The 71,916-nt window shown below is 37.9% G+C and overlaps 7 protein-coding genes and 2 long non-coding RNA genes across 10 annotated transcripts; 1 reads left to right on the forward strand and 8 right to left on the reverse strand.

Moving 5' to 3' along the window:
* Positions 1-4,285: 4,285 nt before the first annotated feature.
* Positions 4,286-8,609, reverse strand: LOC143416463 (GTPase IMAP family member 7-like). Its single transcript, XM_076881673.1, has 3 exons — positions 8,438-8,609; positions 7,613-7,752; positions 4,286-5,817 (listed from the first exon to the last, which is right to left on the reverse strand). The coding sequence occupies exons 2-3, from the start codon at positions 7,617-7,619 to the stop codon at positions 4,841-4,843; spliced, it is 984 nt and encodes a 327-aa protein (XP_076737788.1). The 5' UTR covers positions 7,620-7,752; positions 8,438-8,609; the 3' UTR covers positions 4,286-4,840.
* On the forward strand, positions 8,262-8,903 carry LOC106676432 (uncharacterized). Its single transcript, XR_013096831.1, has 2 exons — positions 8,262-8,474; positions 8,558-8,903. It is a non-coding gene; the product is annotated as an uncharacterized LOC106676432 (long non-coding RNA).
* Positions 8,904-15,341: 6,438 nt separating this feature from the next.
* LOC143416464 (uncharacterized) lies at positions 15,342-18,374 on the reverse strand. The gene is made up of 4 exons (XR_013096832.1): positions 17,608-18,374; positions 17,097-17,249; positions 16,677-16,767; positions 15,342-16,093 (listed from the first exon to the last, which is right to left on the reverse strand). It is a non-coding gene; the product is annotated as an uncharacterized LOC143416464 (long non-coding RNA).
* A 2,275-nt stretch (positions 18,375-20,649) lies between these two features.
* On the reverse strand, positions 20,650-23,558 carry LOC143417061 (GTPase IMAP family member 7-like). The gene is made up of 2 exons (XM_076882696.1): positions 23,468-23,558; positions 20,650-22,681 (listed from the first exon to the last, which is right to left on the reverse strand). Exons 1-2 carry the CDS (start codon positions 23,472-23,474, stop codon positions 21,726-21,728), a joined length of 963 nt encoding a protein of 320 aa, XP_076738811.1. The 5' UTR covers positions 23,475-23,558; the 3' UTR covers positions 20,650-21,725.
* Positions 23,559-28,125: 4,567 nt separating this feature from the next.
* Positions 28,126-31,045, reverse strand: LOC101471708 (GTPase IMAP family member 7). 2 transcript variants are annotated; one of them, XM_076881675.1, is made up of 3 exons: positions 30,892-31,045; positions 28,897-29,739; positions 28,126-28,857 (listed from the first exon to the last, which is right to left on the reverse strand). In XM_076881675.1, the coding sequence occupies exons 1-3, from the start codon at positions 30,896-30,898 to the stop codon at positions 28,517-28,519; spliced, it is 1,191 nt and encodes a 396-aa protein (XP_076737790.1). In that variant the 5' UTR covers positions 30,899-31,045; the 3' UTR covers positions 28,126-28,516. The 2 variants fall into 2 exon arrangements, with proteins under 2 accessions (XP_076737790.1, XP_076737789.1); XM_076881674.1 differs by having other exon boundaries at positions 28,126-29,739.
* A 751-nt stretch (positions 31,046-31,796) lies between these two features.
* Positions 31,797-33,808, reverse strand: LOC143416711 (GTPase IMAP family member 7-like). The gene is made up of 2 exons (XM_076882195.1): positions 33,802-33,808; positions 31,797-33,370 (listed from the first exon to the last, which is right to left on the reverse strand). The coding sequence occupies exons 1-2, from the start codon at positions 33,806-33,808 to the stop codon at positions 32,430-32,432; spliced, it is 948 nt and encodes a 315-aa protein (XP_076738310.1). The 3' UTR covers positions 31,797-32,429.
* Positions 33,809-37,050: 3,242 nt separating this feature from the next.
* Positions 37,051-49,243, reverse strand: LOC143416712 (GTPase IMAP family member 7-like). Its single transcript, XM_076882196.1, has 2 exons — positions 49,131-49,243; positions 37,051-39,165 (listed from the first exon to the last, which is right to left on the reverse strand). The coding sequence occupies exons 1-2, from the start codon at positions 49,241-49,243 to the stop codon at positions 38,172-38,174; spliced, it is 1,107 nt and encodes a 368-aa protein (XP_076738311.1). The 3' UTR covers positions 37,051-38,171.
* An 804-nt stretch (positions 49,244-50,047) lies between these two features.
* LOC143416713 (GTPase IMAP family member 7-like) lies at positions 50,048-51,146 on the reverse strand. Its single transcript, XM_076882197.1, has 3 exons — positions 51,143-51,146; positions 50,216-51,044; positions 50,048-50,063 (listed from the first exon to the last, which is right to left on the reverse strand). Exons 1-3 carry the CDS (start codon positions 51,144-51,146, stop codon positions 50,048-50,050), a joined length of 849 nt encoding a protein of 282 aa, XP_076738312.1.
* A 2,516-nt stretch (positions 51,147-53,662) lies between these two features.
* Positions 53,663-57,509, reverse strand: LOC143416465 (GTPase IMAP family member 8-like). The gene is made up of 3 exons (XM_076881676.1): positions 57,427-57,509; positions 56,134-57,000; positions 53,663-55,178 (listed from the first exon to the last, which is right to left on the reverse strand). The coding sequence occupies exons 1-3, from the start codon at positions 57,431-57,433 to the stop codon at positions 54,268-54,270; spliced, it is 1,785 nt and encodes a 594-aa protein (XP_076737791.1). The 5' UTR covers positions 57,434-57,509; the 3' UTR covers positions 53,663-54,267.
* Positions 57,510-71,916: the final 14,407 nt, after the last annotated feature.

Genomic DNA, 71,916 nt, shown 5'->3' on the forward strand with positions numbered 1-71,916 from the left:
CAGACTTTTCATGATCTGTGAATTTCTCCACTTTAAGCACAATGAGAAAAGCATGAGGACCAGGAGCGCACTCAACAATACATTGCAGTATGTTGGGCTTCATGTCCTCTTCTGATCTGCCTGTGTCGAAGAAGCCGGGCGTGTCAACCAAAGTTATGGATCTTCCGTTAATGAGTTTGGACTTTGCTTTACAAAAGCTCGTCTCTGAGTCAGGGGAATGGCCCATTTTGAATGCGGTTTCTCCAAATAAAGTGTTTGCAACGCTGCTTTTTCCAGCTCCCGTTTTCCCGAGGAGGACAATCCTCCGTGTTGGTGGCACTACAAAAAAAAAAGGTTTCAGAGTAACTTTTTTTTTTTTTTTTTTTTTACATTTTGTTTCTTGCTTCATCTCTAATGTTGCAACTGGCATCAACAAATGCTTTTTCAACTCTATTCCTCAGAGGCAAAAATGCTTTGGATAAGCATGACAGTCTCAGTCAGTACTCATATTACACTCTGCTCACTTGCTGTCTAAATACGTTATCTATGTCTCTGTCAAGTTTTTAGATAAAATTTGAAGTTCATAGAAATTAGAACTAGAAATTTAGGACATTAGATCTTACAAATTACCTGCTCAAATTGCCACCTGGATTATCATCTAAAAGGACAAATGCTATCTACACATAAAATATAAACTATATTTACTACAAGTGTATGTCTGCCACCTTCAAGGGTATGGAAAGTATTTAATCACACATCATTTAGACATAAGAAAAATGGCAGTTTAAAAATACAGCAAATAAAGTGAGCAAAGGAAATCAAGTGGTCTATTACGTGTGTGTGCAGCAAAACAGCAACAAAAAAAACCCAAATAAATATATTTTAAAAGACAAAAAAATGCCAGATTGAAGCATGGAGATTGAAATATCTTGGGATTATATTGCCACAGCCACTTCTCAATGCATATAGTTTCAGCTTTCTTTACTATCAAGAGATAGTGAGTCATCGTTATGGATAGTTATTAAATAACCTGAGCCTAGGACACGGCATAATGTTAAAATACTAGACAACTGGAAGTAACAATAAAAGGAATGCATCCTTAACATAGAATACATTAACACGGTTGATAGAACTGTTTTTATTTTCTTGAATTATTAACACAATTTTAGTCACAGTGCTGCAAATAAAATTTGTATTGCAGTATCTTACAAAAAGTAGTTCTGTAAAAGAAATTTGAAATTTTGTTCATTTTGATTCATGGATATGTGTGACGAATAAAGTAGCTGCAAAAGTACATGGATAATATAATCAGAGATAATAGAAAAAACTTAACTTACCATCCATGTTGCCTAAAAAGAGAGAGAAATGCAAGAGGTGGATAGACCCTCAAGTCTAAGTGCTTAATGTCCCTTAGTTATCTGTTGTAATGTCCTATGATAAGTAATGTCCCATATGTATGCTATTGGTTGCATCTACTTTTGCTTCCATACTTATACTGGTCGACTTCTTTATTGGCTGACAGTGGCTAAACTGCAATAACCTGTGAATGTGAGACAAGAGGCAATGTTTAACAAGATTGGCCTGTAAGGGTGTTATGGTCCCACTATTAAAATTTTACTGAAACACCAGGGTACATCCCAGCCACTGCTATCCAGATCCAATGGCCACTGGATATTTACACTACCAGTCAAGAGTTTGGACACATCTTTTCATTTAATGGTTATTCTTTATTATCACAATTATTTAAATTGTAGAATTTGGCTCAGTGTGCCTACCATTTTGAATAAATCCACAACAGTGTCACTATCAAAGCACCCCCACACCATCACACCTACTCCTTCATGCTTAACGGTGGGAACCATCCATGTAGAGACCATCCTTTCACCTTTTCTGTGTCGCACAAAGACATAGCAGATGGAACCAAAGATCTCAAATTTGGACTCATCAGAGATGAGTCATGTAGAGATGTGTCTACTACTAGAACTCTGTGTGGCATTTATCTGGGCTCTAATCTGAGTTGTTGTTAACTTGAAAAATTAAGAAAAAGCATTAAATGAGAAGGTGTGTCCAACCTTTTGGTGGTAGTGTATTTATCTATTTAGAATAATTGCATCTTTAAGCTTTTTTCAAGGGTATTAGTCGCATCTTCTTATACTACACAATCGGGATCTCCTGGTGTTGACAATGGCATTATTATTTTTGTATTCCATATTATATATCCTGTTTCACTGTAACCCGGAGAAAGTATATAATACAGATACTCATACACATGCAAACACTCTAATGGCCAGTTAAGTGGTGATGTGCAAGTATTAGGTTCACAAAAGACAAATTCACTCTGAAGCAGAAGTGAAATACCCAGAAACTGCCCTATAGGTGCAACTTTTATCATATTTAGAGTTCAAAGTTACTTGCACTACTCATACCTCTAAAGTTCACTGAAGCATTCAAAACCATAAATCATGATAATAAAGATACACTGATTGAAAGAATTCCCATAATCCCTATCATAAATGACACCGCATTCCTGAATAAGACTGAAAACAAAACTAAAGGTTTGTCTTACAGCCCTTTACACAGAAAGAAAAAAAAACTGTAATAATGAGATGTGTGGACATTGTTGGTTGTTCTAACAATAAAGTTCTGGAGTACAGAACAGATAAGGTAAAACAACATTGCAAACAGAGGCTGAAAGACTACTCCTGATGCACGAGGCTCATGTGGAAAGGTAATGACAGAGTACTACAATTGTCCTTGGACCCACTAGTAGGCCTCTGTGTGTCAGAATCGACACTCTGGACCATATCATGATTTACACTGACATTTCTTTTTATTCCTACATGATTTTCCCAATCATTGGGGTTGAAGAAGAAGGCTATGTCTGATCACAGTATGACAATCATGAGTATGTATAGTCTTCAATGTAAAATTATTTTATTCCTTTAAGACTTTATGAACGTTGGACACATAAGCCAAAAGTGAAATGTGATGATAATATGACAAAGGTCAATGTGAGGTGGGGCCTGGTCTCTTATCTACTTAAGTAAACTATGATATCACGTTGGATCTATTACAAATGACATCTTGTGTAACAGGATCATACAGAGGCCAAAGGAATGATATACCTCTAATGTTGGACACCATATCTGGTAGATATGATAGATACTTTGAAAAACAAAAGAATCTATAATTCTCTGATATTGTTGAATTGAAATTTCAGGCTGTATGTATTAGTTATTTGTGTGATAGAGAGATGATAGTGAAATAGTACAGCATAGGAGTGGACTTATGTAGTACACATAAGGAACAGAGGTCACTGACTTAGACACAAGATCTGCCCCTGTAGTATAAATATAGACAGTCAGTCTGTCCATACATACATACTCTGCATCTTATCTAGGTTTGGGTGGTGGGGGCAGCAGTCCAAGCTTCTCCCCAGCCACCTCCTCTAGCTCTTCCATGAAACAGAGCCAGCTGAAAGATATATTCTGATCAGTATGCTGTGGGTCCAGGACGAAACAACCCACCTAGCGGGTGTCTCCTTCTTAGATGCTTGCACCACGTTAACTGTTTTATTTTCAGCATGGAGAAATAACATCTCCGCTTCTCACCATATTTCAGAGACAAAGCCCACACACCCTGCTTATTTCTGGTGCGTGTATCTACTTGTACTCAGAAAAAAAAGAGAAGATTAAGTGACATGGTTACATTGTTAAAACAACTCCTCCCAGAACTATATTTACTATTTAAATAAAAGTGACTTGACTTGATTTATCTGACTTACTTTGTCAAAGACTTGTCTATTTGTCCGTGGCTTATGTGCTGACATGCTGAATGTGGTTGTGTTTACATAATGGGCACACAGGTTTGGGATAGAAGAAAGGATTAAGGGGGTGGTGTCTGCGTCTTTTAATAGATGATACTGTGACTGTGATTTGAAAGAAATGAAAGAAAGAAGGAAATTTGTGTTTACAGGCTTTATAATGAAAAACCGGTATTAATTGTGTCCTTACCATATGCATGTCTTTCTAGTATACTGGGGTTTCTCATAATAATAATGGAAAGTTGGACCGTCTGTCTTTCATAAACAAACAGTGGAGACATCTTAAAAGCTTGTAAAAGGAGTTATTTAAAAAACATACCAATCTTTAGGAGGGACAATGTAATACATTTTGAAGGCTAAAGCATAGCAAATACTATAAATACCAAATCACGGTATATTATAACCAGCTCCCAGGTCGATATAATATTGTTCACCCTAAGAAACTACAGAGATTCATCAATAGTTTTTTTTTTATTGCTGGAAGAAAAGAAAAGAAATAAATTCAGATATATACATTTCCGTTTAATATGTACCTGTTTCATTGAATTGTAGTATGACATAATCAAGTTTAAATCAAAGCATTTACACAAGTTCACTCCTGAAGGTCTTAAAATGTGTGTTTATTTATAAGTTGCTTAAAATATTTTTTCAAATTCATAGTAATTTATTATTCTGCTTACAGCTGACAGAAATGATTAAGAAGTGAATACCAACAAATATAATGTTTTACAAATATATTGTTTTACATCTGTGTTTATTGATGTACTTTGATAGATTGTAAAAACAAAATGCATCAGCATCTATAACCAATTGTATAAAGAAAATTATTCTTGAAAAGTACCTGTACTTGCTAATATTTAACTGGAACAAAGTAGTGTAAGTGTTTAGCAAATGCTACTTTTCCTTGACTAAATACCTAAACAGTTCCTCTACTGCCACTATCTCTACTTAGAACGTAATTACACAAGTCATAAGAAAACAACACTCCTTTCTCTGCTCTCTTTGCTGTCCACTCTGTCGTTGTCATGATCCTAACAACTATTTAACAGTGTGTTCCAGGACAGCTTTAGCAGCTTTCTGAAAGGCTTCCGATGCACTTTCTGATTGTTCAGCTGCAGCATATCCTAACCGACCTCCCTCTAACCCTTTCTGTATAGCAGCCAGTGATACTGTTGCATCTGTGTGCTCCTGCAGATTCAAAAAAGTTGATGTGACCATCTTTGCCACACCAAGAAAGGCTCCAACCAATACGCCTGTTGCTGTACCTGCAAATATAATCAGCAGCTTGTTCATCACACCCTTTTTAGCTTCAATTGCAATCTGTTCAACCGACATGTTTGCTGATGACTTTTTAATAAGCTCTTCCTCTTTCTGTAGTTCACTTTCTATCGTCTGTAGCATCTCATTGGTGTAGCAGCTTCCATTGTTTGCCTCACTTATCTTGTCTATTGTCCTGAGTATCTCTGCTACTTGGAACCGATTGCTCCTGTAGTCATCTTCTTTGTTGTCTTTCCAGTATTTATTATCAACAACATGGCATCTGCCTCCACACTTCTCCACCAGATTGCTGAGCTCTTTGTTATGACTGATGAATTCCTCGATTCTCGTTCCCTCTGGGAGCTGGTCGCCATGAGTGAAGATAACAGCAGCGTATTTCATAGCATCTTCAGAGAAATCTTGACATATTCTTTTGATTACATCTTGCTCCTGCTGTGTAAATTTCTCCACTTTAAGGACGATGAGAAAAGCATGAGGTCCGGGAGCGCACTCTGTCATGCACCTCACTATCTCATCCCTGAGTAATTGCTCAGACATGCCTGTGTCAAAAATACTACGAGTGTCAATAAAACTGATGTTATTTCCATTTACAGACCTAATTACTAAACGGGGCAGACTAATTTCAGAAATGGGTGAATGGCATACGTTGAAGACATTCTCTCCCAGTATGGTGTTGGCCAGGCTGCTTTTCCCAGCCCCAGTTTTTCCGAGTAGAACAGTCCTCTTTGAAGTCAGTGCTAGAAGACAAGAAACACTTGTGTAAATGAAGAGATGTAGAAGTCAATTTCAAAATGTCTTGTTGGTTTGCTGCTGAATTTGCTGGTTATGTTTTATTTTATGTTTTTGCTTAAGTAAATGTATTTTCTATGAAATTGCCTGTTAAATGGATATTTAGAGGATGTGTGCTCATCTGAAATGAGTGATGAGATGATGGGAAATGTATTAATTTTGTATGTGTAAATCAAATTACTACTAATAGTAATACTAATGCTTCTACTGCTGCCACTAATAATAATAATAATAAAAACCAATAGTAATAGTAATGCATTTTATTTCAGGCACTTTTCAAATCACTTTGCATCATGTAAAATAAGACAATGGGAAATTTGTGTGACAGACAAATAATGATCAGTTTGTTAGTTTAAAGAGATGTGTTTTAAGATGGGATTTGAAATTAGAGACCAAGATCAATACTGAATATTACTGATGAGGAGTTGAGGCAACTGCAACTGTAAGACATACTGAAGCAGGAGGGTGCAATAAGAACAAACTAATGAACATAGATCATGCGTGTGTAAGTTAAATGTAGTACAAAATTGTTACAATAGCAACAGGCTTCAACAACTGAGAACCTCAGATGTATGACATCACATCCAGTAACATTCAAGTACAGACAAGTACATCAGTTCGAGGATTGAACTAGAAATGCCTGACTGACAAAACATTATGTCTGTATTTTGCGATTGATGGTGTTAACAGTTGATTTGCAGAGTGTCTGTGTCTGTGTCACATATGGTCAAAGTGCATGCAGCTGAATTTGTGTAGGTCCATCACTAAACAGTAATGAGTTATTGCCATAGTAACAAGCAGTAATAAGTTACGGTGAAAACTGTGTTTGCTGTGTTCCTGAAATGATAACAATTTAATCTGAGTGTAATAACAAGACATTTATTTTTCTAAAGCTTTTTAATGTAAACACACAGATCAGGGTCACAAGTCACCCTTTGTTTTCTCCGTTCTTCAGCCATATTAGCTTCAAACTCCACTTTACGGGCTGTGAAACTGCTGTTACAGAAGCCACACTATGCTGAAAAGACCCCAAGATCAAAAACTGAAGAGATGGAAGAAATTTTGTTGCCTCTTCTATTTTGAGTACTTTAATGTCAGGGGTTCCAGGTCATGTCTCAGTACATTAAACAAACTTGACGGTTTGGTAAATTTTCTATCACAGCTTTGTCAGATTAGCTACTCCAAATCACCAGTTTGCTGATTCTGAAGATGAATTCTACCTGCTGTTTAGGGCTGCCACAATGTCAGATTCAGGCTTAAGTGTGACCAAAAGAATTCACAACAATTTTATTACCATCAGATTATATATAATTAAAATAAAGTGTAGAAACGAGGAGAGAACCTGTAACCATAACTGCACAATTAGCACAATTATAAGCATAATGTGTGTTACCATAAAGAGAAAGAAAGGCTACATGGCATAAGTTACTGGGTATTTGTCATGCACCTTTGTGCATCATGGAGGCTGAACAGAGAATGAGAAAGTACACATATGTGGTTTCTATATCACATCACACCGACTGTTCACAGCAAACCAAAACGACCCTCAGAGCACTTCAGAAATATCCTGGTGATCCTGATGGCAAGGCTGCCCCTCTCTAATATTTGGAGCAATGAATTGATTCATTCAGTTTTTTCCAATTAATCAGAAGCTAATAATTGTGTTTGTCAAAACAAAACATTTCCTTTAAACACATATGTGTTCCCTTTAATTGTATTTGATATAAAGTAAGCTTGACTGACCGTCCATGTTGTTAAAAAGAAATCACAGTTGTCACCGGGACCTCACGATGTCCTTGCCGTGTGTTTTTCACCTGCTCTCTTGCTGCACTTTTGCTTTGCTTCTGTTTGTCACCGGTCGAACTTGTTAACTGACACTGTAACTACACAAAACAATGAGCAACACCTCATGCTGCAGGCTGCAGTACACCCAGAAGATATGTTTTGCTGTAAATCCATGCAAACCCACAACATGTCACTGTATAACTGTTGACAATTCATGTATCAGAACTGGTCATCACATTAAACTGTGATGACGAGTACTGATATATGAAATGTGGACCGTTTTGTTTCTTGTGTAAGTGGTAATAGGGCTGGAAATCAAAAGCTGCATATAACATCAAAACTATTTATTTAAAAAAGGCGATTAATGGGAAAAATAGTCTCATGGAGATACTTCAATAACTGTGATTGCACACTGAACTGTGACATAGTGTCAGTAAATCCTCTCAGTGCCTTGAAAAATAGAACAATTCAGAGGTTGAATAAGGGAGGGGTGAAATGTTCTGTTCCTCATTCTAGTTAAACAAGTTTCAAACAAAGAAGGTATTTTTAATGAAGTTCAGTTTGAAAAATGCGAGAGTGATGCATTCATTCCCTCTTGACAGTTTACTGTAATGCCTGTGAAGGTTTCCTGTAAAGCTTCGCCATTATTACATAACTGTCATGGTCCGCGGCCCGGCGTCCGGGGTGCTGCTGGGATGTCCACGCCCACGAGCGTGGCTGCTAACCCCACACCTGCATCCCATCCCAGGCGATCACCAGGTGGACTATTTAATCCTGCCCTACCTGCTGCTCCACGCCAGTCCGTAGTCGCCTCTCAGCGGTAACGTACGCCTGCGGAAAAGAACTCGTATGACAAGACTCTCCATCAGACCTAACACTGTTTTTCTTTCCCTGTGTACCCAGATCACAACTCGGCGTGTTTTTTGAGCCACCTGCCTGTCCACCTGTCCGCCTGAGATTCGGTTCACATTCAGCTTCGCCGTCTCGACCCCTTTTGGAGCTCCACCCCCCTCTGGTTCACTCGGCCCGGCTATCACCGTGAGACGCACACTCCACCTTCCCTCGTATGCTGCCTTTTTTCCGCACCCCAGTAATCTGTCTCTCTTTTTGTTTTACAGCCTCTCACAGCCCCGCTCTCGGCGTTCCCTGTGCGGTCCCTCGGTTTCGTCTGGTTTCACCCGTTGTTTTTCTGGCTACCCTCACGGGACACCTTTAGTTTCAATAAAAAATTACTTTCTTTATTCGCTCATTCCCTAGTGTGTGTGTTCTGCTACTGGGTCCTGCCTGCGCTCGGAACTTCGGTTCATGACAATAACTGCCATTATTAAACAATCAATCAGTGTATCACATCTAATTTCTTTTTTTGATAAATTCATAAAAATATAAAATATTTAGGGCTGAAAACATGTAGAAGCTCTAATAACTAAGTCAATTTTTACACCCACTCCAAGTCTTACAATCAGAAACCAAACCTGTGGTCTGAGTATGAGCTAGAAGCTAAATTTTGGTGAAACTATTAATCATGGCCTCAAAAGAGTGAAATTGGGGGGTTTTTACATTTACAAGGCTAACATGTAATTTTGAAGAAAATTATTTTATATTTCTATGGTTAACGTAATTAAATCATGTACGATCTGCATGAAATTCAACAACTTAAAAATTGCTACATTTATTCTTGTTGAGATGACGTGATACAATCTAGTGAGAGTCATTGGTTACCTGCCTTGCTAAATTCACAAGATCACACAAGATTGCAAACCGCAGGAAAATCACTGGAGTTATAAGAGGACGAAAAGCTTAAACACACCATGTATATGCTATTGCTATTTATTGTGGCTTAACCTATCAAGGACAAAAACATTAAGAAAATTCAGTATCAAACCTTGTAGCTGTCATACTACTTTATGTCTGGAGTGACAGCTCGATGGGTGTTAGCACTGTTGCCACAAAAGCAAGAAGCTCCTGCAAATCCATCAACTGGTCAGGATCTTTCTGTGTGGAGTTAGCAATTTCGCACTGTGTGCCTCTCTGGGTACACACAATATGTGGGGTTAGGTTAACGATTCTAAATTACCCATAGATGTGAATGTGAGAGTGAAATGTTGTCTGTAAATAGACTGGCAACCTGTCCAGGGTGTGCACCACCTCTCGCCTGATGACAGCTTGAATAGACTCCTGCTGCCCTGCGACACCTATAAGGACAAACGTTAAAGGATGGATGGAGTGATGTTCTAAATCCATTCAATTATGTTAACCAGACTCTGAGTTTGTTGAACATTCGAAAAAAAAACCCCTCTTTAAACAAACCTAAAATAATCATGGAAAGGATTTCCACGTTAATAAATGTCCCCCTATTAGTATTAAGTACTTTTGTTGGTCTAATGTGATTTGCATGGGTTGGATCAACTCAATGAAATCAAATAAATTTTTGATTTGGCCTCTCCAAATATGGCATTAGCCACTGCTTTACGTAACGGCGGTACATGTATTCCGTTACTCCCCAACACTGCCTACAATCATTATATGAAGATATGTCTGAAGATATGTCTGTGTATGTACCTGTTAAGAAATAGAGAGATATTTTTAATGTGTATCTGCTCATTAGATTGTTTTATGTACTTTAATAATGAAGGCTTGTAGAGCAAGGCCACTTTTGACTCACAAACTAAGTGCTCAGCCAGACTGAAAAACAGGAAGTTTTAGTGCACAGGCATATTAATAGATAAGACACAGAAAAGAGGAACTTTGCCATATAAGCAATGTTTGAAACTGTGAGTGACGTGTGTGACGTCTGAAGTACAGAAATAACACCATATAAGACACATGTTGAGCTAAAAATGTTAGAGATCCTGCAACTGACGTTTGGGCTGTGCAGGGGTCTCTCGCTTCCGCAAGATGATTGAATAAAAAGAAATATAAATGTTTTAACACACTATGAGTCAGTTTTCTCTGTTCTATCACGGGGACAAAATAATCGGGGTTTAATATACCCCATCTCCTCCTTAGCCAGTGGTCCTGTCTCAACATTTTGTGCGAACCTGGTCACAGATATGTTTCTAAATAAACAGATTTATTCTAAATCCCAATTATTTTAATTTTTGTATAGTTTATATACATTTGATCAAAAACTAGAAATCTGGTACTGTTTTCTTCTTTACGTGCAAACTTAACTTAACACACACACACACACATATATATATAGATCTGGAGAGCTTAACTTCTGTCTTGCTAGCTTGCCCTGCGCTCTTCCTTCTGACTATGCTGTCTGTGTTGAGCACTCAGTGGATCTGCGCTCGACAGTGCAGCCTAGGCGGAGTAGTCGAACACAGATTCACTGAGCGCTCAACACAGACAGCATCGTCAGAAGGAAAGTTGATAAAATAAATTACAAATGTTGTATTATTCGATACATATGCGTACCGAACCGAAAGCACTGTATCGAACGGTTCAATATCGATACGAATATCGTTGCACCCCTAATATATAAAAAAAACACCCAGCACGCCCCTGTGGGCGGTTTATCCTTCAAGCTCGGGTCCTCTACCAGAGGCCTGGGAGCTTGAGGGTCCTGCGCAGTATCTTAGCTGTTCCCAGGACTGCGCTCTTCTGGACAGAGATCTCCGATGTTGTTCCCGGGATCTGCTGGAGCCACTCGCCTAGCTTGGGAGTCACCGCACCTAGTGCTCCGATTACCACGGGGACCACCGTTACCTTCACCCTCCACATCCTCTCGAGCTCTTCTCTGAGCCCTTGGTATTTCTCCAGCTTCTCGTGTTCCTTCTTCCTGATATTGCTGTCATTCGGAACCGCTACATCGATCACTACGGCCGTCTTCTTCTGTTTGTCTACCACCACTATGTCCGGTTGGTTAGCCACCACCATTTTGTCCGTCTGTATCTGGAAGTCCCACAGGATCTTAGCTCGGTCATTCTCCACCACCCTTGGGGGCATCTCCCATTTTGACCTCGGGACTTCCAGGTTATACTCGGCACAGATGTTCCTGTACACTATGCCGGCCACTTGGTTATGGCGTTCCATGTATGCCTTGCCTGCTAGCATCTTGCACCCTGCTGTTATGTGCTGGATTGTCTCTGGGGCATCTTTACACAGCCTGCACCTGGGGTCTTGCCTGGTGTGATAGACCCCAGCCTCTATGGATCTTGTGCTCAGAGCTTGTTCTTGTGCTGCCATGATTAGTGCTTCTCTGCTGTCTTTCAGTCCAGCTTTGTCCAGCCACTGGTAGGATTTCTGGATATCAGCCACCTCCTCTATCTGCCGGTGGTACATACCGTGCAGGGGCCTGTCCTTCCATGATGGTTCCTCGTCTCCCTCCTCTTTCTTGGGTTTCTGCTGCCTGAGGTATTCACTGAGCACTCGGTCAGTTGGGGCCATCTTCCCAATGTATTCTTGGATGTTCGTTGTCTCATCCTGGACTGTGGTGCTGACACTCACCAGTCCCCGGCCCCCTTCCTTCCGCTTAGCGTACAGCCTCAGGGTGCTGGATTTGGGGTGAAACCCTCCATGCATGGTAAGGAGCTTTCTTGTCTTTATGTCAGTGGCTTCTATCTCCTCCTTTGGCCAGCCTATTACCCCAGCAGGGTACCTGATCACGGGCAGGGCGTACGTGTTGATGGCCCGGATCTTGTTCTTACCATTCAGCTGACTCCTCAGGACTTGCCTGACCCTCTGCAGGTACTTGGTGGTTGCAGCTTTTCTAGCAGCCTCTTCATGTTTCCCATTCGCCTGCGGGATCCCCAGGTACTTGTAACTGTCCTCTATGTCTGCAATGTTGCCTTCTGGTAGTTCAATCCCCTCAGTTCTGACTACCTTCCCTCTCTTTGTTACCATCCGACTACACTTCTCCAGTCCGAACGACATTCCAATGTCATTGCTGTATAGCCTGGTAGTGTGGATCAGTGAATCGATGTCTCGTTCACTCTTGGCATACAGCTTGATGTCATCCATGTACAGGAGGTGGCTGACAACTGCTCCGTTCCGTAGTCGGTATCCGTAGCCAGTCTTGTTAATGATCTCACTGAGGGGGTTCAGGCCTATGCAGAACAGCAGTGGGGACAGAGCATCTCCTTGGTAGATCCCGCACTTGATGGTGACTTGTGCTATGGGCTTGGAGTTGGCCTCTAGTGTTGTACGCCACATCCCCATTGAGTTCCTGATGAAGGCTCTTAGGGTCCCATTGATCTTGTACAATTCTAGGCATTCCAGTATCCAGCTGTGGGGCATTGAGTCATAGGCCTTCTTGTAATCAATCCAGGCAGTGCACAGGTTGGTCAGTCTGGTCTTGCAGTCTCGGCTGATTGTTCTGTCTACCAGTAGCTGGTGTTTTGCGCCTCTGGTATTCTTGCCAATTCCTTTCTGTGTCCCGCTCATGTATTGACCCATGTGCCTGTTCATCTTAGCCGATATGATGCCTGACAGGAGCTTCCATATAGTACTGAGGCAGGTTATTGGTCGGTAGTTGGAGGGGACCGGTCCCTTCTTGGGGTCCTTGGGGATCAGGACCGTCCGGCCTTCAGTTAGCCATTCCGGGTGTCTCTCGTTAACTAGCAGCTGGTTCATTTGTGCTGCCAGACGCTCGTGGAGTGCAGTCAGCTTCTTCAGCCAGTAGGCGTGAACCATGTCGGGCCCTGGTGCTGTCCAACTCTTCATACTGGAGACCCTTTCTTGGATATCTGCCACTGTGATGGTTACTGGACCCTGTTCAGGGAGGTCGCTGTGGTCTGCCCTCAGATCCTCTAGCCACTGAGCATTGCCGTTATGGGTTGCATCCTTCTCCCATATGCTCTTCCAGTATTGCTCCGTCTCCAGCCTTGGTGGTGCTGTTCTCTTATTATTATTGTTCCCTTGCCACTGAGAGTACACCTTTGGTGGTTCTGTGGAGAACAGCTGGTTTATTCTCCTGCCTTCTATCTCTCTGGTGTACCTCCTCAAGCGGCTGGCCAAGGCTGTGAGTCTTTGCTTGGCAGTTTCCAAGGCCTCAGGTATGGACAGCTTGCTGTATTTCTTAGGCACCTTATTTGTCGCACCTTTCTGCAACTCCGTTAGTTGGCTAACCTCCCTCCGTGCTACTTTGATCTTGCCCTCTAGCCTCCTTCTCCATGGAGGGTACTGCCCCTTGTCGCTGTTCAACTTGTAGCCAAGCATCTCACTGATCACTGTTGCCGTATTGTAGATGAGCTTGTTAGTGTCGGTAATCGTGGCTGTAGGTATTGCCCGTAGTGCTGCATTAACATCATCTAGCAGACCTTCTGAGGGTACTTCACGTAATCTTGGTAACCGGCTACGGGGGATCCAGGTTTCAAGCTTGGCCATGATCCTATTTTTCAGGTCAGTTCCTCTCGCACTCAACGATCCTTCTCCTATCGCACTTGGGGCTATGTACCCAATCTCGGGTGATGATATCTCCCCCCTGACCTGGCGTCCTGACTCCTCCTTGCCGTAGCATTTGTGTTGTACCTCGTCAATCTCTAGCTGTGAGAGCAGTCCCTTCTTTCGAATGTTGGAACACTGAGCTACTAGTTGTTTCGCCGTCATTGTGGATGTTGGGTATCGAAGAATCCATAGGTCCCTCATCCTATTCATGTAGCCCCTTCCGCCAGGGTTACTTGCGTAGTAGGACACCGGGTGTTTAAGCTGCTGCCGTCTGGCAGGAGGTTCAGGCTGCTGAGGTCCCGAACAAATAGACTCAAGGACAGCTTTTACAACAGGGCAATAGCCCTGATCAATGTAAATAGCTGACCTGACTGGATACCTCCCTGGACTTTTTAGGGGGAGGTAACAATGTTTAAAACGATAACAATAATATTTATATTTATAACAAGGTGCAATAATAATTAATGTGCAATAATAACAGTGTGCAATACACATACACTTATTCTTCTTTTTTATACTAAGTTAATATACTGTGTTGTGTTCACTGAAAAAAATATGTTGTTGGATTTACTTAATTCAATGGTGGACATTTGTTGCACACAGATGTTTTGCTTTGGCAGCAACTTAAACAATTGAGTTAAATTAACACAATTTATTCATGTTCAATAAACTTGTGCAATTTGTGTTGATAAAATGTGACTTAAACATGTTTTGATGAAGTAATTTGAGCTCTTGGAATATTTTAATCCTTCACAATTTTCTCACGTTATCCCAACACGATTCAATAACTTTTACCCAATACTACTTGGTCACTTAAATACTACATGTTATCTTCAAATTACATTTTGCTATTATATTCTAGTATCAAATACACAATTTTCAAATGGAGGCCTTATAACAGATTGTATTGTTCTCTTCCAAGATGGTTGCTGGCATCCACCAGTAACCTTTCAAAACAAAATGTCTAATTTCACTGCAGTAGGTAAAGAATTAAACTGACATTACTCCTCTACTGAATCTATATAAATCAACAGTTAAATAATGTCAGTTCTTCCGTGTTCTCTGGAATCAATCACAGCAAAGAAATTGGACTGTTTCTTTTGAAAAATGTTGGGAAAGAACAATACAAAACATTCTATTTAAGGCCTCTGACATCAAGATTCAGTTAAACAACAATTATAACTAAACAATTTGAGGTAATGTTAGTTTCCATTAACATTAAATTAGGTTACTGAATTGGCAAACACCTTCCTATTAACACCTCCCATTTTACCCCAATAACTAAAGAAATTAGCACTTGCAGGTCAAAACCTTTATTCAAGAGACGCAAAAATAACATTGATACAGTGACTGTCAAAAATTACAGCACTGATCATACTGTGACATCTTGGTTCAAAACAGCACACTTAGAAATATTCAACGTTCTTTACTTCAACTGAATGAAACTGAAAATACCATTTCACACGACCCATATGGGATATTTAGACTGTATAACTGTTCACGCTACATCTCTTCACTAGTAAAAGAAAGAAAAAATACAAAGAGAAATTAAAAAATGCTGCCAAACAGACAAACAGAACTTGTACAGAGCAAAAGGAAAAACAAACAACAACAAAAAACGGCTCGTCCTCATGGCAGTTGCAGAGTATATAAAAATGAACCCTGCGATCCGTTCCTGGAATTGAGCTTCAAAAATGCAGCAGAACAAGTGTGAGATTTAAATGTCCTCTCACCTAGAGCTGGTCACCTCACATGCATAACAGTGAGCTTCGTTGCAGGAGCAGTTTTGTCTTAGTTGTGAGCTTTTCTTGAGAGCTGAGTTGCATCCAACTCCATTACCACCCATTGAATCACCTCAAAAGTGTAGCAGAGTTGTGATGGGTAGCTCATGTTGAAGGAATAAAAAAGGTCCAAACAGCATGGCTACTGCAAAGGTCACGTTATCCAGATCTTGAAGAACAACATCAGAAAAGTCATTGCCTGCCGCATCCTCTGGAGACAGATGTTCATTGTGGTTTTCTCAATCTGTGCAGTGGCCTCAGTCAAGTCCTGGTTAAACACAAAACATTTCTTTAAGATTCCTTTTTAAACTCATCTCTTTTGAATCTACCAGTTCTAATGTTAGAGTAATTTAAACCAATGCAAGCAACATAGTAAATAGCTATAGCCAAAGAGTGGCCTGTCATGCTGCCATTCATGGTCTAACAGAGTTTCTAAGAGAGGGTGAAAAACATAATAATTTCAAATGCTTTACATTAGTTTTTGTTAGAAAGACACCGGCCCATCAGAAATCCAGGTTATGTCACTCAGAAGATGTTAGAATTTAGACTTTCAGCCCCACAATTTGGTTAGCTGTTGGTCAGTTGGTCATTTTTTCAAACAAAAGCTAATATAAATATTGGTGGGATTTTCCTTTGTTCATTAGAATGACAAATTTAAAGTTTTTTCACACTGATGTGACCCCTAATACAGGGGTGGGGATGGGGCCTCAAGGGCTTCACTACCAGGCCTCATGTGAACTTCAAATTATTAAAGAGGACTACTGGTCCTAACCAGTCCAATGAGGATCAAGTGGATAACTAAATGCATTTTTAAATGTTGCAAAGCCACAATCTACTCATAAAACACTCACCATGAACTCCTGCACCAAGATGTTGCAATTGTCTTTCACACAGATGCGGAGCACTTTGATGAGGGACTCCGAGCATTAATGTCATCCTTGACTATTATAACAAAGAAAACGATCCCAGACAAAAACTCTTGACTTTTTAAACCAGTCAACATGCAACACCAGCATCTACAAAGCAATATCAAAAGTTCCTGTTTGACATCAACTTTATGGATATATAGTTTCCAGAACATTTATTTTTAAAAAAAGATAATTTTTTCTCAGTGGGCCAGTAAATGCATGACGAAAATTATGGCATCCTTTTAGTGGAATCATTACTCACAGGTAATAGTTGACTGTTTCAATGGATGTAGCATAAAAATCTTTTACTGACCTAATGCAATACATATACACTTTGTAGTTAAAGAATTTTAAAGTTCTTACTGTCATTATGGCAGCTACATCCTTTAGCTTTGTGCCCTGTTCCCCCGATCACTTTGCAAACACTTTCAGCAGACTGTCAGAGAAAAACTCAGCTCCGTCAGAAACCTTGACTGTAAAGGCATGGTTGGGATGCACTGGAATGCTGCATTTTATCTGAAATGACATAAAATTATTTTGAAATAACAGCAGGCACTGTGCTTGGTTAATCAGTAATGTTTTGTTGAATAAAAACTGTGTTTCCAGATCTTATGGGATTAAAAAAAATCCAAAGATGTTTGTTTCTGATTTGCAACCCAACAACCCACAAGTTACAACCTCATTTCAGTTCAAGTGTGCATTAATGCGAGTCCAGTAATCACCTTTCTGGCAATACATACAGGTATAAGTTAAACCTATGGCAGATTTTGGATCTCTCAGTTGTATTAATAGGGTGAGTATGCATGCACCTAATAATTATAAAAAACCTATTATAATTAAGTTACAGAAACGAAAATAGAATATACTTTCTTACCATAACACCTTGAACCCACAATCCATCAGCTGACTCCTGGTGAAATGCAGAATAGAGGTCATCTCTCAATGTGCAGCAAAAAAAACAAAAACAAAAACAAAAGGACAGCAGGTGAGGGCAGGAGGGGTAGGGATGTAAGCTAGCATAATGCCGCTGATGATATTAGCTAAAGCTGTTCAATGTCCAAAATCTCACTAACACCACGGTGCAGTAAATACACAATGTAACTGAAGAGTCAGTTGACAAATCTATTCACACAGAAAACCAAATTATGTTATGAGTGCCTCGTAATTAGGTTTAATGTGATATTACGGCTCTTGTGCCAAAGACAAATTCAAATGAAAAAGCGCCAATTCTTTGACAACAGATAAAACAGCAAATAAGCTAACGGCTCTTTTTTAGCATGTTACATGGCGACACTCTAGACGTTTAACTACATTTGGCTGAAATATGGTAAAAATGAATTCAAAAAATCAAGACATACCAAAAACGTAGAGTTGGCTGCTCGACTTGACTGAGATGGATGCCTTTTTTAAACCACGATCCAAAGCCCGCGAGATGAAATCACGCGTGGTTTCACGAGATTTAACGTTGCTATCTTATTGACTTACTTCACCTGAACATGATATGAACAATTTAATACACCCTTTCTGCATATCATGTAGTTTTTACACTATATAGTTACATTTAACTTTAAAACATGAGGCAATTGTGTTAAATGCATGCAAGATGCTTACATAAATCCAAGAGATGGCCAGTCCCTTTTTTTCAGTGTTGTTTGTTACGTTGTGATGTGTCATATCGTGTCGTGTTGTGTTATATGTAGTGCCGACGTAGGACAGTTTCTCCAATTTCATTGTACTACTCTACTATGTATGACTGTGCAATGACAATAAAGAGTTATCTTATCTTATCTCTTATCTTATCTTATATATATATATGTTGGTGATATTAAAGTCCTGTTTGTGGCACATTAGTATATGTGAGGGGGCAAACTCCTCAAGATGGGTGGTGACCATGGTGGCCATTTAGAAGTCGGCCATCTTGGATACAACTTTTGTTTTTTCAATAGGAAGAGGACCATGTGACACATCAAACTCATTGGTAATGTCACAAGAAAAACAATTGTGTGCTTGGTTTCAACGTAACTTTATTCTTTCATGAGTTATTTACAAGTTTCTCTTTACCACAGATTACCACAAAGTAAAAGATCTCTCAGCAGCATTTTAGGCACTATTGCCCTTGTCAAATCAGTGAGCTGGGATTTTTTATTCTAAACATGAACTACTGTTACAGCAACAGACATGGACTACAGGTGTCCCACACAACAACTCAATGTCCACTATGTGAAGGAGCCAAACACATGCCTGCTCCTCTCGTTAACTGAGATAAACTGCTGGCATATTTGTTTTACATCTATACTGTCCAGTCTCTCCTGGTGGACATGGCAACACGTTATTCATGGTTACATACAATTTTAGACTGATGTGGGCCAAAGCCTGGCACATACTTGCCAACCTTGAGACCTCAGAATTAGGGAGACATTCAAAAGGGCTATTGGGGGGCGGGTATATATATACATACAAAACATTTGAATTTTACAGTGTTTACTTGATAAAATAAGTTAAATGTCACTGTTATTATTGTCCGGCCGGAAACAGGCCGGGGGTGTCCAAATTCAGAGGCTGCGTCCACCTTCGCGACCTAAGTGGGCCGGGTTGTCCGAAAGCCAGGTAGACCGGAAATGAGCGACTGTGAAATTGGACGGTCTAGCCTTCAGAATTATGTCACCTCTGCCGTCTGTTCCTTGCTGTCTAAAATATAACTGGACGCTGGTGTAGATTCTCGACCATCTGACACTTCTGTTTAATCAGTTTTCTGTTTGACGTTTATTCAGCTGTGTGAAAACCCCGGAGGAACCCTCCCGAGGGATTAATAAAGTTTTATTTAATCTAATCTAATCTAATCTAAGATAAAAACTTTAATCTCAGCCAAACCAATTTACTCACGAACAAATAGAACACTGAAAAAGGCAAAACAACATATTTAAGTTATTTGAAGTTTACAGCTACATTCTCGCCTGAAAATATGTTAAAAGTTTATTTTGCGACCCAGAAAGAGAAATAAGAGTAATATTAAAACTAAGTAGCTGAAGTACTAGCCATTGTTGGAAACTGGAATTGCAATCTGGGATATGGTTTTACAATTTTGTTGTCAGGATGTTTTAGTGCTACTATCATCTAGTTTTGATTCTGGTTCTGTCTTGGTTAAGTCCTAGTCCTGATATTGAACTGTTGTAGTCCTGTTTTAATTCCGGATCAGTTCTGGGTTTGGTTGAATTGGGGTTTAGTCCCTGTGTCTTGATACAGCCCCGACTTTGTTCTGCCTTGCTGCTTAATTAAAAAAAAAACTAGTTTAAGGTGTCCTGCATATGTGATGTTTATTTTTTCCCTATATGAAGTCATTCTTTTTTGAACAAAACTCAAAACAGAGCCTATTAATCTTTCAGTCATTTCAACCCTCACTTAATTTCCTTTCACTGCTCAGCTCTCACACAGTGGCTCAGCTATGCTCCAATCCCTCCATATTGTGGCCAATCACACGCGAGGATATAGGATAATATCATTATGTGAAAAACAGAGAGGGTGAGAGACGCGACAGTCAAGTGGAGCATCTGTCTGTCCTCTGGTCTTGGTCTTGTCTTGGTCTCAGTTTGGGCGGTCTTGACTACAAGGCTAGCATCTATACATAAGAAGTGGCCAGAGAATGGCAGGAGAAACATGAGCCGAAGTACTGGATCTCAGTGAAATAAGGAGAACTTCCCTCCAACTTTTGCCCAATCACCTTAGTGTCCTGTTTATTACATATAATAAAAAGCATTTACTGCCTGGGTGTGGTGCTCTTTGTCCATCTTGATCTAAGAGGTAGCAAAAAGACACGGCAGCCATTTTTTAACTTGAACCTTTGACTGCTTGAATAAAGAAAAGAGAAAGTTATTTCTTTAGTTTGGATCATCTTCTCTCATAAAATAACCTGACAATGTCTAACTTGTTTCGTTGTTTTGAATAAGTGAACTTTGATAGGAGTCTGGCAACATGAGCAACACTTAAAAGCATTAACACTGATGTTATAATAAAGTTTATTTAAGATCAAATCTTTTTTTTAAAGAATAGAACAACTTAAAGTGGTCTGTCCACTCATCCCAGCAGTTTCCATTACTGTTCTGATTTGAAAATGGCTGTGGCAGTTCTAATTGAACTTGTTAAACTTCATCAGCAGGTTCAGCTGAAGTGAAGTCAGTGGAAGCCAATTTAAGTAAAAATGAAAGTTACTGTTTAAGTTGGCACTGCCTCTTAAACATGTTTGGCTGAACCTGCTGAGGAGGTTCAACAAGTTTAGCTGAATTATTTAATCAAAATGAAAGTAACTGAAAGTAAAAGTTATTTACTGCTCATCATTAACATGAAGTCATCCAGCCAAAAGATGAATATTGTCAAGAAAAATCGAAGACACTTGGTTACATGTGAAAAAATTAGGTGTTTTATAATTGAACATCATTTGTAACAAAGAAAACATCACAAAACAAAAGCAAAAGTTATTTGAAAGTTATAGATCTATTAATATTATATCCAGAGATTTTTTTTACCTGGAGTAATTGAAACAGTCATGAGTAAAGTTTGAAATATCAACTACAACATAAAGGCTTTCAATAGCATATGGACAGGGAAAAACTCACATGCTTACATATATTAGGCTTACTTCATTTATATGTTAACACTAAGTCTTCAACAAAAACTCTTAAGTAAGAAACTTTATGCTGTGCAAATACAGAAATTGAATCATGATGAACAAAAAGATTCCAAAACTTCCCATTCTATAAATTTAATAATGACTCTCTGATGGCAGCTTGTAAAGGTGAATGTGAGTAGTTGTGCCCAGTTATCTAGCAATATACACTGATCCTGTACATCTGTGGATTTTAAAGGTACTTTATTGAGAGCTTAACAGAGGATGGAAAAAATCAGAGATTTAATTTCTAACCCTTTTATACATTCAAAAAATGTGGTTTAATGCTATAGTTTGTATGTAAGCTCTATCACCTGTTTCAAACCTTGATGCTATTCAGCTGCTGGCTCTGCAGACCCAGTTCGAACTGTGACAGATGTGTCAGATGCTGTTGCTGCGTCTGCCATCATTCCTTTTGCTGCAGCTACTCCTGCTGCTGTTCCTAATACTACTCCTACTGCTAAACCTAGACTTCTTTCTTCTTTCATTAATTTTATTGCTCCACCAAAGAATGCACCCAGTAGAGCTCCTGTTGTAACTCCTGCAGCTTTTGACAACAGATTTTTAAACACAGATTGTTTTGCCTTTGTTGCAGTTTCCTCTTCTGTTAAGTCTGGAGATGACTGTTTGATGCGACCTTCCTCTTGTTGAATATTTCTTTTCACTTCTTGCAGCATCTCATTGGTGAAGTAGCCTCCTTTGTTTGCCTCAATAATCTTGTCAATGGTTTTGAGTAATTCTGCCACCTGGTACTGGTTGGTCCTGTATTCATCTCCCTGGTTGTTCTTCCAGTATTTGTTATCAATGACGTGGCAGCGGCCCCCACACTTCTTGATCAGATCGCCCAGACCTTCACTTTCATTCACAAACTTTTCGATCTTCATTCCCTCAGGAAGCTGGTCACCATGAGTAAAGATTATTATAGTAAATCTAAGCGCTTCATCTGAGAAATATTGATTAATTTTGTCTATTACAGCCTTTTCATGCTCTGTGTATTTCTCCACCTTGAGAACAATGAGAAACACATGAGGACCAGGAGCACATTCTGTGATACACTTCAATATTTCAGACTTCATCTCCTCCTCAGACCTGTTTGTGTCAATAAATCCAGGAGTGTCAATAAAGAGCACTATTCTTCCACTGACTGACATGAACTTTGCCTGACATTCCTTTGTTCCAGATTTGGCAGTATGATCTACTTTAAACACAGCCTCTTTACACAGGGTGTTTGCAAAACTGCTCTTTCCAGCTCCAGTTTTTCCCAGGACCACAATCCTTCTTGCTGACTCTATAAAACAGTAATGATTCAGTGTCAGTTATTTGTCTATTGCTCTGTCTAAAAAGGTGCAAGAAATAGTATAGAAGCAGTAAAATATCACTTAAACCTTAATGACACTACAATTAAAAAATGAATGTCCAGTCTGTTTTTTTTTTAAGTGTAAGTAGAATTGCATATTCTTTACAAATCAGTCAGCTTTGGCTTACAAGTAAATATGGAAAAGTAGAAAAGAGTTTAATTCCACAGACCATTGTGCAGTTTAGACCTGGTTGTTCAGCTAGATACTGATATAAGATAAGATAAGATAAGATAAGATAAGATAAGATAAGATAAGATAACCTTTATTAGTTAACCTTTATTAGTCCCACAGGTGGGAAATTTGTTTGTCACAGCAGAAAGTGGACAGTGCAAAAGTTATATAGCAAAAATTAGAGAACACTGGAATACAATAAGAACAATATACTGTACACAACTGTACAGAATAGAATAGAATAAAATAAAATAAAATACTATATGCAATAGAATGTAATAAAATAATATATACAAAAGGATAAACAGCATTTAGATGCAATAGAAACAACAAACGTATCCTGTTTATAAAGCTGCTGTAAAAATATTTTTTAAACACTATTTTTACATACTATACTATTTACTTAATATTTTTTACTTTAAAACATTTGTTTAGGTATTCAGTGCAGTAAATATTCTTGACAATGAAAACAAACATTTTTATTCTTAGATGGCGTTAAGTGTCCTGTGCTGACTATTAATACAGAATAAATGATAATAACTTACCATCCATCTTTTTGAAAGAAACAAAACCAGGGCAGAGACACACGATTACTCACAACCCAAAGACTTTGTGACTGCACCTTTCGTTTTGTTCTGCACCTGTTTGGCTTGTATCTTGGCAGTGCTTATTGCATTGTGGGGATTATTAAGACTGTCCAATTGCATGTGAGACAGCAACAGAACACATCTAAATATAAAAGACTATGACATTTTTATTGTTTTAGTACATTTCACACAGTTAAGTAGGGAGGCTGCTGCTGTTGATGACAATGAGCTGCAGCTGGCAAGGGCTGATGAGCAGCAGTTGTGGCTGACTTCAGGAGGGCTCAAAACCAATCCCCCCAAAACACAAAAGGGACACAATACAACATTCAAGTTCAGATGGATGACTGCGACTGAAACATTTCAGGCAACTGGTGACGGTGTGGCATGGCAGGTGACCAGCGGCGTGCTAGAAGAGTGCAGGCCATGACTGAACAGGACGTGGACAAGCAGGATGTAGCTAGGCGCGACATGGATTATAATATTTTTTAAATCTATAATTATAATTTCATTCAGAAAAAAATGAAAATTTACATTGGCAGTAATGACACCATGTTACGTCAATCAGAGGTCACTAAAATTTATATTACATTTGCCAACCCCCCCCCCCCCCCCCTCCAAAACTGGATCAGAGCCAGGGACATCTTTAGCTGCATGTTCTTAAATTTCCATCTGCAAAATCAGAAGCCCATGTAGTCCAAAAAGCTACATGGGCTTCATAGATGATTGGAAACTTTCTAAAGGACCTCTGGTCTTGTTAGGAGAGAAGGCATCCAGGTGTCTTCAAGATATAAAGAACTGGATGACCTCTAATTTTTTGCTTTTGAATTCAGATAAAGCAGAGGTTATTAACTGCACACGCTGTGAAACTGCTGCTACAGAAGCCACAAAATGTTGAAAAGACCCATTTTATTGATCACATCTTTGTCAGATTAGCAACTCCAAAACACCACATTCCTGATTTTGCAGATGATTTGTACCTGCTGTTTAGAGCTGTCAAAATCTCACATTCAGACTTACATGTGACCAAAACAATTCACAACAGTTTTATTACTATCAGATTAAAGAATATATACATTTATTAAATTCATATGTAATTAAAATAAAGTGTAGAAAGGAGGAGAGAACCTCTAACCACATAACTACACAAAAACTGTACAAAAGTACAATTGTAGTCATAATGTGTGTTACCATCAAGAGAAAGAGAGGCTGCATGCCATGAGTTACATGGATCTTTGTCATTCGCTGTGTGCGTCATGGAGACTGCACAGAGAAAGAGAAACTACACATGTGCGGTTTCTATATCACATCACACTGACAGTTCACAGCTGACCAAAATGAGCCTCAGAGCACTTCAGAAATATCCCGGCGATCCTGATGGCAAGGCATTCAGTTTTTCATTCAGTTTTTTCAATTAATCAGAAGTTAATTAATCATTAAACTCTACTGAGAGCCAATGTGTAGAATATAAAACAGTAGTTCTGTGAATTTGCTTGCCAGAACATATTAATAGTCTGGCCAGCATTTTGTACTGCTTGGAGGCATAAAAGAGATTTGTCCAAGCTGGCAAACAGGGCATTACAATAATCTAAACCCAATGACACCAATGCATGAATACGTTTTTGCAGTTCAACTGAGGATATTTTGGAATTTAGAAATGTTCCTTAAATAAATTTAACAGGAATGAGACGGAGATTTTACATGTGCGTCGAAGCCCAGAGAAGAATAAAATATTACACCAAGATTTCAAATGGTGGACTTATCAGTTGAACAAAAAGGAGGGCATGAATGATTTTAGGATGTAATTAAAAGAAGGAGCTGTAACCATGGTCTCATTCTTGTTGGTTTTTAAAACAAGCTCATTGCTACAAAGCTAAGCAGTAACCTGAGTTAAGCAGTGGACGAGGGTAAAAAGATGAAAAAAAAAAACACTTGTAAGTACAGTTAGAGCAGCTCATCATGTTAACCCTTGCCCAATATTTTGTTTATTTAATAAATGGTAATAAGGCTGAAAACCAAAAAGCCACATATAATATCAAAACTTTAAAAAAAAAGGTTTTAAGCAGATGCTTTTATAACTATGCCCCAGTGTTGAACAGCGCAGTAAAGCTTCTGTGCTTTTAAAAATAGAACAATTCAGTGTTTGAATAAGGGAGTGGTAAAATGTTTCGGTTTCCAATGCTAGTTAAACAAGTTTCAAACAAAGAAGATATTTTTAATTAAGTTCAGTTTGAAAAATGGAAGAGTGATGCATTCATTCCCTCTTGACAGGTTACTGGCACAGGTACACGTAATTCCATTAATGCATAGCTGCAGTTATTAAACGATGACTCAGTGTGTAGAGCTGTTCGCACTAAAGTAAAAAGCACCATCACTTCGGGCGGATACCCTCTCGGCGCCAGCTGTGGTCGCAAGGCTGGAGCTGAACAACAACACCCTGATAACGACTGTGTTTAGTCTGTTTCTTCCCATTCCATGCAAGGCCACCTGGACTGTTTACTTAGCCTGGCAGGGCGAAGGACACTGTCTCAGCTGAACTCTGGACACGCACACACATACATATACACTGATATGCACACACTCATCCCCCCTCCCTTTCCAAATGCCTCCGATGCTTGTTCCCTCCTGGGAACACGGCGGTCTACCTGGAATGGTAGCACTGGGAAGGATGGCTGCTGTGTTTGCTTCGGATTACTCCTCACCCCCCACTCGACCCTGAGGCTTATCACGTGTTCCATAATGTTGTGCTGTGGACATTTATGTGCTTTTTTGTGCAGAGGAGTTTTTTTGTTTCCTGTTCTCATGCTGTCCTCCCAGGAGACCAGCATGAGTAGAGGTCTCTTTTTTTCCTCTTTTACTTTCCCATTGTAGTGAATATTTCAGTGTTTTTTTTCTGTAACGCTCCCGATCTCCGACCTGTATCCCCATGTGATGTCTGTGTTGTGTATGTAAGGTCGGGGGGGGGGGGGGGGGGGGGGGGGGGGGGGGGTGTGTCCTATTTCACTGCAGGGCAACCTGCACGTGGCGAATAAAGCCTTGATTGATTGATTGATTGATTGATTAAATTCCAATGTCTTGTAATAACTGTAGCATATTTAATATGCATATACAAATACATAGAATTTGAAATAATTCAATCAAAATCAGCCACATATGGTCTGAATATGAGCCAGGAGCTACATTTTAGTGAAATTGTTAATAGGGACATGCTGTCTCATGCATAACGAACACAAGCACAAGTTAAACACAAAGATACAAATGTTGTTTATCCATTTCACACCATTTCTGTTAAAATATGGCTATTTTAGACAAACATTTTAAAAATGATCTGAAATTAAAAAAACATAAAAATAAAAAGTTACATGTTTTACCAGCCACCTATTATGAATCCTGATTCTTCAAAAACAAAAACCATTTTCATGTTTTCTCCAATAAATTGTCAGAAAACTCATAAAACATCCAGTGGAACATGGTTTTCATTGTTACTCTGTGTCACAGATATGACAGTTATATGGTTTTGTGTCTGAAAATCTTATATTATTGCATGATTCTGATGCTCAAAAGTAGTTATAGAAGAAATAGTATGATTAGATCACCATGTAGCATTAGAACTCCTGCTCACAGCTTCAAGAATATGAAACATAACACAGTCAAAATGACAAGACACTCTGGGCCGCAGTTGGAAGGTGACAGTTGAATGTTAATACCACGTTTTTTGGGTGGAGTAACTTGTTTCTGGGTAAGGTCAAACTATTTGGCAACTGTACAAATACAAAATGAAACAGTCACAACGCTGAGTTTCAGGTGTGGTCAAATAACAATAGTCACAAGTTATTTATTGGTGGCTGTAGCTCAGAAGGTAGATCTGCTAATCCTCCACTAATCTGAAAGATGGCGCTTTGATGTCTGGCTGCTGCAGTCTGCATATTGAAGTATCGTCAGGAGAGATACTGAACCCCGTTGTGAATGTTACATAGAAAAGCACACTGGCATTGAAAGAAAGTAAGTGGGAATGAGGAAAACTGTATAACATGTTCTGAGTATAAGAAATGTTTCCTGTACCAATCTATTTACCACCGCCACAGTTTACACGGTCACTTAATAGTGAGGTGACTGGGTTCTCCTCAAGTCTAAAACGGTCAGCTCATGCATTCACACTGTTGGAGCCAATAGAAGAAAAAAGTCTTATGTGCACTGCAGGTCTCAATTTAAACGACAATACAGTCTGTCTGTCTAACAGAATGGAATGGAAAGAAATTTAGTGTATTATCTTAAATTACTTATTTTTTACTTTATAGTAAATACTCAATAGCAAAATGTATTTAATATGTTATATTTTGATGGATTTTATGCAACCATCAACAACAGCTGTGTTTTAATGAGTAATAGTAAAAAGCAATTTAATACATGTGAAATAAAATTTTGTCATCGTCATAAGCAAACAATCCCAAGACAAACATATTACTTGGTGTTTGGCAAAGAGGTTTAAGGGTAAACTTTACAGGCAGAGTTGTGTATTTACGAATACACGGACAATACCCTTTGATAACAGGATGGGTGTTTGGTTGGAATTGTTATCAATGAATCATAAAATATACACATGAAAAAAAAAACCTGAGTCACATAATTAAAGTTGTTTATTGATGCACAGAACATGTAAATGATTATGTAAAGGTCCTCTGAAGCTGCTGGTACCTCTGCATATAAAAGCTTTAAAACATCACAAACCTGAGAAGATCAAACAATTTCATAATCAAGTTACAATTGCCAGGAACACATGTTTATATTTTATCATACATGTTTTAATGTATGGCCACTACTTTGTATTTACTCAACACATTCAGGAACTTGCAAAACAGAATAAAATCTTTATGCTTTCCATAAAGATTCCAAATGGGCCAAATTATTTTAATACAATGGTTTACCCACACAGATTAATGACAATATTTTTATGTAAGCTTTATATGTATAATGATTAGGCTGTTTTATTATATGGCTGTGGATCTGTGTTTATTCAAATGGATTCCATGGATTGTATATTATCTCATACAAAGCATGAAGTCTATTCCAAATGGCCTCAAAACCCCCCACAACTTCCTTTTCAAAAGGTTCTGGGACTGGAATGGGGACTGATTCAGATGGAACAGGAGCAGATGGAACAGATGGAACAGGAACAGATGGACTAGATGGAACAGATGGAACAGATGGAACAGGAACAGATGGAACAGATGGAACAGATGGAACAGGAACAGATGGAACAGATGGAACAGATGGAACAGATGGAACAGGAACAGATGGAACAGATGGAACAGGAACAGATGGAACAGATGGAACAGGAACAGATGGAACAGGTGGAACAGGAACAGATGGAACAGGAACAGGTGGAACAGATCCCTTTCCAAACTTTGATTTGATCAACAAAGCTGAGACAATTGCAAATAATCCTGTGATGACAGCAAAACCCACAAAATATTTAAGCCATGATTTTTGTGCATTTTCCATGTGTCTCTTAATGATGTTAACTTTAGCCTGCTTTCTAATCTCTTCCTGTGACAGATTTTCTGATGACTTTCTAACCCGATTTTCCTCTTTTTGTATTTCTGTCTCCAATGTTTGGAGCTTTTCATTAGTGTAGTATCCTCCATTGTTTTCTGTCACTATATCTTCTATGCTATTGAGCAGCTCTGCCACCTGGAACTTGTTGCTTCTATATTCATCTTCCTGGTTGTTCTTCCAGTATTTATTGTCAATGACGTGGCACCGACTCCCACATTTCCTCACCAGATCACTCAGAGCTTCACTTTCATTAACAAAATCCTTGATCTTCGTTCCTTCGGGGAGCTGGTCACCATGAGTAAAAACCACTGCAGCGTATTTAAGAACATCTTCAGAGAAATGTTCACATAATTGTGCGATGACAGCCTTTTCGTGCTCTGTGAATTTCTCTGCTTTGAGCACAATGAGAAAAGCATGAGGACCCGGAGCACACTCTGTAATACAGCTCAACATCTCATGCTCCAACTTCTCAGACCTGCTTGGGTCAAAGAAACCAGGAGTGTCAATTAAAGTCAGGCTTCTTCCATCAACAGTCTTGGTCTCGCTCTGAGACAAACATGCGTTTGAGTCATTAAAATGATTAATCTTCAATCTGGTCTCGCCCAATATGGTATTAGCCAGACTGCTTTTCCCAGTTCCAGTTTTTCCCAGCAGGACAATCCTCCTTGTCTTTGTCACTGGAAGAAAAAATGAATAGATGAAAATATCTGATTAACTCATTACCTCATCTGCTTCCTGACATCTCTGATCAATTTTCAAATTTCAGATCAAAAATCTATCAACCCAGTATCACAGCAAAAGTGTAATAGACATGCCGGACCACCGTGTCTATTTCACACCATGCCTCTCCAAAACGTGAAATGGAAATGTATGAAGAATTTGCGTGACCAGCAGGGGGCGATGATATATTAAGCTAAGAAGTCAGTAATGAACAAAAAATCATAATTGCATAAGTACATTCAATAGTCCTTAACAGTCACAAACTATTAAGCTTAATATGTATATACATGTAAATATGTTAATTTTTTTTTTAACTATTTCCCACAATTATTTTCGTGTTGGCTTGAAATAAAAAAGCTCCCTCTGGTGTTACTGCAACTTCTGCATGCTTGTCTTTATCACGCTTTGGAGAGTCAAAGTGTTAAACAGACATGGGGGATATAGGTGTCTGTATGTACCCTATCTCCTTAAAGGATAGGGTACATACAAAAATTACATGCAAAATTTTGCATGAACAATGTCACATATATGTTTTAACAAAACAGATTAGTTATAAATCCCAACTCTTTCTGGACTCGCTTTACCAACAAACATTTTTATCAGTTAATAAATTAAAAGGGGTGATTTGTATTGTTTGTTTTTTGTTTTAAATTACACACAAAGAAATGTGATTCAAACCTAGTATCATTCTGGTTGATTTGAAGGAAAATATCACTGACATCTACAGCATAAGAGTGTCTGAAATCTTTTAGCTAATCATTCATCAGTGTCATTTATTGGTCCTTGTGATTACGCTGCATATAGAGACTTCAACCAAACAGATGCAAGTACAAAGTAAATTTAAAGCATGTTTGAGATTTTAAAAGAAATCTTACTGCAGTACACTGCAAGCCATGTGTCAGCAAACAAGCCTTGATACCCAGAAATCTTGCTTGTATTTATAAGATTGATAAAGCTTAGAGCAGCAATACTGTTAAACATTTTTCATAGCAAAATAGTTCTTGAGATTAACTCAGTTAATTAAAAATATAGGTCACAGTTTAGGATTTTGATTACTAGAGTGACAAACACTCATACGTTGGAGTAATGTCTATTTAATAGTTACTTACCCTCCATGCTCACCAGAAAATAGAAATCTGTCAAAAATATAGTCTGGTTCCCGACGTGTCTCTGCAGTGAGTCGTTTGCTTTTGTTTTCGTACTGCGACTTACCTTGTGCTTCGCTTCTGATACCTGTCTAACTTGTTCTCTGGGTTTTAGCCAGAATAAGTGAACAAAACACTGCGCACAGTGTACGTTTACATATAATAATCCACAGTGCTGCAACACAGAGATAAAGATAATAAATAACTACATGACCCAAAAACATGATACAAGAAGAAAGAAAAAGTTAAGCTGTATTTCATTGACCTTACAGATTTTTAAAAAAATATTTTTTTTTCTATTCTTCAGAAAAGTGGAATTTATTTCTGCTTGAATATATGAATACTTCTTATATTGGCCTTTAAACCCTTACCTTACACTACTAACTCTGTAAATTCTTTGTTCTGTGAACTACATATAACTTATTCAAAGTTTGGATTTATGTTAACAAAATACAAACGTCTGCATTTTCTTTTGATTTATTTAGTCTCATTTGTTGCTGCATTTGTCAGTCAGTAACTTTTATACAGTCTGGAAACATGAGCAACACTTAAAAACATTAAAACTGACATTACAATAAAGTTTGTCGAAGATCAAATCTGTCAGTGGTCTGTCCACTCATCCCAGCAGCTTCCATTACTGTTCTGGTTTAAAAATGTGGTAGATTTGGCTGATCCTGTTAAACTTCATCAGCTGGTTCAACTGAAGTAAAGTCAGCGGAAGCCAAATTAAGTAAAAATGAAAGTCGCTGTTTAAGATGTCACTGCCTCTTAAACATGTTTGGCTAAACCTGCTGAGGAGGTTTAACAAGTTCAGCTGAATTAACATGAGGCTAGTAAATGAAAATTGTCAAGAAGTTGAAGAAACTTGGTTACATGTGAAACAATTAGCTGCTTTATTAGTGAAGACTTGTAGCAAAGAAAACATCGAAAAAAGAAGCAACAATTATTTGAAAGTTATAGATCTGTTATTGAAATACCCAGAGATTTTGTTTAAGCTGGAGTAATGGACATATTCATGGGTAAATTCTGAAATATAAACTGCAACATAAAGGGTTTTATAGCATATGAAGAGGGGGAAAAAAATCACATTCTTACATATCATTAAGCATAAGCTACTTCATTTATATGTTAACAGTAAGTATTCAACAAAAACTCTTAAGTAAGACATTTTGTACAATGCAAATACAGAAATCCAATCATGAGGAACAAAAGGATTCCAAAATGTCTCATTCTATAAGTTTAACAATGACTCTATGATGGCAACTTATAAAGGTGAATGTGAGTAGTTGTGCCCAGTTTCCTAGCAGTATATGCTGATTCTGTACATCTGTGGATTGTAAAGGTACTTTTTTGAAAGCTTAACAGATGTTTTAGATATTTAATTTATAACCTGTTTTTACATTTAAAAAAATAAACAAAGTGTGCTTTAGTGTTGTAGTCTCCTTTCTTTGCTTCATCACCGTGCACCAGTTTCATGTCCATCAAACGTGGTACTCCTGGTTTTATTTGGCTGCTGGCTCTGCAGATGCAGCAGGAACTGTGCTAGATGATGTTGGTGCATTGTTTTTAGCTACTTTCGCTGCAGCTGCTATTCCCAATGCTACTCCTACTCCTACTAAACCTACAGTGCTGTCTTCTTTCCCTAATTGTATCGTCCCACCCAGGAATGCACCTAACAGATCCCCTGTTGTAACTTCTGCAGCTTTTGACAACAGATTTTTAAACACAGATTGTTTTGCCTTTGTTGCAGTTTCCTCTTCTGTAATGTTTGGAGATGACTGTTTGATGCGACCTTCTTCTTGTTGAATATTTCTTTTCACTTCTTGCAGCATCTCATTGGTGAAGTAGCCTCCTTTGTTTGCCTCAATAATCTTGTCAATGGTTTTGAGTAATTCTGCCACCTGATACTGGTTGCTCCTGTATTCATCTCCCTGGTTGTTCTTCCAGTATTTGTTATCAATGACGTGGCAGCGGCCCCCACACTTCTTGATCAGATCACTCAGACCTTCACTTTCATTCACAAACTCTTCGATCTTCATTCCCTCAGGAAGCTGGTCACCATGAGTAAAGATTATTATAGTAAATCTAAAAGCTTCATCTGAGAAATATTGGTTTATTTTGTCTATCACACCCTTTTCTTGCTCTGTGTATTTCTTCACTTTAAGCACAATGAGAAAAACATGAGGACCAGGAGCACATTCTTTGATACACTTCACTATTTCAGACTTCATGTCCTGCTCAGATCTGTCTGTGTCAAAAAATCCAGGAGTGTCAATAAATAATATGGTTCTTCCACCGATATTCATATACTCTGACTGACATTCACTTGTTCCAGATTTGGGGGTATGATTTACTTTAAACACAGGCTCTCCACACAGGGTGTTGGCAATACTGCTCTTTCCAGCTCCAGTTTTTCCCAGGACCACAATCCTTCTTTTTGACTCTATAAAACAGTAATGATTCAGTGTCAGTTATTTATCTATTACTTTGTCAAAAACAGTGCAAGAAATAAACAGTAAATTGAAGTGGAGGTAAAACTGCATGATGTGTACAAGCCAGTCAGTACTGGCTTACAAGTAAATATGGAAGAGTAGAAAAATGTAATTTCTCTGATTGTTGATCAAAGTTTAGACTTAGCTGTTCAGATGGTGGATACAACTAAATCATTTTGAATTATTAACTCTATCAAGCATACACTCAGTGTATTACAGTCTTGAATATATTATATAACATTTGCATAACTACTTTAGGTATTCAGTGGAGTAGATCATGTTGACTGAGAAAAACAATCACTTTCAGAGAACTTTCTTCCTTTGTGATCCCACATTTCTGTTAATCATTAATACAGAATACATGATAATAACTGCGACTTACCGTCCATGTTTTTGAAAGCGAAATCAGCGCAGAGACACACGATTACTCAGATCCTGTGGACGTTGTGACTGCGCCGTTCGGTTGTTTCTGTACCTTTTGGACTTGTTTCTCAGCAGCAAACTAAAGTGATGAGCTTACCTCATAGTGTGTTTCTCTTTTTTTCCCACACCTGGCAACAGCATGAGAAAACTATTGTGCATATTTAAATGTTATTTATTTAAATAAATTAATAACAAAAACACAATTTTTCTTTTCATTTTTATATAAAAATCTTGGCGAGCATATTGTTATAACCCAAAGTTAAATATGTCTGTAGTAAATATGACAAAAGCAAAAGAGAGGTACTTTACTGTTCTAGAATACTATAATGAAAAGTTTTACTATATATACATAAAAGGTGTGTGTTACGTATTTGAAATCTTCAAGCAGCTGTTTCCTTTAGGGTTCGCCTCAGTTGATCATCTGCTTCCATCTCACCCTAACCCTAGCTTCATCCTCTGTTACACCAACACGCTCACTCTTTGAGCAAGTGTTTGGGCATCAGTGAGAAGAAAAAACTCCCTTTTAACAGGGAGAAAAAGGAAATGAGGGCACAGGCATAACTATATAACTTTATTATTATTATAACATTATTCCAATATATCAAAAATACAAAATAAACTCAAAATTCTGCAACACAGACGCAGCCACCCGACAATTGTAGTGTATCTACGGGAGGATTCAGGTCACCTGCTCATGCCCTAACTATATGCTTTGGCAAAAATGAATGTTTTAAGTATTGTATGAGCACCCTGAGAGCAAAGTGCTCTAATGGGGTGATTTGGTACTATATGGTCTTTAAGATAAGATGGGAACTGATTATTTAGGATTATTTAGCCAAGCCTTTCCAATTTTGTCTCCATCTTTGTCAAACTTGGTCACTGCTAATGAAAACGTTATCATCTGCAACTCTACCAGGGCTACGTCATCATTACATCTGTCTCCCTCTCATTCCCACAGGTATTCTATAATTCTACTGGACATAGTTGCTCCCTACACTCACACTGAAATGTAATGAAATGTGAACACTATAAATAGATTCAGTTACCGCTGGGATAATAAATAATTATACCTAACTTAATGAATGTCTTTTTAGTTAAATAGCTGACTTGTTTTTACCCCATGAGAGTTTGGTGAACTGTCCCTGTGCCCTATGACAGCTGGGCAGGCTCCAGCCTCACTATAACCCTGATTTGGATAAGCAGAATAAACTGGATGGATGAATCCTTTTCTTTTTTTTTCTTTCATTCTCTTTTCAGCTGCTTTTGCATATTTTTCTGACTTTGATCAATATTTACATTCATTTTCATATTCAAAACCAAGGCAGCTACAAGAGAGCCTTTGTTGAGCTGGGTAATTCATTTTCACTTGCAACAGAAAAATCACACAGAAGAGGGACTATTTGGGAAATGTAAATCAAGTTTGACATGATTTGTATTTGACCTGAAATACAATCTAAAATCCAATTATGATGACACTTTGTGATTTTGTCAGATTTAGCAAATAAAATGATTTGCCATCATAATTAGAGTCATAATGTAATATCTAAAAATCCAGAAATGTTTGGCTAAAATGAAGTGAGTCTTTCAGATATTCAAGTAAAAATTCTACAGTACTACACTGATACACACATATACACATATATTACTTTAGGAATTTTTTGTTGACTTCACATTAGAAATGTTTTAGCTAGCAGAACAAAGATGCAGGAGAATCTGTTTCTGCTCATTCTGATGGGTAAGTGGATGATCTTATCAATCATACAGCAGTACTGTTAGCTTAAAGCAATAAGAGTGATTCTGGACTGATGCACCTGTTAAATGGCAGTAATGGTGAAATAATTGTATTCGGAGCCTTATATAAACGAGAGGAACAGTGTAAATGATTTTCTTTTTGCATTTTTATATTATAGAGCAAGGCCAAAGTTTACTTACTTTTACCTTACTTTTTAGACAAAAATGTCAGCAGTTTTTAGGTGTGTCTGCATGTTTGTGCTAAATGATAACAAAAAGGTTAGTGTAATTAAACAGGTGCTTTTGTGACAGTGATGTTGGGGGAGCTGGAGGCTGGCCCCGTTTGAAGTCTTTAACTCATTTTATTGATTTTATCTAAAAAAAAAGAAAAAATAATCACAATCAGGGTGAGAGTCACGCATGCTCCAGCTCTATGTGAGGCAGCTTTACCAGAGCAAGACTCTGAGAGAGACAGGTGCATCTTCGCACAGAAACCAGTCTGGACCAAATGACAAAACGCTGAATTGACCATTTGAGCCCTGACCAAGGACTCCACCCTGAATATCAGTGAAGCCATTTAAAATAGAGACGGCCCTACCCTTTACCAATGTAGTAAATAAGAGAGCTAAACATTAAACACTGGCCAGTGAGACTGTGAGGGACGGTTTTTAACCTGACCAGTGAGCCAACTTTAAGTCCTTCTGAGTGAATCACACAGAGGTTTAGAAATCAACCAAGGTGGCTTTGCAAATTTTGGAGAGAGAAAAAAACACAACTCCTGACCAGCTTTTCTGCACCTGTTTATCATCACCTTGTACCAGCAGTGATCAGTGTTGCTGTGGCCCAAACATCACTCTGTAAGAGATTTTTTGATAAGCTGACAAAGAGCCTTTTTTTACCGCCACTAAAGAAGACTGCATTTGGATCTGATCCAGCACACCTCAGGAAAGCTGCGACACATAAAAGACTGTGACTTACAAGAAGCGGTCGACATTTGATGACAGATCTTAGATAATCGTGACGTACTGTATTTGAGAGTGTGTAAGTGCTCTAAAATTGTATATTATGCTTTTAAAATGTGAAATGTGATGTGATTTTAAGCACCAAAGAACATGATTTTTAGAAAAATGTTATTCTTATGTTTTGAACGTATGTGTGATTAAAAAAAAAAAAATCTATCACTATTGTATGCCTTATAGAAAAAGTGTTAATTGTATGTATTTGTAATCATGTATCTTTGATAAATAAAATAACAACAGTCACTTGGAAGTGAGACTGTTAATCACAAAAGTGGTGGACAGAAAAGAATTTTCCAGTTTAGAATAAATCAGAATAAATCAGATGACTCAGTTAACAGTTTGGATTTATTTACATAATATCAACATATCAAGGAGTTTATGACTTCTCTGTTTTTCTTTTCTCAAAGAAAAGACATAAAACTTCACAAAATGTGAAGTTACAGCACAATTTACCCAGACGTACTTCTTTTTCAGTCAGGGTCCTTTTACAACATCCATATTAGCTCAGGTAATGAAAATACAATTATGGCATAGACAGGAAGTAAACTTTAACATTTGAAGTTCAAGTCTTGCTTAGACGATGTGAAGCATCTCATGGACCTTTTTTCTTGGATTATGCATCAACCTTATGCAAATCAGTTGTAATTTATTTGAACAAATGTAGAAAGCAGCACCTCCTTTCTTCTGTGATGCATTTACTTTACTACATAAACTAGACATTAGTGTTGCCAGCGTTAACATTTCTCATGTCACCATCGAGCATTTTTAAAACCCAACTTCAGTATATGCAGTGTGGACTCGCAGATGGAAATAGCAATGAATCTAGATATTCAAAGTTTTCATCAGGCTACCTTTAATATTTTCAAGGTTTTTGTTTTATTTTTAAATCAAACATTTCAGCATTTTGTATATTTTCCAAAATGGCACGGCCTCCCCTTCTGAACATCTTCTAATCATGCCGTCCCTATTTCAGTAGCGGCTGGGGCCAAAGACAAACGGCTGCTGCTGGAGGAGCACCGGAGCCAGGGCAGCAAACATTGGATAGTGCCACAAGTGTGTGTGTGTATGTGAAACATAAAAATAAAAAGCAAAACAGCAAGCGGGTCCTGTCAGGTCCTGTCAGGTTTACATTATCATATACCAAATCCCTAATATAACCAGACCCAGGTAGAATAAATGTTGTTCACTGTAAGAAACTACAAAGTTTCATCAATAGTTTTTATTTCTGTAATCACTACTAAAAAAAAGGAAGAAGGAAAAAGGATATATACATTTCCATACAATATGTACGTGATTCTTTGAATTATAATGTGACATAATCAAGTTTAAATCAAAGCATTCACCCCTACTTGCTAACATCTACAAGTAACAAACACTTAGTTTGTTACAAGTAAAACTAGCACTTTTAGCATTTATTCAAGGAAAAGCTGTTTGGTCAGCACTATTTTTCCTTGAATAAATATCTCAATAGTTCCTCTACTATCTCTACTTATAAAGTAATCATACAAGTCATAAGAAAACAACACTCCTTTCTCTGCTCTCTTTGCTGTCCACTCTGTCGTTGTCATGATCCTAACAACTATTTAACAGTGTGTTCCAGGACAGCTTTAGCAGCTTTCTGAAAGGCTTCCGATGCACTTTCTGATTGTTCAGCTGCAGCATATCCTAACCGACCTCCCTCTAACCCTTTCTGTATAGCAGCCAGTGATACTGTTGCATCTGTCTGCTCCTGCAGATTCAAAAAAGTTGATGTGACCATCTTTGCCACACCAAGAAAGGCTCCAACCAATACGCCTGTTGCTGTACCTGCAAATATAATCAGCAGCTTGTTCATCACACCCTTTTTAGCTTCAATTGCAATCTGTTCAACCGACATGTTTGCTGATGACTGTCTAATGAGCTCTTCCTCTTTCTGTAGTTCACTTTCTATCTTCTGTAGCATCTTATTGGTGTAGCAGCTTCCATTGTTTGCCTCACTTATCTTGTCTATTGTCCTGAGTATCTCTGCTACTTGGAACCGATTGCTCCTGTAGTCATCTTCTTTGTTGTCTTTCCAGTATTTATTATCAACAACATGGCATCTGCCTCCACACTTCTCCACCAGATTGCTGAGCTCTTTGTTATGACTGATGAATTCCTCGATTCTCGTTCCCTCTGGGAGCTGGTCGCCATGAGTGAAGACAACGGCAGCGTATTTCATAGCATCTTCAGAGAAATCTTGACATATTCTTTTGATTACATCTTGCTCCTGCTGTGTAAATTTCTCCACTTTGAGGACGATGAGAAAAGCATGAGGTCCGGGAGCGCACTCTGTCATGCACCTCACTATCTCATCCCTGAGTAATTGCTCAGACATGCCTGTGTCAAAAATACTACGAGTGTCAATAAAACTGATGTTATTTCCATTTACAGACTTAATTACTAAACGGGGCACACTTATTTCAGAAACGGGTGAATGGCATACGTTGAAGACATTCTCTCCCAGTATGGTGTTGGCCAGGCTGCTTTTCCCAGCCCCAGTTTTTCCGAGTAGAACAATCCTCTTTGAAGTCAGTGCTGGAAGACAAGAAACACTTGTGTAAATGAAGAGATGTAGAAGTCAATTTCAAAATGTCTTGTTGGTTTGCTGCTGAATAACCATAACCTGGTTATGGTTTTGTTTATGTGTTTCCTGGAGTAAATGAATTTTCTATGAAATTTCCTGCTATTACATTTGCAGTCCTAAAGTTAAAATGGGTATTTTGAGCAAGTATGTTCATGATATTCACCACTTATGTCCAACCTACTGGCCTTAAATTGTTAACTACAAATAAGTGATGAGATGATGATGGGAAATGTATTAATTTTGCATGTGTTTGTTCATTAATCAAACTACTACTAATAGTAATACTAACACGACTACTACTACCACTACCACAATAATAATAACAATACCAAAAATACTACATTTTATTTTAGGTACCTTTCAAAACAAGAAATGTTTTTTGAAATCATCAATGAGAGTTGATAGTTTAAAGAGACGTGTTTGAAGATGGGATTTGAAGTTAGAGACCAAGATCAATATTGAAGATTACTGTTAGAAGAAAGTTCCAGACTTGGGGGCAACTGCAACTGTAAAACATACTGAAGCACGAGTAGTGAAGTGGACAGAAGAAGAAGATCTGAGGGCATCGGCGTAACTTTGTGCTGAACATTAGGGGATTTATTTACCCAGATTAAATAAATCTAGGTAAAATCCCAGATGATTAAATATGCAGCTATTTTGCGGGTAATAACAGAAATGAGTAAAGAACATCAACAGCCTATATATGCAAGACAATTCATAATTTTATTGGTTGGGTCTGATTATTGGGGGGGGGGGGGGGTCATAACCCCCCTAACCTCCCTGGAAATTACGCCCCTGCCTGAGGATGCAATTGGGTGTGTTATGCTGAAGTTCAGAGTTGTAATGCAGAACAAGGTTGTGGGTGACTTTAAAGTGACTAGGAGAGTTTTATTGTTTAGAATTTAACCCCCTAAGACCCAAACTCCTTCATGGCATGCATTTTTAATTTCTCTTTGATATCTGGGCTGATTGGGACCTGATGAATGTAAAAACAAAGAATTACTAGATTTTTTTTTTTAACCTGATTTTTTTTTCTGAGAAAACTGAGATCCACATATGAGGACATTCGTTTTAAATTTTGATAGATCATTGCCAGTATAATGTCCTCGTAAGTGTACATCAGGCCCTTGTAGAGCAAAATTTTGTATTTTGGTCTAGACAACCCAAAATATGATGTCCACATATGTGGATGCCAGGTCCTAGGAGGTTAAAGCAAGGTCTCATAATAAGAGACAATATAGCTGTGGGTAATTTACTAATAGGACAGGTGCAGTTTCTTAATTGTAATAAAAACAAACAATGAACATAGGTCATGCATGTTAAATGTAGCACAAACTGTTTTCAACAGAATTGTTGTAGTAGAAACAGGTTTCAGCAGCTGAGAGACTCCGATGAGGGACTGTAACCTGTATGACAACATTTTAAAATCACATCCAGTAACATTCTTGTATACAGAACACTTAAATCAGTTTAAGGGATGAATTGAACTGGATTTGCCTGATTGACAAAACTTTATGTTTGTACTTTGCGACCGATGGTGTGAACAGATGATATGCAGGGTGTCTGTGTCACATATGGTCAAAGTGTATGCAGCTGAATTTGTGTAGGTCCATCACTAAAAACACTAATGAGTATGGGCTCAAACTGTGGTCATAAATATTTTGTATTTGTAAATCAAAAGCTTATTTGTGAACCGAGTTTTGTAACCGTGTAAACCAAAATATGTAAAAATGTTATGTTTGTGCATCTACAGATGAGAATTTGTGTGTGTGTGTAAAACAGATTTGTGTTTGTAAAAAATATTTACATGAGTTACAAATTTTTTGGTTAAGGTCTGCTTACAGATACAAAGCAAAGAACTACGTGTAAAACTCTGCGCTCAGCTTCCCTGGCTATGGGACTTACAAATACAAATTTTGACCCGATTTTTCTTCCTTTCAGCTGATTGGTCAATGTCACGTTAATCACAAATTTAACAATCCAATCAGAGAACAGATGGGTTTGGCTGTCGGAGGGTGCTTTACGCAGTTTCAGGTCCTGGAAGAATAAATGCCCTTTTACATGCCAGCTCTGTATTTTTCTTCATCACCATGAAGGATCACAACTCCAATGTCCAAAGTCAAAGTCACCCTCTGTTTTGTCCGTTTTTGGGACATATTAGCTTTGAACTCCTCTGCACAGGCACTGAAATTGCTGTTACAGAAGCCACACTATGCTGAAAAGACCCCAACACAAAATACTAAAGATATGGAATTTGAAGGTTTGGTAATTTCTTATCACATCTTTGTCAGACTGCCCATTCCAAAACACCAGATTGCTGAGAGAGGCTGCATGCATTAAGTTACATGGGTCTTTGTCATGCACTCTTGTGCATCATGGAGACTCAACAGAGAAAGAGAGAGTACACATACGTGGTTTCTACATCACATCACACTGACTGTTCACAGCAGACAAAAAGACCCTCAGACTACTGAAAACATCCAGGTGTCCCCAATACCAAGTCTGCCCCTCTCAAGGGATTTTTGTAACAATGAATTGATTCATTCAGGTTTTTCAATTAATCAGAAGCTAATAAAACATTTCCTTTAAATGCATATTTGTACTCTTTAATTGTATTTGATATAAAGTAAGCTTGACTGACCGTCCATGTTCTCAAAAAGAAATCACACTTGTCACCGGGACCTCACGATGTCCTTGCTGTGTGTTTCTCCACCTGCTCTCTTGCTGCACTTTGGCTGTGCTTTCGTTTGTCACCAATTGGACTTGTTAACTGACACCTTAACTACACAAAACAATGAGCAACACCTCATGCTCAGAAATATTTTTTGCTGTGGGATTGGAAATCGATTCAAACCCACAGCATGTCGTTATATAACTGTTCACATTTTATGTATCAGAGCTGGTCATCACATTAACCTGCGTCAGTTGTTTTGTTTATTTTATAAGTAGTAACAGAACTGAAAATCAAAAGCCACATATACTATAAAAACTATTTATAAATAAAAGATATTTATGAAAAAATTGTTTGAAGCAGATACTTTGATAACTGTGACTGCACAATGAACTGAGACATAATTTCTTTAGGGATTATTAAAGTATTCTGATTCTGACATAGTGTTGAACAGCTCAGTAAATCCCCTCAGTGCTTTAAAAACAGGACAATTCAGAGTTTGAATAAGGGACTGGTAAAATGTTTCTGTTTCTCATCCTAGTTAAAGAAGTTTTAAACAAGGAAGGTATTTTTTAATTAAGTTAAGTTTGAAAAATGGGAGAAACTGATGCATTTATTCCCTCTTGACAGTGGCACATGCACATGTAATGCTTCATTAATGCATAACTGCAGATTAAACAATCAATCAATGCATGGAATCCAATGTCTTTGAAATCAGCTGCTTTTTTAAAATAAATGTAGCACTATTAATTTTTTCTGAAAAAATATAAAATTTTCATGGCTCAAAACACATTTAAGCTTTATTTTTACACCCACTCCAAGTGTCACAATCAATCTCGATCTGCGGGCTAAATATGAACTAGAAGCTACATTTGAGGGAAATTAGTGAGACGGTCATGCTGTCTCATGCATAACAATAACAAGCACAAGCTGAAGAAGAAGTGAAGCAACAAATAGCCAAGATAACCACTGATTGTGAGACATGCTTTCATCCTGGCCTCAGGCTACAATTTTAAAAGACTGCTTCATGACCTAAAGTTGTTTGATCACTATGGTGTGACTTGTCCTTCCAGTTGGGGAGGATGAGGGAATGAAGATGGGACAAGGACACATTGTGGAAGAGAGACAGAGATTAATACTAACTCAGGATTAAATGCAGAGAGTTGTATAAACACATAGTGAGTGAAAAGGGTAAGTGAACAAGAAACAGTGCATTATGGGAAGCCCCCAGCAGCCTAGACCTATTAAAGCATAACTAAGGGAGGATTCAGGCTCACATTATCCAGCTCTAACTATATGCTTTAGCAAAAAGGAAATTTTTAAGCCTAGTCTTAAAAGTAGAGAGGGTTCCTGTCTCCTGATTCCAAAGTGGAAGCTGGTTCCACAGAAGAGGGGCCTGAAAACTAAAGGCTCTGCCTCCCATTTCACTTTTAAATACTCTAGGAACAACAAGTAAGGCTGCAGTGTGAGAGCAAAGTGCTCTAATGGTACTGCTAATACAGTACTGTGTGGTCTTTAAGATGAGATGGGGCCCTATTGTTCAAGACCTTGTATGTGATGATGTGATCCTTCCTCTGCACATGCCTCTCTAACTATGTCTCCATCTTGGTCACTGCTAATATAAATCTTATCATCTTTAAGTCTATCACCAGCATTAGTCCTTGAAAACTTTACCATTATATCTGTCTCCCTATCATTCACACAGCTATTTTTTGATTCTACTATATACATCTCTTCTCTCCATTACATAGGTTTCCTTTCACCTGCTCCCTATGCTCACTACAGATCACATAGTCTGTTGCCCTATGACAGCTGGGATAGGCTCCAGCCTCACCCCTGATTTGGATTGTTTTGCATTATGTTATGTAAAGCATGTTCCTGTTTTCAGTGCTTCCTTTTCTGACTTTGATCAGTAGTTACATTCATTTTCATATTCAAAACCAAGGTCACTACAAGAGAGCCTTTCAAAGTCAAAGTCACCCTCTGTTTTCTCCGTTCTTTAGACATATTAGCTTTGAACTTCACTGCACAGGACGTGAAATTGCTGCTACAGAAGCCACATTATGTTGAAATGACACCAACACCAAAAACTAAAGAGATGCACTAAGTTTTGTTGCCTCTGCTATTGTTTGAGTACTTTAAGATCCAGAGGTTCCAGTTCATGTCTGAGTTCATTAAGCTGACTTGAATTTGATGGTTTGGTAATTTTTTATCACATCTTTGCCAGACTGGCCACTCTAAAACACTCGTTTGCTGATTTTGCAGATTATTTCTACCTAATGAAGAAGGTAATTACACTTAAAATAAAAGTGTAGAAAGGAGGAGAGCACCTGAGCACAGAAGTACAGATACAGTTATAATGTGTGTTACCATCAAGATATCAAGAGAGAAAGAGAGGCTGCATGCCCAGAGATGCATGGGTCTTTCCCACATACAGGGCTCTAGACTAACTTTTTGCCATGGGCGTACCAGTACGCCTAACTTTAAAAAGTTAGGCGTACCGGCACAAAAGTTAGGCGCACACAAATTTTATAATAATTTATATAATATAATGTGTTTTTCTGGATACACTGTGCTTTTTCAGCATTCAAAGATTGATGACACCGTGTCAGAGCACTGGCTATGAATTTCAGAAGGATCAGGCCTTAACTTAACAGAAAAGTTAGCAATAGTTCTTTTCCTATTACAGCTACATCCACTTCTGTCATGCCTAGGCTGCTCACTAGGGCTGGGTATCATCACTGATTTCTATAATCCATTCAATTCCGGTTTTCAAAGTCCCGATTCGATTCAACTTAGCCTCAGACAGTCAGAAATATTATAATTCTGATCATTTATCAGTACTGACTTCATCAGAATTGTGAACATCACTGTAAGAAACTCCATTCCGGGTTTCTCTGAGGCATGGGCTTTCATCATCAGAGTTCATCCTTTAACCTATAACAATTAAAATATTCTCAAGTATGATCAACGGTTAATTACGGCACCGGCCGGAGTACCGGGAGCAGTTTGGAAGAACAAAAAGACGCGGAGACTAGATTGTTCTAGATTGTCATCCCAAACTAACTCAAAGTTTATTCTTTTGTGCAGCAGTTTTTTATAGGCAGACAACAAGTTTCAGTTTCAGACCCTGCCCACTGGGTGGGGTGATGTCCTTCGACAGTTGGAATCCTTTGTTCTACAGATGCACTCTCAAGGCCTATGAATCTTATACAGAGGTCTCCTACATCCTGAGTTCTGACACAAACCAGATGTTCTTTACGTACACATCCTCTGCAAGGGAGTGATAAGTAAAAAGAGTGATTTGTTGGTGTTTTCCTTCCAACCTTAGCATCTACTTTCACACCATAAATCTTGAGTTGACAAGGCAAGAGAAAATAACGGTTAAAAATATTCTACAATGTTCTGCATATAAAGTTTAAATTTCTTCAGTATTGAACAACAGAAAAAATAGGCTTTCTTGTCCGAGGTCATTTAAGTGAAAAAAAGGAAAAGAAAAGAAAAAGACAGCAGCCACAGCGCTGTAAACAACGGTAGACTGGTGGGTAATAAGCGAATGAATAATACAGAAAACAGAGATTGGAGACGGGAAACTGTTCTTGAAGCACAGAGAGATAGAGAGAGAGCTAGCTGTGCTTGAAGTGTGATTTTAATAGTTGTGGAAGCAAAACAGCAAAATTCAGCTAGGTGAATTTTGGTTGGAGAGAGACAAAACCTGCAGCTCAGAATCAGCACAAAAAGACGTAAACACAGCGCGGACCGGACGCATCGGATTCGCTAAGCTCCGACAGCGTGTCCGTCTACGGACCGTCGGGTGAGAAAGCCGAGAAAGACAAAGCTGATCCTGATGCGTCGGTCCGCTCTGTGTTTACGTCTTTGTGTGGAGTCCGTGTACCTGCTCTCATTTGCTGTTTGGTTGTTGTTGAACTGGTTTTGTGAGCTTTAATCTGAGAATCTGGCGTTTCTGGCAAAACACAGTTATATTTAAAAGTCGATTCAGGGTTTAATGAATTGATATCGCTTTATTCAAGCTACTCACCTCCCACTTCCACCTGCACTTTCAACTGGACCACGGCCAATCAGAGAGGTCCCGCCCCTTACTATCTCTGATTGGTTTAGTCCACGATAGGGGCAAAATGTGTGTCTGTTGTTGACCACAGGGAAGGTTGCAGATTTTGTTTTTTTTTTTGCTACCCGAACAGTTGGTCGCACAGGTGCAACTAAATCTTTTTTTTTAATCGCACCACTGAAAAATTTGGTCGCATTTGCGACCAAATTGGTCGCACTCTAGAGCCCTGCACATAGCAAAATTGGTATGGTCCCGATCTGGCCCACACAATGTGCTAACACATGGCCCACATACTGTAAAGAATGACAGCCCTTTGGTGGCCCAGATCTGGTTTGCCAAAGGTGGCCCACACATGGGGCCATGAATAAACCCTCACTAGGGTTTGGATAAAGTGTAAACTCACAAACCTGTCAAACCTGCATTTGAAACATTGGCTACCATAGCAGTATAGTATTGCAACATGGCATTTGGGTCTTCTAACTAAACCAGGAAAATAGGAACATAAACAGTGCCATCATTGCCAGACCTGGCCCACATCTGGTTGACATACACCCTGCCATGACACCAGTCAGTCAGAAGTGCCAGCTTGATTACGGCTCCCGGCCAGGTCTGCTTTATCAGAATCAGAATCAGAATCAGAATACTTTATTGATCCCTGGGGGAAATTATTTTTTGTTACAGTGCTCCATTTTAAACCAACATTAAGACAAGACAGACAATACGCTAACTAAGAATAGTACAATATATACATATATATACATACATACATAAGTCACTTATAAATAAATATTTGGAAAAGAAACATGTGTAGTTGTAGCAGCAAACAGTGTGTTAAGTGGATGCGGGCTGGGCCACATAAACCAAACCACAATCGAGCAAGATGTGGCATGCCATCACATACACAGTGCCATCTATGCCGGGCCTGGCCCATATCTGGATGACATGCATCTTATCATGCCAGAAGTCAGCCAGCAGTGCCGGCTTGACACCAGATCCGGGCCAAACCTGCTTGCTATGTGGGTGAAGGACCCATCCCATCCTGGCAACAAACTGTTCCAAGTTCTGCAATCAGGCAGATTCTGCATCATCCGGGCAAGAACTGAGAGAGGAGCTTCTATCCCCAGGCAATCCAAATGAAACATAACACAGTCAAAATGACAAGACACTCTAGGCCACAGTGGGGAGGTGACAGTTGAATGTTAATACCACATTTCGGGTGGAGTAACTTGTTTCTGGGTAAGGTCAAACTATTTGGCAACTGTACAAATACAAAATGAAACAGCCACAGCGCTGAGTCTCAGGTGTGGTCAAATAACAATAGTTACAAGTTAGTTATTGGTGGCTGTAGCTCAGGTAGATTCGGTTAATCATCTACTAATCTGAAAGATGGTGTTTCAATGCCTTGCTGCTGTAGTCTGCATGCTAAAGTATTGTAGGACACAACGCTGACCCCAAGTTGATAGAGAAGCGCATTTGCATTGGGAGAAAGTGCTTGGGAATGAGGAAAGCTGTATAAAGTGTTCTGAGTGTAAGAAATGTTTTGTGTAGCAACCCATTTACTACTATGAAATGTATTTGCAACTCACTAATAGGATGTTAGTGGTGGCTTCACAAGTTTTAAATATGATGAATACATATAGGCAGCATAATGATGTGAGGGTTTACACTGTCATTTCACACAGATTAATGGCAGTATTTTTTATCTTTAAAGGACAATATATAATGACTAAGCTGTTTTATTATCTGGCTGTGGATCTTTGTTTATTTAAATGGATTCTTCCAGTATTTATTGTCAATGACAATAATCTGAAGATTGATCTCTTCCCGTGACAGATTTTCTCATGTCTTTTTAATGATTTTTACTCTTTTTGTATTTTTTCTCTTCACTGTTTGGAGCTTGTTATTGGCCTAGTACGCTCCTTTGATTTTCCAGCTGTGGCTGCATTGGCTCCTGACAGCATTTGCGATTTTAACAGTCAGCTTATACTTTTGCACACTTGGAGCCAATGGAACAAGTCTCATTCTTATGTACGCTACACCGTGTTACCTTGAATGACAAAGTCTGTCTGTGTCTAAGGAAATGGAATGGAAAGTGAATAAGTTTACATAAAATTATGTTTTATTACTTTTATGCTCCAATCAACAACAGCTGTGCTTTAGTGAGTGAAAGTGAGGCAGCAAACTGATACATTGAAATAAAATGCTGTCATTGTCATAAGGCAGTGGTTCCCAAACTTTTTTTGCTAGGCCCCCCTTTGTTTGACAAGAAAAATGTCCCTCCATTTAGAAAGGCACAGTCATCACGGTGTAATTATTTTACCTGTAGTTGTTTTTTTTTCCTGTGTAATAATATTCAACATTGATATCAATACATGTTTCAAAAAATGCCTCTCTGTGCAAAATGGGTTCAAAAACATAAAAAACTGTGGGATACTGTTTGTACACGATTTGAACCGGTGGAACAAATCGTGGCAGGATCAGCCTGATATTATTTGTATCCCACTGTAACTTTACTGTATACAGAGCTAACATCTCCAAAATGTCAGGAATAGTTACATCATTACAACAAGTGTTTGTGAACTAAAAATCAAGAATGTGGGATACTGTTTGTCCGTGATTTGAAGAACCCAGCATGTGGTCCCGACGCAGGGAAAAGCAATTCTGCAGGGGAGATAGGAAAGGGAAGATATGCTTCACCATATTTTCTAGTCTTTGGCTTAGAATGAAGTTGGTTTGGAAACATTCATTCATATTCAGCGATGCTTCATCTCCTGCACTGCGTTTGTGTGGGCGCCCCGTGCTAGCAGTGTCCAAGCATTTTTTTTTCTTCCCCTTTTCACACCGCGCCCCCCCCCCTGCAATTGCTTTGCGCCCCCCCCCCTAGGGGGCGGGCCCCACACTTTGGGAATCTCCGTCATAAGGAAATGATCCCATGACAAACATATTACTTAGTTTAATACATAGAGCTGTTTGGCATATTGAGGGAAAACCTCACATGAAAAACTGTGCATCATTTATACACAGACGATTGTTTTTTGATTGGAATTGTTATCAATGAATCAAACAATATACACATGGACCCATAACGAAGCACAAGGAGAGTCACATAATAAAAAAAACACCTGTTTTATTGATGTACAGTACATTTATATGATTATGTAAAGGTCCTCTGGAGCTGCAGAAGACATCATACAGATCATCCTCACAGTTACTGTTGGTGCGGCCTAGATCTCGGCTGAAGTCTAGAGGTGATCGAGCGTTTGCCCTGGCCGCACCAGAGTTGTGGAACAACCTTCCGATTGGCATTCGGGCGTCTGACTCTATTCAATCTTTTAAATCACGGCTTAAAACGTATTTGTTTAATCTTGCGTTTTCTACCGGTTAAATGCTGGCCTTGTCTGCAGTGATTTATTCTACTAATTTTACTATCATGCTTTTTATTTGCGCTGTGTATGTCTTATATATAGCTATGTGCTATAGCTATATTTTTTCTATTGGTGGCTTTTTCCTGTGAACATAATTCTACACTTTTATTTTTATGACTCTGATTATACTTGTGTTAATTTGTTTTATGTTAAGCACTTTGGCATGCCGTTGGCTTTTAAATGTGCTCTATAAATAAAGATTGTTGTTGATTGTTGTTAACAGGTAAAATAGTGCTGGTACTGCTGCATGTAAAAGCGTTAAGACATCACAAAGCTAAGAAGAACTTCTGATCAAGCAATTTCAGATTATAATCAAGTAACTGTGGAGGTAAACACAGACGACACGAGAGCTCCCATTTATTTTTTACTATACATGTTTTAATATAGGACCACTACCTTTTATTTACTCAACATTTTTAGGATATTACAAAAAAAGAAACACATTTATACTTTCCATGAAGATTCAAAATCGGCCAAAATAAAAGTATTTTAATCTCATGGTTTAGCCACACAGATTAATGCTATTTTTATGTAAGATTTAAAGGACAATATATGATGATTAAGCTGTTTTATTATCTGTCTGTGCGTCAGTGTTTATTCAAATGGACTCCAGGGATTGAATATTCTCTCATACAAAACATGAAGTCTATTCCAAATGGTCTCAAAACCCCCCACAACGTCCTCTTCAGAAGGTACTGGGACTGGAATGGGGAATGATTCAGATGACACAGGAAGAGATGGAACAGATGGAACAGATGGAACAGGGACAGGGACTGGATTAACTGGAATTGGGGTTTTCTCTGGTATTTGTTCTACCACATAAGCTGGCACTTCTGTTAATACTTTACCAAACTTCGATTTGATCAACAAAGCTGATACAGTTGCAAATAATCCTGTGATGATTGCCGCACCCACAAAAGGTTTAAGCCATGATTTTTGTGCATTTTCCATGTGTCTCTTAATGATGTTAACTTTAGCCTGCTTTCTAATCTCTTCCTGTGACAGATTTTCTGATGACTTTCTAACCCGATTTTCCTCTTTTTGTATTTCTGTCTCCAGTGTTTGGAGCTTTTCATTAGTGTAGTATCCTCCATTGTTTTCTGTCACTATATCTTCTATGCTATTGAGCAGCTCTGCCACCTGGAACTTGTTGCTTCTATATTCATCTTCCTGGTTGTTCTTCCAGTATTTATTGTCAATGACGTGGCACCGACTCCCACATTTCGTCACCAGATCACTCAGAGCTTCACTTTCATTAACAAAATCCTTGATCTTCATTCCTTCAGGGAGCTGGTCACCATGAGTAAAAACCACTGCAGCATATTTAAGAACATCTTCAGAGAAATGCTCACATAATTGTGCGATGACAGCCTTTTCGTGCTCTGTGAATTTCTCTGCTTTAAGCACAATGAGAAAAGCATGAGGACCCGGAGCACACTCTGTAATACAGCTCAACATCTCATGCTCCAACTTCTCAGACCTGCTTGGGTCAAAGAAACCAGGAGTGTCGATTAAAGTTAGGCTTCTTCCATCAACAGTCTTGGTCTCGCTCTGAGACAAACATGCGTTTGAGTCATTAAAATGATTAATCTTCAATCTGGTCTCGCCAAATATGGTATTAGCCAGACTGCTTTTCCCAGTTCCAGTTTTTCCCAGCAGGACAATTCTCCTTGTCTTTGTCACTGGAAGAAAAAATGAATAGATGAAAAAATCAGATTAACTCATCTGCTTCCTGACATCTCTGATCAATTATCAGATTTCAGATCAAAAATGTATCAACCCATGTCAGACCACCGTGTCTAATTTACACAAGAAATCAGTAGTCAACAAAACGCATGTTAAGCACATTCAACGGTCCTTAATCATCGGAAACTATTAAACTGGGTGGGTAATATGTATATACATGTACATGTGAATAATTTCTTTTTAATGCTTTCCCACAATTTTCCCATTTTTAAATTTTGGTTTGAAATAAAAAAGCTCCCTCTGATGTTACTGCAACTTCAGAATGTGTGTCTTGGACATAGTGGACATATTATATATAAAGGATGGCCCTGTCTCAGCAAAATTTTGCATGAACATTGTCATGCAATAAATCTATTTTGTATGTTTTTACAAAATAGATTTATTGTAAATCCTAATTGTTTCTAGATTACTTTTATTAAATAAAATACTTATTTCTGTCATGGTCTGGAGTCGGGTGACTCCGTGTTTAAGTTTTGTTTATTCAGTGTTCTGGGATTTTGTGGGGTTTTCATAGTTTTGTCTTTTGTCATGTTTTCATGTTCCTTACTTATTCTTTAGGACCGCTGTGATTTCCCAGCCTTTAGGTTTTGTCTGAATGCCTCCCTTGTGTTCCTTGTATAATGTCATGTGTACCTGGTTTGATGTTCGTGTTATTTCTCGTTTTACTTTGACAGTCCCATGCCCTGTGTCAGTCTGTCTAGTTTTCCTTCTCTTGTCTCGTTATGTCTAATGAATCCCAGCTGTGTTTTGCTCCTGTTTCCCATTTCCTCATTACTGACTTGTATATTTAAACCCTGTGTTTTCCGTTGCCCTTTCTTGCATTGTACCTCCTCTTGTGTGTGAGTCTGTGTTAAAGTGGTCAAGCGTTAGCTCCTCATTTCTTGTTTCCTGGTGTTTGAGCTGTCATTTTTCAGTGTTTTTGTTTTTAGTTTTCATTATACTTTGTTTTTTGTTAGCTTATGTTTGGACAGTTTTCCCCAGCAATAAAGCTGTCGCCTTAAGTTTATGTTTTGTATTTGAGTTGTGCATTTGGGTCCACTTCTTTTCTGCCAACCACAGCTACACATGAAGGATTTCTTGTGACACAACCAAATTTAAAACATGTTTGAGATATTAAAAGAAAATCATGAACTACCTTAATGCAGTACTACTTTGCAAGCCATGTGTCACCAAACAACCCTAAATAACCAAAAATCTTGCTTTTATGAGATTATTAAAGCTTAGAGAACCAAGATTTTTTTTATAAGGAAATAGCTCTTGAAATGAACTCAGCTGATTTAAAAAAACAGGTCACAGCTTAGGATTTTGAATGACAAAAAAATCATATTTTTGGAGTAATGTCTATTTAAAAGTTACTTGTCCCCTCCATGATGAGGAAAGTGTGTCAAAAATACAATCTGGCTCATGATGTGTCTCTGCAGTGAGTTGTTTGCTTTTGTTCTTGTACTGTGACTTGACTTGTGCTTCGCTTCTGCTACCTGTCTAAGTTGTTATCTGGGTTTTAGCCAAAAGAAGCGAACAAAACACTGCGCACACTGTACATACATTTACATATAATAATCCAAAGTGCTGCAATGCAGAGATAAAGATAATAAATAACTACATCACACAAAAAGATCATGATGCAAGAAGAAAGAAAAAGTTAAGCTGTATTTCATTGCCCTTAGGGATGTTTTAATATTTTTATTTCTATTCTTCAGGAAAGTGGAATTTATTTCTTTTACAGTGGTCCCTCGTATATCACAGGAGTTACGTTATAAAAATAACCCGTGATAAGTGAAATAATTATTAAATTATTTATAATTATTACAGATATTGTAAGGCTTTAAAACCCCTCACTACACACTTTATACACTTTTCTCAGACAGGCATGGACATTTTCATACTTTTCTCTCTTGTTTAAACACTCTCAAAGTTCAAACCTTGTAGAAAAAGAAGTCCGCCCGCAGGTGGCGATGTTTTGTCGACATTGTTGTGTTTGTTGGGGAGAAAACTTACAAACATACAATACAGCACTTTAGAGTCACACTGCTAGTGATCGAAGCTCAACACATTGTGTACTGTAGAGGAGACACGGCACGAGATTGATTGACAATGGTCTACAGCCAATCAGGACGCAAGCTGAACTGCGATATAGCGAGGGACCACTGTTTATGAATTATTTTTATATAGGCCTTCACACGTTTCTTTAATGCTACTGACTGCATAGATTCTCTTGTTTTGTGAACTATATATATTTTTTTCAAAGTTTTGATTGATACTCCTAGAATACCACAGTCTGCATTTTGTTTTGATTTATTTAGTCTCATTTGTTGTTGCATTTTTCAATATGTGAAACTTTGATAGTAGTCTGGCAACGTGAGCAACACTTAAAAGCATTAAACTGAGGTTACAGTAAAGTTGACTTAAACTGATTTCTGTTTTTAAAAGAAAATAACAAATGAATTATTTAATTGAAATGTAAGTAACTGAATCTGTTACTTACTGCTCATCATTAACATGAGGCTATTCAGCTAATAAATGAAATATGTCAAGAAAAATTCAAGACACTTGGTTACATGTGATAAAATTAGCTGTTTTATTAGTGAACATTTGTAACAAAGAAACTGTCACAAAACAGAAGCAAAAGTTATTTGACAGTTATAGATCTATTATAGAAATGTTTTTAAGCTGGAGTAATGGACATGTTCATGGGTAAAGTTTGAAATATAAACTGGAACATAAAGACTGTATTAGCATAATGGGAAAATTCACACATTATATTAAGCATACGTTACTTCATTTATATGTTAACACTAAGTCTTCAACAAAAACTCTTAAGAAACTTTATGCCATGCAAATACAGAAATCCAATCACGATGAACAAAAAGATTCCAAAACTTCCCATTCTATAAATTTAATAATGACTCTCTGATGGCAACTTGTAAAGGTGAATGTGAGTAGTTGTGCCCAGTTATCTAGCAATATACGCTGATCCTGTACATCTGTGGATTTTAAAGGTACTTTATTGAGAGCTTAACAGAGGATGGAAAAAATCTGAGATTTAATTTCTAACCCTTTCATACATTCAAAAAATGTGGTTTAATGCTATAGTTTGTATCTAAGCTCTATCACCTGTTTCAAACCTTGATGCTACTCAGCTGGCTCTGCAGACCCAGTTCAAACTGTGACAGATGAGCCAGATGCTGTTGATGCGTCTGACATTATTTTTGCTGCAGCTACTCCTGCTGCTTTTCCTAATGCTGCTCCTACTGCTAAACCAGTGCTGTCTTCTTTTATTGCTCCACCAAGGAGTGCACCCAGTAGAGCTCCTACTCTAACTCCTGCAGCTTTAAACCTCAGATTGTCAAACACAGATTGTTTTTCCTTTGCTGCAGTTTCCTCTTCTGTTAAGTCTGGAGATGACTGTTTGATGCGACCTTCCTCTTGTTGAATATCTCTCTTCACTTTTTGCAGCATCTCATTGGTGAAGCAGCCTCCTTTGTTTGCCTCAATAATCTTGTCAATGGTTTTGAGTAATTCTGCCACCTGGTACTGGTTGTTCCTGTATTCATCTCCCTGGTTGTTCTTCCAGTATTTGTTATCAATGACGTGGCAGCGGCTCCCACACTTCTTGATCAGATCGCTCAGAGCTTCACTTTCATTCACAAACTCTTCGATCTTCATTCCCTCAGGAAGCTGGTCACCATGAGTAAAGAGTACTGTGGCAAATCTAAATACTTCATCTGAGAAATATTGATTAATTTTGTCTATCACACCCTTTTGATGCTCTGTGTATTTCCCAATCATAAGCACAATGAGAAAAACATGAGGACCAGGAGCACATTCTGTGATACACCTCAATATTTCAGACTCCATCTCGTGCCCAGGTCTGTCTGTGTGAAAAAATCCAGGAGTGTCAATACACAATATGGATCTTCCACTGATATTCATATACTTTGACTGACATTCATTTGTTCCAGAGCTGGCAGTATGAGTTACTTCAAACACAGGCTCTCCACACAGGGTGTTGGCAGTACTGCTCTTTCCATCTGAAGACTTTCCCAGGAGCACAATCCTTCTTTGTGGCACTATAAGACAGTAATGATTAAATGTCAGTTGTTTGTCTTGCTCATCCCCAGTCTGCCCTCAGTGTTTAAATACTCCTATCTCCTCCCCAGTTTTCTCAAACTGTTTGTGTAAACTCCCTCATGTCCTGCCCTGAGTTAAATAATTTGACTAATTAATTTCTAGTTTCTTCATAATATCTGTTATATTATATATAATATCTAGTTTATTTCTTCTTCTTTCTGGACTTTTTTAAAAATACATTTGGACCCTCTATTATTTTGGGCTGTTATATTAAAGCTTGCTTTTATTTAAGTCACCTTGTCCTGCATTTGGGTTCACCTGTACACCCCAATCTTGATAACAATAATAAAATGGTATCAGTCAGAGCTTGATTTGTTTTTGTTTTTTTCTCCACACCAAACAGAAGGTCCCCCCAAGAGGCTGAGGTTTCTTTTTTATTTTTTTATTTTAATAATGGCTTTTAATAATCCTTCAGTTTAAGGGCATCATGATTTGATTGGATACTACTGAAATAATTTTTACCATCACAGTGTCAAATTCAAAACTTAGATTGTTGTTTTTAAACATCTGATCACAATGGCATTACAGTTAGGTGGTGAATATTAATTAGTCATTGTCAATTGTTGATTTGTCCTGTTCTCATTGTATGACAAATTATGATGGATGTTTGGTAGCTGTTTGCATACTATGCATACTCTCTCTCTCTTCAAATGTGTGTGTGTGTGTGTGTTTCTCTGGTGAAATTCAGTATGGTTCCGACAACAGTTTTATCCTTAATATGTGTGTGTGTGTGTGTGTGTGTGTGTGTGTGTGTGTGTGTGTGTGTGTGTGTGTGTGTGTGTGTGTGTGTGTGTGTGTGAGTATTTAAATCTTGGTTACTGAATATAATTTTGTCACATATATCACTGATAAACACTTGAGGCTGAAAGAAATGTTTGATTGAAAAAAAGGTACCCCAAGTTGTTGGAAGTATTCCTTTCACTTCAGCTGCTGCTGCTGCTGAACCTACACTTATTTCTTCTTTCATTAATTTTGTCTCCCCTCCAAGGAATGAACCCAGTAGAGCTCCAGTTTTAACTCCTGCAGCTTTTAACAGCATATCAAACACAGCATTTTTTGCCTTTGTTGCAGTTTCTTCTTTTGTAATATCTGGAAAAGATCGTTTGATGCAGGCTTCCTCTTGTTGTATATCTCTCTTCACCTCTTGCAGCATCTCATTGGTGAAGTAGCCTCCTCTGTTTGCATCAATAATTGTGTTAATCTTTTTGAGTAATTCTGCCAGCTGGTATTGCTTGTTCCTGTATTCATGTCCCTGGTTGTTCTTCCAGTATTTGTTATCAATGACGTGGCAGCGATCCCCACACTTCTTGATCAGATCCCTCAGATTGTTGTTTTGTTTAACAAACTCTTCGATCTTCATTCCCTCAGGAAGCTGGTCACCATGAGTAAAGAGTACTGTGGCAAATCTAAATGCTTCATCTGAGAAACACTGGTTCATTTTGTCTATCACACCCTTTTCATGCTCTGCGTATTTCTCCACTTTAAGCACAATGAGAAAAGCATGAGGACCAGGAGCACATTCTGTGATACACCTCACTATTTCAGACTTCATGTCCTGCTCAGATCTGTCTGTTTCAAAAAATCCAGGAGTGTCAATAAATAATATGTTTTTTCCACTGATAGATATAATCTTTGACTGGCATTCCCTTGTTCCAGATGAGGCGTAATGATCTATATTAAATGCAGGCTCTCCACGCAGGATGTTGGTAAGACTCTTTCCATCTCCAGTTTTTCCCAGGACCACAATCCTTCTTGCTGAGTCTATAAAACAGTAATGATTCATTGTCTGTTATTTATATATTACACTGTCTAAAACAAAATAATCAAAAACTTACAGTACAGTGAAATAAAACCTTTATGACAACATATACAAGCTTTAACTGAAAAATGATGGTCCAGTCTGCTTTGTTTAAAGTAAAAGTAAAATGTTCCAAGGCTTACAAATCAGTAAGTACTTAGCTGTAGAAAGTAGCTGAAAGCATATGCTCTGTAATTTTCTGCTATAATATTACACCCTTCAATATATTAGGTAACATTTATACAATTACTTTAGGTATTCAGTGGAGTAGATAACCTTGACTGACTAAACCAATAAATTTTGGTTTGGTGGAGAGAAGTTTCTTCCTTTGTGATCCCACATTTATGTTATTTATTAAAACAGAAGACATGGTATTAAGTGTGACTTACCTTCCATGTTTTTGGAAGAAAGCAAAATCAGCGGAGAGACACACGATTACTTAGATCCTGTGAATGTTGTGACTACGCCTTTTATTTTGTTTCTGTACCTGTTGGACTTGTTTCTCAGCAGCAAACTAAGTATGAGCTTACCTCACAGTGTGTTTCTACACTTGGCCAACTGTGCGAAAGAACTATTGTGCACATATAAATGCACATATAAATATGGTCATATAACAAAAACATTGTTACGGAACACTAGAGGACTCAAACGCAGAACTCCGAAGCTTGAAGGAAGAACAAGGGGTTATTTGCAATTTTCAGGTGATGTGTACAATAGTGAAGCAGGTGATGTAGTCGTGCAGGGGTCGAGTTTCCAGGGAATCCAAGGGGACAGGGACGAGAAAAAGCTGTCTTCTCTCTTCTCCTTTGCTACTTCGCCTACCACTCTCCTCTTGCTCTTTCTCGAGCCTCCACAGGCAATAGGAACAGGTCCAGGATATCTGTGCACAGAAGAGTCAAACTACAAGTGACGCAAAATTCACACGAACAATGCAAATAGTTTCTAACCGGGCTTTCACTAGCCCAAGTCAAACAACAATCCAGCGATGAGTACTGCGCTTCTTCCTTCTAAATAGTTGCAGGCAAATGAGGTGCAGGTGTTCATCATCCTCCACAGGTGTGTAGGCCAAAGGCAGAAACCCGTTCCTCTCAGGCGACAGAGGAAGAAGGAGACAGACAGACAGAAGCACAAACAACACCTGTTGCGAGCGTGGGCCAGCCAGAGAGGCAGGGGACCGTGACAAACATGATAATTGTTCTTTTGCTGATTTCTGTAAAAATGTTGGCGAGTACCTTGTTATATTCCAAAGTTAACCTTCCTGCCTTCTTGGGACCTTTTTGTGCCACTGCTATGTGTTAAATGGCTGCCATTTCCACTGTGTTCAGTGGAATATAACCAAACTTGCCACAGGATAGTTTTTACCTGTCAATGTTAATATTCCAGTGTGAATTCCTTAAATCAGCCTAAAATGGCTGAGCAGCAGAAATCCCCACACCCATCACCCTGGGGACCATTTTCTGCCCATTGACTTCCATTATAAATGCTATTTTTCAACCCCAAATTATCATCATATGATTTTATTTTTTCTTCTTTTCTTGGATGTCAATGAAGACTCAGGGCCTTGAAGTTTTAATTTTTAAATTGCAAAAAAAATGCAAAAAAAATAATGGCAGGTCAAAATGTATGTTGGTGCCAATCTTTGGTCCATCTAAAGGCCTACTTATAATGACAATCACATATTACTTCAACTGGTTTTTTGTGGAAATATTTAGTTTCGTTTTTTGGTTTTTGGGGCTTATAACACAGGGCGCTCATGTAATAACACTGGGATTTGAAGGGTTAAAACAACGAAAATATAATTAAAACTTTACATGAATATTTCAGGGAGAAGTAGTTTTACAAGGTTGGCTAATTTAAAGTGGAATAAAATATGGATATATGGTCTTTTTATGGCGTGGCTGAGAATGGTCCCTAGGGTGATGGGTGTGAGTTTTTTAAAGGATGGCAGGAGGGTTAAATATGCATGAAGTATGCCAAGAAGTGAATTCTTAAAGGTTTACTGACACATGCATTGCAGTGCATGAACTTCAGTTATTAAAAAGCAATCACTGCATCAAATCCAATCTTTTTGAAACCAGCTGATAACTGTTATTGTGATCCTGTATTTTTAAAAACTTTGTCATAATATCTCAATCTAGAACATGTCAATACCAGCACTGTTTATCCATTTTACAGCATTTCTGAGTGTTAAAATATGGTTATTTCAGACACCTATTTTTACACAGAACGAGGGATAACTAGAAGATAAGCCTGGCATCAATATGCAACAGAAAAATGATTAAAAATGATCTTGATGCATGCTTAATCATCCAGGTAAATACCAAAAAGCTGATTCTGTCCCTTTGGACGTGGTGTTTTTGTTTTTTAATTGAAAAAAAAAGTTATGACATGTTTTACTGGCTACCTATGAATCCTGATTCATAGAATATGGGTCACAGTGAAAAGATGACAGCCGAATGCTAATACCACGTTTTAGGGTGGAGTAACTTGTTTCTGAGTAAGGTCAAACTATTTGGCAATTATACAAGTACAATGACTGAAGCAGTCACAGTGCTGAGTTTCAGTTGTGGACAAATAACATTAATCATAGGTTAGTTATTGGCGGCTGTAGTTCAGGAAGCAGAGCAGGTAATCGGAAAGTTGGTGTTTCAATCTGTGGCTGCTGCAGACGGCACGTGAAACATGCCAAGTTGCTCTCCGATATGTTCATCGGAGTGTGCATGTTAGATAGAAAACGGCTGTGGCATAGAAAAACGCTGTTTGGCTGAATAAATAAAACACACTAAACACACTTTAGTGAGTACCTGTCACGGTTCTGGGTCATTTTGACCCAGCTTTTTCAGTTTCTTATATTTTGGTATATTTCTGTATTGTGATTCATGTTCTGGTTCTATTTTGTATCTGCGTCTTTGTAAATTGTTTCTCGTTTCCTGTTTTACTTTGAAGGTTCATGTCTGATGTCTGTGTGTTAAATTTTACTTCCCTCCTGTCTCGTTAGCCCTAATCTCTCCCAGCTGTGTCTCCCTCCTGTTGCCCATTCCCTGATTACTCCCCTGTGTATATAAGCCCTGTGTTTCCTTTGCTCTCTGTTGTGTCGTTAACGTCTGCTCACCCTCACTTTCTGTTTGGCAGCCTGCCTGTTTATTTTCTTGTGTACTCTCAGTTTAGTTAGTTTTTTGTTCAGTTGCTTTTCAGCAGTAAAGCTGAGTATTTTTGAGTTACCTTTGCCTCTGTGAGTCCTGCATTTTGGGTCCTCTCTTCCTGCCTGCCAGCACACAGCCATAACAATACTAGTAAGGCAGCAGATTGATACATGTGAAATTAAATAGGACATTATTTTGTGATAAACATCTTAGTGTTGTACAAACAGCTGTTTGGCATACAGGTATGTGGAAAAACCTCACAATGCCTGGACTGGACTGTACAGCATCTCTGGACAAGAAAACAGGAGATGGCACTGCTCTGTGTCAGGGGTCAAGTTCAATAATACTGATGCAATATGGACAAGATTGGCTTAGAAAACTGTGCATGAATGGACAAACCAAACAAATGGAACGATGCTAGTTGTACTAAAATGTACAAATTTTTCTGCTGTAATGGTAGAAACATTTGGCGATTAATGATTATCATTAAGGAAATATGGCTGATATGTTTGACAATTAAAATAAAATTCATATTAAATCTGAAACTTAAATTCAGCTAGTATCATTTTTTTCTTTTTAAGTGATAAAATAGGCAATCAGTTTAATAAATTTGCATTTTGTCTCTTTCACAGAAAAAAAATCCTTCCAGCAACAGATTCTTTTATGTAGGCAGTGCATTTTTGACAAGAGAGCTTGATGGTGGTGCCATCTAGTGTCCAAAGTATGATGGTTTTAGTTCTAATCATTTGGGTTGTATTTATACAAAACATATAAAGCATATATGAAATTCACTTCTGAGGACTTAAATGTGGCAGCTTCTCTGAAGCAGTTTAACATATTACACATGTATCTTTATTTAAACAGGAAATCTCAGATAAAGATGTATTTTGGATGAGTGACTGGCAGCAGATTAAAAAAAGGCAAATAACTTATAATAAATAAGAACACTTGGAGATTGGAACTCCTGCGAAAGGGAAAAAGCAAAAACTTTGTTTTATGAATATACAACATGTTAACTTTAGCCTGTTATAATACCATTGTGATGTCGTGAGGTGACATACTGCATGGAAAAAAATAAAAATGTGTTGTACAGCTGTTTGTGATGGTTCTCAGTCATCCAGGAGCTTCGAAAGAAAGCAACAAGATTTTACAGTTGCTTTCTTTCCAAGTTCCTTAGACTACTATGACAGCCAACACAAACATATTGCCTTGCACTTTGCCTTGAACAGCCTTCAGTTGGTGTGGCAATAAAAGAGGATCAAGATGTGTTTTACAGCTCTTTTCATGTCCTTTCAAATAAGATGTTTACTCAATATGATTTCTTGATTTTTTTTTTCCAAGGTGAGTTTGATCTTCAAACATGAAGCCAAGGTCAAATGCTTATTCAACTTAGGTACTCATGTCCCCCAAGGCCTAGTATATTCTTATGAAGTTTAAAGATGACCATTAAAAAATTGTGGGTAACATAAAATCTTTGCTCATTATCACATTTGGTTTGACTTTGATGTGATTTTCACCTAAATTAAATCAACGTGAGCTGTTATTGGTATCAACCTTCACACAAAATTAGAACACAAGATCTTAAAATCTCTGGATGCTAAACTGCTAACAAACACACAAACAAATACTGATTACCAGAGATGTAATCCGATTACCTAAGGGATTACTATTGCAAAAACGGTAATTAGGTTGCCGTTACTTTCCTGTAGGAACGCTGCGTTACCGCTTTACTAAAACCCGTGATTTTTTTTGCGAGAAATTCTCATGACAGTGACGTAAGATAAGATAAGATAAGATAAGATAACCTTTATTAGTCCCACACGTGGGAAATTTGTTTCCCACGAGTACGCGAGTAAGCGAGTAAGCGAGTACGATGTTCATGACAACAGCTGTGTGCAGATCAACAATGGATAATAAATGGAGTGCGGAGAGATTATGAGCATGCAGCGTTTAAAGCGTGGAAGTACTGACCTTACTTTGAGTTTGATTCCATAAAAAGTGACAAAAACATTAGCGTCCGTTGTGCGTGAGAAGAAAACTTCTTTTTACAGCGAAAAAACCCCCTAAACTTCCAAGCAAGCACCGAGTGCGCTACCACGTATTTCCGTACCACGGAAATTCACAGAGAAACTCGCGGATTCTTCCACTGACCGCCGCGGCACACCTGCACCAGGGCAAACCTCCGCCTACAACACTCCTGCTTTACGGGTGAAAATAGAGCAAAAGGACTGCTAGTCTTTGACTTTATTTATTTTCTGCTGTGTTTTACTTGCATCTATTTGAAAGAGTGAGTGTAAACACAAAAAATATTTTATTTTATGTGCTGGAATGTGCAGAAAATAGGTTTCAATGTTAAACAAATTTCTTCCAGTCAGAGAGTGTTGCATATAATTAAATTTTTGCTTGATGCATAAAGTTAAAAGCTTAAAACTAATAAAACACGTTTTAAAAAGGGACCTTTCCATTTGATTACATTTTGTATGATGGATTATGCAGAAAAAGTAGAATTGGGCTTTATCAACTATTCAGGTTGTAAATCGTGTTTTTAAAAAGTAGCTAAGTAACTAAGTAATTAATTACTTTTGAAAATAAGTAATCAGTAAAGAAACGGGATTACTTTTTGGAGAAGTAATCAGTAATTAGTTACTGATTACTTTTTTCAAGTAACTTGACCAACACTGCTGATGACACACTCTCTCCTTTCAAGAGAGAAAAAGCCAATAGAGACATAATGAAGACAGACACATACAACACAGATAGACATGATCATTCAAGCCAAAATGTTCAGGTGCTCCTGACCCTGCTTTTTATCAGTGCTTTTTAAGGATTGAGAGTAAAAACAAACTTTGCAAATAAAATGGAAATCAAGATAAAATAGAGACTTAAAAAAGAATACAACAGTCTTTTTGTCTCTTCCTCTTAGTTGGTAACTTTTTTTCTCCAGAGCTGTATTATCATCATGCAGAGCTGCAAAACTCTGTCCTAACAGGTTCATGTGTTATTATTTTATAGGCTTATGAGTAGTTTTTTGTGAGAATGATCAGTCAGCTAATGTGCCTCTTCTTTTTGCTTTTAATAAGAATATGAGATGTTACCTATTTTATTATAGGGGTATTGCATATTGTTTAAAAGTAGCACATAATCACTTAAACTCAAGTGAAATTAGTGTAAATTAGCTAGTTAGCCTAACTGCTGATTTAAATATTTTGCTGTTCACACACTTGGATACGCTCTTGTTTATCATTCAAAGCTTCATGTGTTTCATATCAGCTTCTCAGCAAACTGGTCACCCAGCAATAATGCAAATATCTGTCATACACACATATGCTACAAGCAACCTTTAACACGAAAAAAATGAATGTTACCTCATTCTCCCCTGTAGAGGAGGGAGCATGTAATCGTTTTCTGTTTCTTTTCTGTCTGCCTGTTTGTTAATAGGCTTAGGTTGGCTAAGTGTTTGAATTTGACCTTCATTGTTAGCACCCAAGGTCAATGTTCACCTAAAACACAAAACAAAAAGACCCTCAAAAAACCAAATAAAGTGCAAGTCACAGTCCAAGTTTAATCTACATTGTGTAAAGCAAAAGAAACATACTGACAGACTTATATATATCATATATATGGAAAGATATGGAGAGCGATGTGCAACACACTTAAAAAAAACGTGCCTTTTTGACATCATAATGATTCCATAACATTTTGCAAAATCTCAAATGCAGACATATATCTAATAATCGTAAGTACACCTCATAGAGGCTGAATAATCAGTCACACGATCATACATTTCTGTCTGGTGTTGTAATTAAATCATGTCACGAATCTCAAAGAGAAACACAAACAGCAAAATTATGAGAAGGGTCCCAAAAAATGGTACTTTGAGAAGATACCATGTCAGAAGTAACGAGATGAAAACAATTATCCACAAGTCACAATCATTTCTTATCCACTCTAATAAATTGAATATTTTTTCTATTAACCATTCTACCCATTTTACCCATTCTGGTACGCTATCATCACCTAAGGATCTTCTAACTGTTAATTCCACATTTGCTGCTGGCCTTCCAGCTCTTCCTGTGTCTGGAGCGTCTGCAGAGATGCTGTTGTTAGCCTTATTGTGGGTGTCTCCTTGTGGTAACATCTTGCTGGTGTAGCGCCAATCTTTGTTTTCTGCAACTATCTGGTCTATTGTGTTGAGCAGCTCTGTAACCTGGGACTGGTTGCTGATCTTGTCACCCTGTCGGCTGTATTTATTAATGATGTGGTATCGGCTCTTGCATTTCCTCATTAGATCATTCAGATATTCATTCTGATCTATGAACTCTTTGATCTTCATTTCATCTGAGTCTGGTCCATCCTGAATAAAGACAACTGCAGTATATTTGAAAACTTCCTCTGAGAAATACTGGCTTATTTTCTCAATAACAGCCTTCTGATGCTTCTGCTCTGTGGATTTCTCCACTTTGAGCACAATGAGAAAAGCATGAGGCCCTGGAGTGCACTCAGTGATACACCTCAGTATTTCAGGTTTCAGCTCCTCCTCTGATCTACCTGGGCCAGAGAAATCAGGAGTGTTGATCAAGGTAATCTTTCTTCCATGGAGAGATTTGGACTTAGTTTGGCATTCAGTGTTGTTAACTACAAATGCATCTTCTCCAAACATGTTGTTTTCTAGGCTCCTTTTCCCAGCTTCACTGTCTCCCAGCAGGACAATCCTGTACATTTTTTCCACTGAAAGGAAGTGAAGACAATAAATAAATAGCAACATTTGGTTCTATTATTGGAGGGAAAAGAAAACAGGAAGGATGAACGTTACAAGTCAGAAACTTGACACTCCTGGACTACTCTGAGTTATTCCTCTGTTGTAACAGAGCAAGCTTGGTTACTTAAGGAATACAACTTAGTCACACTCATAACTTCTCAAAGATGTTGTTACCTTCGAGGTACTTTTGAGCCTGAGCTGTTTTTCCTTTTTTGGATGGAACTAAAAAAGCAAAATGAGCAAGAATAACATTATTCAGTTTATTCAGGACTGTTTATTAATATTGTCACATCAGTTAATTTACTACATTACATAGAGAGGAAATAGTTAATCATGCATTCCATAGATTGCATTGCTTAATGATACACACAGAAACACAAATACAAATACACACCAAGAGAGAAAAGACAAACTCAAAGCTCGAGTCTGTGTGAGCATGCAAAAAACAAACATTCAAGTAATAATCTGTTTTTATGATGATTCTGGAGTTTGGCTTTTTATTTTGGATAGGTCTGCATTTACTCAGATCAAAAAGGTAATGTCACCTGGTTAACAGAATAATTCAGTGATTCAAGCTTCACAAATACCCAAAGTGATTTGTCATTTCTTTAAACAGGCTGTGTGGGCCCATCGAAACCAATAACATTTTATCTAAAATATGTAGATGTTATATCTGCAGATGTTTAGCATTAAAAGGACTCACCGGGCATGTTGGTTGAAGTGAATCAGCAAAGAGCAGAGCTTGATAACTGTTGTGTGTCTTGTTGCTTTTGACCTACCCTTCTCCAGGTTTCACCTGCTGTAAGAAATATTTGGGGGTGTGGATAACTGGAGATTTCCCTTTACAAGGAAACACAATGTAAGCAACATTTTGTTTCCTCTTTGCATTTATAAAGTCTTAAAACAAATAACTTCAATGTCACTCATTCTGTTTCCTTGTTGAGATTTAAGTTTTTCTTTCAGTCTTTTTAGTAGCCAATCTTCCAGTCCTGGTATTCTTCCAGGGCTTGAAATAAGAAAAAATGCACTGAAATTATGGTTGTTTCTCTTTATAAACATGAAGTAAGGATTTTGAATAAAATGCAAACGAAATAAATAAGATCAAATGTTTATTTATTGAAATAGATGACCATTAAGAAAAATACGACGGTGTGAACTAAAGTAAAACCAAGTAAATTTCGTTTGACCTGATAATAATATGTAATATAATGACTGAAATTCCTGATTTTGCCATGAATGGTTTTTGCACAGTGCTGTTGAAGTCCTGCCAGCTGAGGCCTCGACTTTGACAGCGCTATGAGAGCACCTTGATTTTTATTTTTCTAGCTATTCATTTTTTCTTCATTTTCCTGTTGCATGACTCAATTTCTATCACATTTTAACTGTTGGACAGATGGCATCACAAACTTTACTCTTGAGTGCTTTGACATACAGAGGTGTTTACTGTCAACTCAATAACTGCAAAGTTTCCATTTCTCGTGTTTGTAAAAGAAGCTCAACTCATCACCGGTCCACCACTGTGTGGTGCTGTGACGTGTTTATGCTGATATGCTGGGTTTGGATTTCATCAAACGTTGCACGGCTAACGCCTCCACCTCAGTCTCTTCTGTCCTTCTATCCAAATAATTCCAGAAGTGTTGTGTTTTTTTTTCAGCTCCCATGTTTTTTTAGAAAACAAACAAGCCATACCTGTTCAGTCTTTTTTTGTAATTGAACTCATGAATGGTAAATGATGCATGTGGAGTCTATGATTATGAGCTTTGTTTTATTTTTTTATATTTGATTTTCACTTGTGAATAGTAAGCCTTTCATCATTGATGTTGTGCTGGCACATTCTTGAATTTCACAGATCAACAAACTCTAAAACCATAAGCATCTTTTTCATTCTTTGTTTTTCTTCCTCCTTCCTTGTTTTCAGTACTTCCTCTACCCAGAACTGGTTTGTCCTGAATGCTCCAAGAGAGGATGCTTTCACTTTTTGAATACAAAGCAAAAACAAACAAGGAGGAACTGAAGTAAACTGAAGGTGGCTGTGATGGCAAATTATTATGTTAAAATTATTTGAGTTTGTTTATTTAATTTTTAGTGTCTTAAAATAAGTTACTGTTTCTACCCTTTCACATAGAAAGAAGGATAAACTGCCCCAACTATTAGACCCAAAATTGGCACTGCGCATGATTTTTAATGGCCTCACATAGTCTTTACTGTATGTTTCCTGCAGCCAATACCCTTTTTTTTTACAGTGCAAATGTGTCAAACCACGCCATGTGTAAATGCTCCCTGATTGGTGTGATTGTGCCATGCTACACTTTGCTCGACCAGGAAATTATTGTCTTTCATTGCTCAGCAGTGCTGTTGTTGTATTGTGTGTGATAAGACCTTTTGTATAGAAAAATCACTGTAATTACTAAACAGTTTATCCAAAATTACTTGAATTAAAGTTGGATTTCTGCACTTCAATTACAAATAATTTAAAATGTACTACGTGGGAATACAAAACAAAATTAAGAAAAGAAAAAAATCCTAACTGTAACTCATATGGAAGCAGTAAGGATATAGTTTTCTGCATTTTAACTAAGTTTTTATTAAATAAATAATTACTCATATGAAAGGGCATAGAGAGAGAGAGAGAGAGCTGCGCAACATACTTTGTTTCAAAACAATGCCCTGTGACATCACAATGACGCCATAACGCTTCGCAAAATCTCACACTGCATGAATATAACTTAAAATCTGAAGCTTTTACAGCTCATAGAGGCCAAAGATTTCAGCTAGTTGTGCCCCAGTCATATGTATAAAGATTATAATACACACCATTTTAGTATGTAATGCTTTAAGGTCATCGTTCAAAGGTCAGACATCAGCATGTTGTACTAAAAACATTATAGTTTTAGTGAGTTCTGACTCTACCTGTTTGTTTCTGTATTCGACAGAGTAAAAGTGAACTTTACAAGCTGACAAAAACATAATAAATATATAAAAATCAGTGGTTTGGGGCATGCTTTGCTTGATGGGATATATTCGTGTCAGAGACAGACTTTTTACATTACACTATTTCTGAAAATGTATATATAATGCACCAAGATTTTTAGAGTTTGATGTCATTATAGAGACACCAGATAAGGCTTTTGGGGGCGTGGTTTCAGCCTTAGGTGTGATTAAAGGAAGCAACTAAAACACAGTTAATTATTTGCTTTATTGCTTATTTATACATAAAAGAGAAACCTTGCACAAGGTTGATACACTATACCCAAAGACGTACAGAATAAAGACAAAATATATGTTAAGATGTATTTACTAATTCCATATTATTACATTTTTTTAGAGCATTACATAAAAGCAGTTATAATTCTTTGGTGGAACAGAGAATATGGTAAGACAGAAAGCATAAACTGAGTTCACACTAATTTCTGATTGGATCATGTATTTGTTTTTATAATCTAAAGCAGGGGTGTCAAACTCAAATACTCAGTGGGCCAAAATTCAAAACTGGAACAAAGTTGCGGGCTAACGTTAATATTTATTGAAATATATTTATTCCTCCAGATATGAGAATGAATCTTTTTTTTATGGACTCAAACACGTTTTGCTGAAAAACTGAATATGGAACAAGCAAAGCTTAATACTAAACAATATATATATTAGCTGTATAATACCAGTAGGCCATCTCTGATAGTAATTTGGTATGGCTTCGCGGGCCAAATGTAAGTAGGCTGCGGGCCAAATTTGGCCCGCGGGCCAGAGTTTGACACCTATGATCTAAAGGTAGACACAAGTACAGTAACCCATAGTAAACTGAATCAACTACAAGACATGTATACATGTTTGGAAAATAATTTCTGTTGGAAATATGATATTACAACAAAAAGATAGACAAAGAGAAAAAATGTTTTTTTCTTCATGGAGTAGAATATCTCTTTTTAAGAAAACAAAAACAAAAGAAACAATGACTTAAACAATATTTGTGACCATATCATGCATCCTGTATCTTTTAAAACATGTATGATGTTGGTCTTTAAATTAAACCAGTCACACAATCATACAGTTCTGTCTAGTGTTGTAATTAGATCATGTCATGAATCTTAAAAAAAACCACAAACAGCAAAATTACCAGAAGTGTCCCAAAAAATGGTACTTTGAGAAGATACCATGTCAGAAGTAACGAGATGAAAACAATTATCCACAAGTCACAATCATTTCTTATCCACTCTAATAAATTGAATATTTTTTCTATTACCCATCTTACCCATTCTGGTACGTTACCATCACCTAAGGCTCTTCTAAGTGTTTCTACCACATTTGCTGCTGGCCCTCCAGCTCTTGCATCTGTTGTTCCTGCTGCGTGTGGTGTAGAGTCTAAAGCTGAAGCCACTAATGTTATCGCTCTTGCTATGACTGATACAATAAATACAGCTCCCTCCTTTAATAATGGTGCTCCTGCTGCTACAACTACACCAAACAGAAAACGAACAAAGCACTCCAGTCCTCCTGCTTTTTGAGCAACATTGCCGTCTTCTCTTTCTCCTTGGAGAAGTGGATCTTCTTTTGTCTTCCCTCCTTCTTCTCCTGTTTTCTTTGTTGTTTTTCCATCTACCTTGCTTGTCATTTCTGTCAGGGAACCTTTGTTTTTCACTTCTGATATAGGTTCTTTCTGTCCAATTAATTCCTCTGCTCCGTTTGTTGTTCCTGGGGTTAAAACTACAACAGCTGGTCCAGAGAAAGCCTTTGCCACTGATTTTGCTGCACAGCCTGTCAATTTGATCATCTTATTCTTAGAGACACTGTTGTTAGCCTTATTGTGGGTGTCTCCTTGTGGCAACATCTTGCTGGTGTAGCACCGATCTTTGTTTTCTGCAACTATCTGATCTACTGTGTTGAGCAGCTCTGTAACCTGGGACTGGCTGATGTCACCCTGTCGGCTGTATTTATTAATGATGTGGTATCGGCTCTTGCATTTCCTCATTAGATCATTCAGATATTTATTCTGATCTATAAAGTCTTTCATCTTCATTTCATCTGAGTCTGGTCCATCCTGAATAAAGACAACTGCAGCATATTTGAAAACTTCCTCTGAGAAATACTGACGTATTTTCTCAATAACAGCCTTCTGTTGCTGCTGCTCTGTGGATTTCTCCACTTTGAGCACAATGAGAAAAGCATGAGGCCCTGGAGTGCACTCAGTGATACACCTCAGTATTTCAGGCTTCAGCTCCTCCTCTGATCTACCTGGGCCAGAGAAATCAGGAGTGTTGATCAGGGTAATTCTTCTTCCATGAAGAGATTTGGACTCAGTTTGGCACTCAGTGTTGTCAACTTTGAACACATCTTCTCCCAACACGCTGTTTGCTAGGCTGCTTTTCCCAGATTTACTGCCTCCCAGCAGGACAATCCTGTACATTTTTTCCACTGAAAATGAAGACAGAACATTAATAACCTATGTGTGCTCTTATTAGAGGGAAAAGAAAGCAGGAAGGAAAACCATTGAAAATTTAAATATGCTCCGCAGGTTACCTCTGTGCTATTCCATATAAGAAAAGCATGAGACTAGGAGAGCACTCTGTAACAGGGCAAGCTTGGTTTACTTGAGGAATGCAACTAAGGCACACTCATGTCTCCTCAAAGATGTTGTTACCTTTGATGTACTTTTGAACCCCAGCTGTTTTTCCTTCCATGACAATCATAGTTGGTGGAACTAAAAAAGCAAAATGAGTTAGAATAACAAATAGAAATTATTGTCTTTGCTTAGGACTGTTTATTTACGTCGTCACATAAATGATTACTGATGTTAACTCAGCTAGTTTGCTACAGTACACAGAGAGGAAATAGTTAATGGCTTGCATAGATTATATTGCCTAATGACACACACACACACACAAGTTGTGTTTATTTATTTATTTTGAATACCTGTGTCTTCTGCTTGTGCTGTGACTCGTTTTGGTCCCATGTTTTCCTGCAAAACTGTAATAGTTGGCCCAAAGAAAGCCTCTGTCAAAGGCTCAAATCCAGGGCCTGTTAAGTTGATCCATACATCCTTAGACTGCCTCACTGACCCTTACAGAAGAGAATAATGGCAATTATAATATAATAATATATAATTAATTAGTACAACAATAACAACAATGCACACAAACACACACTGTTGCATTTCTTACTCTGTTTCTATTCTGACCAGTACACTTATTATCGATTATTACTCTATGTGAAAAGTCCAACTGAGATTTAAATTTAATTCCCAAAACAGACCTTACTACATTACTCATATCAAATAATTAATGCAATCTGGTGATAAGATTAATAAAATAATAATTTGTCCTTTCTCAATACAAGCATCCAGCTTGGCTTGCTGCAGCTTACAGGTTTATAGATAATAATCTTAAAACTTCATCCAATTGTCTTTTTCAGTTATTTAAAATTTAATTTTTAAAATGCAGATATCATTATGTCTTTAGGGTTATAGGATTAACTTACCAAGCATTTTTGCAGTGAATGAGCAAGAAGCGGCGATGTTGTGTGTCTTGTTGCGTTTAAACCCAGTGAAGATTTCCAGGTTAGTTTCACTTGCTATTAGAAATATGTTCATATTGGAGGTGGGGATAGCTGGGGGTTTCCCTTTATGAGGAAACAAATTGTTGCATGCATTTTGTTTCCTTTTTACACAGAACATATTAAAACAAATACATTAATTGTAACCCAGTCGGGTTTTTTTGCTCAGATTGAAGTTTTACTTTTTGTGACTTGAACTCAAACAATCTTTTGGTGCTGGTCATTTTCCAGAGGTGTAATTATTTTAACTTGCTTTGAAAAAGTAAAGGCTTTTAAATTTCAGTGAGTGAAAGCCAACATATAATTGAAGGCTACATTTTAAAAAATGTGGATATCAATACTTGAATTTGTTTGGAATGTATTATTTTAGAGTGCCAGCTTGTGTTTGTCCTTTACGTTTTGGAGTGATTTAAAATTTGTAAGTACTATTAAAA

This window comes from Maylandia zebra, linkage group LG3 (genome assembly GCF_041146795.1).
Source record: "Maylandia zebra isolate NMK-2024a linkage group LG3, Mzebra_GT3a, whole genome shotgun sequence".
Taxonomy (NCBI): domain Eukaryota; kingdom Metazoa; phylum Chordata; class Actinopteri; order Cichliformes; family Cichlidae; genus Maylandia; species Maylandia zebra.

Bases quoted from the DNA above. Each gene is read 5' to 3' on its own strand.
- LOC143416712 (XM_076882196.1), bottom strand. From the start codon at position 49,243: ATGCCAATCGGAAGGTTGTTCCACAACTCTGGTGCGGCCAGGGCAAAC. The intron at 39,166-49,130 runs GTATGATGTCTT...CATTTACACAAG, and splicing joins AGTAACTGTGAGGATGATCT to TGTTTCTTGTCTTCCAGCAC.
- LOC143416465 (XM_076881676.1), bottom strand. The intron at 55,179-56,133 runs GTACCTTTTTTT...ACTGTCTTATAG, and splicing joins AATACTTCCAACAACTTGGG to TGCCACAAAGAAGGATTGTG.